Genomic DNA, 72,089 nt, shown 5'->3' on the forward strand with positions numbered 1-72,089 from the left:
TTCATCTTCGACATTCATTTTTTTATGTTGAAATGATGTCCTCGAATGTCTCACCCCTAAGTCGATACCGCCTTACAATCCGAAATAAAGCCATAAATTCCACAACTCTATCTCTAATCTTTCCAAATCGAATGAACAAAGCTACATGGTCACGATTATGAGGGTTTGTTGGGTTGGAGCATAATTTCTCATGAATTTTCCCCAATAACTTTGACTCATAATACCATTCATTCTTCGTTCTTCGCCCCTCTTTGGATAATACATTACGTAGTTTCTGCAAAGAGAAAGATCTTCCTCTAAAGTAAATTTAGGACTAGCAACTGTCATTTCTATGAGATTTTATGACAAAAAGTTAACTATGAGATAGATATATACCATGGACGTGTATAACGGCTATATTTTCAAAAACATAGTCGTTACTCAATATGTCAGATAAAGAGCATTGTAATTTAAAATTTAGTAGTTCGGTTACCAGAAAATTTTTGCGAGCAAAGCGAACTATGAGGTAACCGAACTGTGTTTTGAAGCCTCAAACCCAAACTAAACATATAAATGATACACAAACCACTCTAAAACAAACTTAAGAATGCAGTTTTGTGATTTCTGCATCAAGAGAATGAGTTTTTCAACTTGTGGAAAAAGCAATATTTGAGTCTATAGAGAATAGTTCGGCAACCTCTTCAGAGTTCGGTTACCAGGTGAAATTGTGAGGTAACCGAACTATGCTTTGAAGCCACAAACCCAAACTAAACATATAAATGATACACAAACCACTCTAAAACAAACTTAAGAGTGCATTTTTTGTGAATTCTGCATAAAGAGGATGAGTCTTTCAACTTGTGAACAAAACAAAATTTTAGTCCACAGAGAATAGTTCGGCAATCTCTGAAAATGTTGCGAGCAAACCGAACTTTAGAGTTCGGTTCATTAGTGATTTGAAGAGGTAACCGAACGACTCTCTGTAGCCTCAAATTGAAGAAGGCCTTGGACTTCAGCCTACAGGGAAAAGTTCGGCAACCTACGAAAATGTTGCGAGGTAACCGAAATTTTTGTTCGGTAACCTGTCAAATTTTACAGGTAACTGAAACCAAACTTCGAAAACCTGGTAAGTTTTAGTAGGTCACCGAATACAAAGTTCAGTGACCTGTATTTTGTCAAAGATTGTCGAACTGTATGTTCGGTTCTCTGCCAAAAAAATTTGGCTAGCCGAAATACACCTTGTATCCTTGTTGATTGAAGAGTTGTTGGACTCTATTTATAAAACAAACATAAAATTCAAACACAAACCCAATTAAAACAAATATAAAAGTGTTATACATACCAAACTACGAAACTCCAACATCTAATTGTTTAAAACACACAAACATTCGAAATCCATAACTAAGATGTTTTTTGAAACTACAACCATACGAAATCACTGACAACCACTACGACGAACTCTTTTACTTCCTTTTTTACCACGAGTGTTAGGTTGAACTTCCTCATCAGTTGGGGTTTCGTCTCCTGCACCGGTTTCCTCCACCGTGGTACGATCGACACGACTTGAACCTTCTCCTTGTTGTCGACCCATCTTCAATTGCTTAGACCGACTTGGGTCCACCATTATTTTAGTTATAAGACCCTCCCACTCGCCGTAGAGGTCGGTTTGTTCCTTAGTCGACATCGACTCTCCACTACGGATTTTAGTCATCCATTTATTCAACAATTGTGTTCCCTTCTTCACCTGATTCCAATTTAACCACAAGTAAATATATTTTCAATACTTTACAACAACCCAAAAGTATAAAGAGAAGACATTTTCTTATCACAGTATCCCATAACCTTTTTGCTTCTTCTCCACAAATAGGCATCTCCTTCCGAGCTCTCTTAGCTTCCTTCTCATTTGCTTTCGCCTTCGCCTTATCAGCACGAGCTTGTTGTTGTCTATTTATCACAATTGGATGACTAATCCCTTCATACCACTCCATATAATCTTCGTCGCATGCATTTACATCTTCACCAATAGGTACACAATCACCTAAAGGTAAGTAGTGCTTATTAAGTTCATTCCAATATTCGTAGGAGTTGGCTCGTGTTTTGGGACAAAATAGTTTTCGGTGTTCTTTTTTCCTTTAACCATCAAGTTGAAATTTTTGTTCTCCACGTCAGATACCATTTGGGCACAAGAAAGTTGTCTTAGTATTCTCCATGGATTATACATTGAGTAGCCGTTAGTTTACCAAATAGGTCCATAGTAACCCGAGGCCAAGGAGAAATCCCGCACTTCGACTTCATTTACATCTATATCATCGGGTACGACGTATGGGTGAAATACCACATCGTTCACCGTCATATTATCCAATTTCTCCCTCAACGAAGTCAACTGCTCTTCTTTAGACTTCTTCTGTGCATCCAAGAACACCCACTTTCCTACTGTAGGTGCGCCACAGGAATAAGGTGACTTTTCTTTAGCCAAACCCAAAGAAGGGAAGTGGTCGTAGATCCAAACCTATGCGAAAAAACGAAAATATTAACCACATAGATAAAAATTGAATTGGAAGCACCAAATGATATCGAATAATTTGCTAATTAATAATGTAGAAGGTCACCTGAACAAGAGTTAAGTAACCTCCAATTTGAGTTGTCTTAATCCTCGACCCTTTGTTCAGCTATGCTTGAAGAAATGCAACCACCCCAGTGGCCCAAGAGTAGTTGTTGACCTCATTGAGGTCCTCCAAAAGTTGTAGATAATGTGCATCCACCCTACTTCCAGAAGTGTCGGGAAAAATAACAGTTCCTAGCTGATATAACCAATAAGCAGAGATACGGTGCTTAAGCGTCTCCTCGTCCATCACCAACTTTCCCTTCTTTACCTTCTGTATTGTCTTTTCAAATTCTTCCTTCAGCTTTACCAACTTGAATTTCTTCACCATCTTCTTCAACGCTCCATTTCCGTCTCTTGGATTATAGGCATCGCCAGGTTTAGGGTCCTTCACAGAACGTCATAACTCACATTGGGGTTTTCTTGCATCCCATCCTAGACACTTTAGAGCCAATGCTTCAAGAGCTTCATAACGCATCGAAGGGTTTTAGCCTTCTCGAAGACATTTACCTTCCAATGGTAGGCCGGTGATTTTCATGCAATCATCGGGACTAATTCCCATCTTGCCAAATGGAAGATGCATGGTAGCTGTCTCCGGGTAATGTCTGTCAAGAAATGCAGATACGCCAACAACGTCAAATTCCTCATGTGCGTAATTAATGGCATTCCATAACACACATTCTTTCACCTTCGTAACAAACTCGTCACAGTCATATTTAAGATCCCATGTGGACGCCTTTTGACGGCGAATAAGGCAAACTGCATCATTATGATCATACAAAAAGAACATAACACTATTAATACTTAACGAAACATGTGTCCAAAAAAAAAACTTGTTTAGTTTGTTAAAAATATCTTTGTCGCATAGATCTTCGCAGCCCATGAGCGTTTGCAGTCAAACAATATTTCCCCTCCGTCATTTGGAGTACCATAAGTTGGGCTCTTAGGTGACAAACACAAATCATCATCCGGAATGCGTGAATATCTAGGACCAGACGGCTTGGGATTCTTGTTCTCTTTAACAGGAAAAATTTTGCGAGTTTTTTGTTCTTCAGCCTCTTTCTCTTTTTCAGAGTCATCTTCTTCTTCAGATTCATCCTCTTCCTCTTCTTCGGACCCTTTCTCTCTTTCTTCTTCCGACTTTTTATCTTCTTCTCCTTCTTTTCCTTGTCCTTGTTTTTCTGCCTCTTCCTCTTCCTCTTCATCTTCTTCTTCTTCCCCTCGTCATCCTCTACATCTTCATCCTCTTGATTTCCTTGCTCTTCTTCATCATCTTATTATTCTTCAACAACATGATCAATTGTATCATCCATCACCTCTTCATTGACATCTTGGATTACATTACAGACATTCTCTTGGTTGACTTCCGGTAACAACCCCCCCTCCATGTTTAGCATTTTTGGCACCACGGTTTCGGAAATCTAAATGTATTCTACCACGAGGGGTGGGAGTTTTCAAATCCTCATCTAGGTGTGGATTCGATCTTTTTCCTTTGTTCCTAATGAACGAAAACCAAAGTATTAGCTAAACAGAATAGAATATTTTGTTTTCAAATAAAATAGAACTAAAGAATGAAGTTACCACAACATTTGGAGTCAACATACAAAATTTCGGTTACCTGGTATAAATTGCGAGGTAACCGAACCAAATATTTAGTTATTACCAGACTAAAGTTCGGTTACCTGATACAAATTGCGAGGTAACCGAACTACATATTACAAAAGTTCGGTTACCAAAAAAATTTATCGACAAAACCGAACTAAGTTGTTCCTTTGAAACAATGAGTTCGGTTACGAAAGTTTTGTTTGCGAGCTCACCGAACTATGTAGTTCAGTTACCAGATATTAGCCTACTTCACCGAAGTGTTCTTATTTCTAGATGTCCAGTTACCAAATCTAGGGTTTGACCAAAACTCTTTTATCCGAAATGTTTACTGTAACTACCATTTTCAATGAGTTTTGATGATTTTTAATCGATTTCTTTAACAAAAAAACGAATTAAAAGGAATGGGTATGAAGGAAATTACCCGCGGATTTGCATTTTACTCGAACCGGACTTCTTGGTTCATTTTGGATGCTTGACTTGGTCTCTCAACTTTGCTTCAAGTTGTTTATCAATTTGAAATTGATTTGGGAGATTCACTATATGTGCGAGTCCCGGACTCATTCCTGGAATTCTTGGAATCTGCTTGGAATGCATTGTTTATAAACGATTGATTAATCGACGATGATTTTTTTCGAATCGACTCACGTCGATGTCTACAAAAAAGAGGAAAAGAAGAAGAAGAAGAGAAGATGATGTCTACGAAAAAGAGGAAAAGAAGAGAAAAAAAGAGAATAAGTCTTTTTTTTGTTTTAAAACTGAAATTAATAGTTTTATTTAGTGGGTCAGATTAGGATTAATGGGTAGTGTTTAGATTAGTGGGTTAGTAGGATTATTTATAATCTTAATTAGGGTGAAGGCAGATTAGTCTTCTCTAATCTTTAAGACACCCCTTAAAAGTGTAGGATAAATATTCCTATCACTTAGTAGTCCCCCTCCAAAATGGAGAGTAGTGCCCAAAAAACGGTTCTTATTTTGAACGATTTTTTGGGGACCATGGTTTTTTTTGGGGGACCATGATTTTATTTTGGGTAAAGAAATTAGAAATAAATCTAGGTAACCCCTTATCTAGATATTTATATTAATACCTAAATTACCCTCCTGATTAATTTTGGGTGATGATTAGTAAGTGTTAATAATAGTTAGTGTAATGATTAGTGAGATGATTAAGTTAAAGATAATCAGTGAGATTAAAAAATCAGATGTTTTTTTTTAAAGAAGTAGAATTATTGAGAGAGTAAAGTTAGAGAAGATGAAGAAGTAAAACATGAAAAACGATGGATTTTACCAATCACAACCGGAGGAAGGGTATTTGGGTACCCAGGTAGGCTTCAAACTTAGATAATGTTGGTTGAATTGCTCCAAACTTTCAAAAAAAATGAAATTTTTTATGTAGATTTGGGCCAGTTCGGTTACCATATGTCAAGAACATGTAACCGAACACACCTGAAAGTGTAGTTCGGTTACGTTTTCCAAACACGCAGGTTACCGAACTCGCTCGTTAATGGAGGTTTTGGTCGTACAGTGTAATGTTCGGTTACCTAGGATAAAATGGTAGTTAACTGAACTTTGAACTTAACAATTTATTTGGGTACATCTTGTGTGTTCGGTTAGTTCGCAAACTTCAACGCAACCAAGTTCCCAACCGAACTGCAGGTTAAAAGTAACCTAGTGTTAGAAGTTCGGTTGGTTCGCAAACTTCAACATATTTTGCGAATCAACCGAACTGGGCTTATATATGCATATACGCAATTAGGCAAATGTTCGGTTACTACGAAATTTATTTCTTGGCGAATTAGGTAGAGTTCGGTTACGAAGTTTCAAAGGTAGAGTTCAGTTACAAAGAAAACTTAACATTTTTGTGAACGAACCGAACTTGTGGACTTCTCATTATTTTCGTAAACTAAAGTTCGGTGATATCCTTATTTTGTGAAGGAACCGAACTTATGGACTTGTGTTGTTCTAATACAAGGAGTTCGGTTAAAAGTATTTTTTGCGAATCAACCGAACTCTGAGTTCGGTTAAGAAAAAATTGATTCTTGATAACCGAACTTTTCTCCGAAAAAAACCCTCCATTAAACCTCTCTGCAACTTCCATTTTCAACTCATTTTAATGATTACTTCTCATTTATTCAACCAAAAACGAATAACAAGTAATGGGTTTGTGAGAATATCTTTGTTAATGTTTTAAATTAAGCTATATATATATATATATAGTGGTGGTGGTTGGTGGTGGTGGTAATCGGAGGTGGTGGTGGTAATCGTTGGTTGGTGGTGGTGATCATCGGAGGTGGTGGTGGTGGTAATCGGCGGTGGTGGGCGGCGGTGGTGGTAATCGGTCGTTGGTGGTGGTGATAATCGGAGGTGGTGGTGGTGGGAGGTGGTGATGGGAGGTGGTGATGGGAGGAGGTGGTGGTTATATATATATAGGTGGTTATTGGGTTGGTTTTTAAATTAAATTAGGTTAAGGGTAGGTTAGTCATTTCAATGTTTTAGGACATCCCTTATAATTATAGGGTAGGTGGCCTAATAGGATCATGGTCCCCAAAAAATCTTTCCTTATTTTCCTCTAGTGGTATGGACTTAATTGGTCTCAGCCCATCATAAGCCCAATATCGACTTTAACAACCAAAAAGAACAACACAAACTTCCCCTTAAAAAACTAAGCCAATAAGATCCATTTAGGTTTTCGTCTTTAATCTCTCCCTCTCTCTCTCTTCTTTCTCTCGGTGCAGTCTCCATTTACTGAAGCTCTGATAGACAAGAGCTGAATCTTCGTGAAGATGGCTTTGGCCTTCGATGATTATGGGAGGCCATTCATAATCTTGAGAGAACAAGAACAGAAAAGTAGATTAAAAGGTTTAGATGCGCAGAAATCTAACATTGCTGCTGGTAAAGCTATTGCACGTATACTAAGAACTTCTCTCGGTCCTAAAGGCATGGATAAAATCATGCAATCTCCCGATGGAGATATCACCATCAGTTAATATCAATCTCTCTCTGGAACTTACTTGATCTACTTTCTTTTACGTCGAATAAAGATCTAGGGTTTTACTCAGATTTGTGATCTTTGAACTAGGGTTTGATAACATTTATGGTTAATATGGTTTTATTTTGAGTAAGAAGTATGTTAGATTGTTTCGGTTTGCTTTAAGGTATTGAAGTATTGTTAAGTCGCGTCTGAAGCTATATCTTGACGCCTCACCTTGGTCCTTTCCCCATATAATCTTGCTAGTATCCCAGGATAAAGGAAGTGAAAAGATCCACTGGTTCGCTGTGAAGTTTAGGGTAGGATTGTTATGAAGTAGACTTTTATTTCTCTACCTGGGTTACCAAGTACGAAATGAGTTTTGAAACTTGCGTTTTGTGGTTTAAGGTGTATAGGATATGTTGCTTAGCAGGATTTTCATTTCATACTTTAGAATATATGCTGACATGGACCAAACATCTGACTAGAAGAGTTGCTTACCAAAGTCTTGGAGCTCAGATTTTTTAGTAGTAGAACATTGGTATACCTTAGCTTCTCAAAATTTTGTACTTATGTGTATGTTGTGTTTAACAGTGATGTATAATGAGTTATTAGTAGGTTGTTTATGATCATTTTATCAGGGAGTTGTGCCCTATTGTTGTATCTAATAGTTGTCTTGTCCCTTATTATGTGCTTGTGTTTTACATATAGTACTGAAGTTTATAGATCTCTTGAGTTTTGAGTTATTGTACGTGCATTTACTAAGATACGAGTTTTTGAAACTTGGGTTTCTAAGATCTGGCTGCAGCAGTTGCTCAATGAAGTGCCTGAGTTGGTAGGTTTTGATATTAGGATAGTTGTCAGTGCACCTTAGCTTCCCTACCCTTACATCAATTGAGGAAAGTTGCTTCACAATCTTGCAGTCTCTTATTGTCTTGTTTTTAATAGTGAGGTAATTACTGATTAACTTTTTTTTGTTACTGTTATAGCAAATGATGGAGCTACAATCTTGCAAATGATGGACGTTGACAATCAAATAGCAAAACTGATGGTTGAATTATCCCAGAGTCAGGACTATGAAATTGGTGATGGAACAACTGGAGTTGTCGTTATGGCTGGTGCACTTTTGGAACAAGCTGAAAAGTTATTAGAGCGTGGTATTCATCCTGTTAGGGTTGCAGAAGGTTATGAGATGGCATCTAAAGTTGCTGTTGAGCATTTGGAACATATATCTCACAAGTTTACTTTTGGTGCTAACAACATTGAACCTTTGGTGCAGACTTGCATGACTACCTTATCATCGAAAATGTAGGCTATAATTTATTAATGAGACACTAGATTTTCTTGCTATTGGGGGTTACTGTTTTTTTCATCTTAGCTTAATTATTAACTACTCGACGATGTTCTGCAGTGTCAATCGCTGCAAACGAAGTTTAGCCGAGATTGCTGTTAAAGCAGTTTTGGCTGTTGCAGATCTGGAAAGGAAGGATGTCAATTTAGACTTGATTAAAATAGAGGGGAAGGTAGGGGGGAAGCTGGAAGACACTGAGCTAATTTATGGAATTATAGTCGACAAGGATATGAGCCATCCCCAGATGCCAAAACAAATTCAAGATGCACACATTGCTATCTTGACTTGCCCGTTTGAGCCTCCAAAACCCAAGACTAAGCATAAGGTTGACATTGACACGGTTGAGAAGTTCGAAACTTTGCGTCTACAGGAGAAGAAATACTTTGATGATATGGTCCAAAAATGCAAGGTACAGTTGTGAATCAGGTCGTATTTAGTGTTACTTGATATGTAGGTTAAGGAAATGAACTACTGCAATGTATCCTTTTATTTATTCCAACATCTGTGTTAAATGGCTTTCAGGATGTTGGTGCAACACTAGTTATCTGCCAATGGGGTTTTGATGATGAGGCAAATCATTTATTGATGAATCGGAACTTGCCTGCTGTTAGATGGGTTGGTGGAGTAGAACTAGAGCTCATTGCAATAGCTACAGGTTATCATGAACTCATCTTATTAAAGATTTGTAAGCAAATCTATCCTTCGCACTTACTTATATATGGCATGTTGTCTTTGTCTCTATAGGTGGAAGGATTGTGCCAAGGTTCCAAGAGTTAACAACTGAAAAATTGGGGAAGGTACTCATTCTAGTACTACTCTGTAGTTCGTTCAATGAAACAATACTTAGTTTTTACTCTTTAGATTTTTCTTTACATGGAGCTGTTGCGAAAATAGTGAAGATCTGCTGTAGTTTTTTCAGTTGGAGGAATTCTGATATGTTACCATTTTTATTCATTTAGGCTGGGTTAGTTAGAGAGAAATCCTTTGGTACAACCAAAGATCGAATGCTCTACATTGAGCAGTGTGCGAATTCGAGGGCGGTCACTATCTTCATCCGCGGTGGTAGGTTTTTTTGCTTCCCTTTTCTTTCCGTTTTCAAATCTTGCTGTTTAAATGGTATTTAATTATTGATTATGATGAATCTGCTCAAATCACATCTATTTTTCTTGTGTAATCTCATTTTGTTGATAGATGATGTAAAGCATCATACCTGATCTCTGGATCTTTTAATTATTTATTAAGCACATGAAACAGTAAGCTGTAACGTTTGACTCAAGAAATATAATCTGACCAATATCCGTGAGCTGAAGTTTCTCTAGTAAAATCATAGTATCTTTAATTGTATGACTACTTACTATTTCTTCCATTTTCATCTGTTCTCTACTTTGTTTTTTCTTGAGGCCCCCAAACTGTCGCCTAACCTCACGGACTGTGGGGTGGAACTTTTTAGTGTTGAATAACTTTGACATCCAGTGTTCCGCAGCTACTTAAGATCAATTCACTTTTTAGTGGTAGTTTAGTTTTTAATTTCTGAAGCAATGAATTAAAATTTATGAAGAGAGCATCCATTTGGTTAGGAGGGGCAATTGGCTTTTTTGCTGCATCAAACATTGCCAAGATCCACATTTGGGAGTACATTACAATGTAAACAAAAACATTGAAAAATCTGATATTAGGTGTCTCATGATTCTTCAGGTAACAAAATGATGATAGAGGAGACGAAGCGTAGCATTCATGACGCTCTATGTGTGGCGAGGAATCTAATTCGCAACAACTCAATTGTATACGGTGGTGGATCAGCAGAGATATCCTGCTCTGTTGCAGTAGAGGCAGCTGCGGATAAGTACCCTGGAGTTGAGCAGGTACAAGACTGTTGTTGCTTTGGTTTTTCTTACTTTCTACATTTCAAATTTTGCTTACTTTCTTACTTTTTCTTACTGTTGTTTCTAAATGTCATGAACATCTTCAAGGACCCTCTAATTCCTGAATCAATGATGAGAAATAAAAAATTCATAAGTTATTGTGCATGAGAGTACGTATGTAACCTATGGTACAGTAGGACACCAGGACTTAAAAAGGGAGACTGTAAGGTTGTTCACTCACTTGGTTTACGAATGTTCAAAGACACAACTAGTTTTGAGAATAACTGCCAACCCAACTATTCTAGGACTGTTTTAACTCCTCACGATGTGTAATCTGTGATTTTGGTGGGTGAGCCAAAGGGAGACCTTAATGTTCACTGGCTTGGTTTACGACACTGTAGCTCTGAGAATGACTGCCAACCCCACTATTCTAGGGCTGTGTTAACTCCTCATGATGCGTATTCTGTGATTTTGTGGGTGAGACCGAAAGCCACTCCCATGGAAGGGAGATTCTCCACCTCCTTGGGAGAATGAATGCATAACATTAGGTTTTCTTTTTTACTTGCAGTATGCTATAAGGGCATTTGCAGATGCTTTGGATGCTGTCCCCATGGCATTGGCAGAGAATAGTGGACTCCAACCCATTGAAACTCTTACTTCAGTCAAATCTCAGCAGATCAAGGTAAAATTCTATCATTTTCTCTTATCTTGTTTTATTAATGTAAATGAAATGATATGGACTGTTATAACATATTTGGATGGTCGATGTAGGAGAACAATCCATGCTGCGGGATAGACTGCAATGATGTCGGAACAATTGACATGCGCGAACAGAATGTTTTTGAGACACTGATTGGTAAGCAACAACAGCTCTTACTTGCCACCCAGGTTGTCAAGATGATTCTGAAGATTGATGATGTCATTAGCCCGTCAGAGTATTGATTTATCAATCTCTATTATAGATCTCCAACCATAGCTTGTGTTACCTTAGATAACTTTTTGTGGGAGATAGAATTCATGAGTTTTCAACTTCACACAACTCTGTTACTAATAGATTTTGATGAGAACCACTCTTTACAGGCTTTTCTTCATTATGCCGGTGTTAGGTTTTTGAGTTGTTTATTAGTTGTAGAAGTACTTAATATGGTTGTGTGCAGTGGAATGTTAACTTCCGATTTTGTGCTTTGTAGCCCTTTTCCATTTGTAACTATTGTCTCTTGAGAGTTTCCACGTCTGCTTTTTAACCTTTCATGGTAACCAATGCAAAGTAACTGTTAATTGAACACCGAGAAACATAAGTTAGTTGTGCCAAGTGTAAGCTGTAGAAACTTACATCTTAGGCATAACACTCCCTTGCGAAGTATTGGCTGCTCTTACGCATAAAAGGGAAACCCCATTTTTTCACTGACAAAATTAAGGTTTACACAAATAAAACTCATTTCATCTCATAGTGTTTACTACAATACCTGCAAACATGAAACACAAACACATACGCTCATTTCATCTCAACTAATCAGACATCATAGTAAATAGTTTTGTAAGGCTCAGTTTGATCCAAGTTTGACCAGCACATACATTGCAACCAACCAGAACCCATAATAAATACTTTTGTAAGGCTCAGTTTGATCCAAATTTGACCAGCACATACATGGCATGTTGACATGGGAAATCCCTTAGCTGCCAATGCAAGTTTTGTGAACAACTGTAGAAACTTTCTTGGAAGTTTTGTTTGTAACCTCGTACATATTCCGAAATTGTGCCGGAATAGAGAAAAACATCCCTATATTCTGCTTCATCTTCTCAGTTAGCTTGCAACCAGTGCACTCCTCTTAGCATACAAACCCAGGACCAACAGTGTACATTTTGGCCATCTTAGTCACATGCTTGTCTCCGATTTTGCTGCACACGGCATTGAAGGATTGAGAGAAGTTGTGTTGATGTGCTCACATGCAGCTTCATGTGAGAGCCAAGATCTTGCTCAGTAATTTTGGGTCTGGTTCCATAATGGATCTATTTAATGGAACTTCCATTAAATAGTTGTATGCGTCAACATTTGCCTCATCTAATGCACCTATATGCATCTAAAAATTTAGCAACAAAGATTAGTGAAAACCGACGAGCTTAATAACATGACAGCATTCCAGATTGAATTTGTTAGTTTCGACCCCTGAAACCATTGGTTAAATTGTTACTTTCGACGCCTGAAACCATTGGTTTTGAAGTTTTAAATAGGTGCCTGGCCATTAAAAAATAGGAAAGGTTAGTCAAATAACTGTTCAAAAAGCTGATAACTTAAATATGTGTAGGTTCGTTCAACAACATCCTCCTCCTCCTTGGAGGAGTTTACCTCTTCTAAAGAGTTGTATAAATATGTGTAATAATAGTTCTCTAGCTTGGTCTTGTAATCATGTTTATAGGTGTTGTAATAAAGCAGCTGATGCTTTAGCAAAAGCTGTTAGAAGGTTGTATCTGAATGAGGAACGGTGGTATCACTCACCTGGCATGTTAATTCCTCATTTAAATTCTGATGTAAATTTTCCTCATGTTTAATATAAAATTATTCTTATATGAAGTTTATTCTTATATAGAGGTAAATTTTACAAAGATTAAGCCAAATTGGGATCAAAATTTTTTATTCATTTATGGAGTTTATTCCCTTATAGAGTATTTCTTTTATAGAGGTTTTATTGTATATGTTATTTGCTTGTAGGAGCAATTTTTGCAACAGATTCAATAAGGGTCTTTACACAAATGTCAATCCCTTTATACGCCAGTTTGCCTCCGTCTCATTTCTCTGGCTTCAAATCTTTCAAAAAAGTACGCCAGTTTGCCTCCGTCTCATTTCTCATGGTCAGGCCCAATATTATTTTTAGTTTCCGCGGGACCCATAATTATATGAAATTTTGAAAAATATCTAACGGATTATGCATCCTAATTTTTCAGGGTATAATTGGCAACGCAACTTGGATATAACATATCTAAAATACCGCGCCTTGGAATTTTACAAATTTTATGTCGCTGGAAAGCTTTTTAAGAGAGCTACTCAACGAGTACAAACAACAATACCAAATGTAAGTTATTTTGCGAAAAAATCCGAGGCGATTGTTCTTTTAAGCAAAATTTCGAAAATTTGGTACATAACCATTATGCAGCCACCAAAAACGATGCATAACACATTATGCAGACACAACAAAAGATACATAAAACGTTATGCAACCATATTTTGGTTCATGCATCTATTAATTTATGCATAACATGTTACGCATCCATTTCCTTGGATGCATAAAAAATTATGCATCATTTTTTTTTAATTCAGTGCTTACAAAAATATGGTTGCATAATGCTTTATGCATCCACTTTCTCGACTGCATAACATGTTATGCAGATATTATTGTAGGTGCATAACAAGTTATGCAACATTTTTTTTGTTGGTTTCAATACTAACAAAAAAGTAGCTGCATAACGTGTTATGAAACCATTCTCTGGACTGCATAACAAGTTGTGCAACAAGTTATGCAGCTATTATTGTAGGTGCATGACAAGTTATGTAGCCTTTTTTTGTTGGTTTCAATATTAACAAAAATGTTGCTGCATAACGTGTTATGCAACCATTTTCGGGACTGCTTAACAAGTTATGCAACAAATTTTGTAAATGCATAACAGGTTATGCAAACATTTTCTTACCGCATAATAGGTTAACAGAAGTCAATGGTAATTGGTAAAGCCAATCACCAAGTGGTCTGGTGGTTGGCATGCTCCCTCCCACTGCGGAGGTAGGGGTTCAAACCCTGTAATTGTTGAAATCCACTCCAATTTAAGGAGTTTGGATGTAGTCAAGGGATCACTAGTCTAGGGTATCAAAAAAAAAAAACAGGAAAAAGGTAATTGGTAATTGCTTTAAAATCCTGACGAGATAGGGGTATACCGAGATTTAAATGGACATAGTGCCCTTACTAAGGGGAGGCCAAAACTTGGTGAAGTTACTTTAGTACCCCTGCACTAATTAACCTAACACTAAACCCTAAACTTAAAAACTAAAAATCGTTTAATCTCCTTCTAATCTATCTTCTCTAATCCCTCTCCTCTTCTCCTTCCTTCATCTTATTCCAAAGACCAAAGACCAAAGACCAAAAACCGTTTCCAGTAGCAAGTACCGGGTTGGGTAGGAGACAATGTTAACTCCCGAAAATTGGACATAGTTTTTACGCCAGCCTGACCAAGCCTTGCACAACCTGTAAGCAACCAAAAATTTCATCTTATTCCATCAACCAAAAATTTCAATTTTGATTTTCTACAAAGAATGGTTGATTCTAAACGATCCAGTAGCAACAGAGATTCAACAGGTAACATCAAAAGATCCAAATCAAAGGGAAAAGGTAAGGAAAAAGTTGGAACTAGTGAAATCAGTAAACCCGAAAATCCAATCCCTGATAATGTTGAAAAGAACCATCCACCGGCAAAAAGAAGACTGTAAGTGATTTCTAAACTCAAACCCATTATTTTTTTGTGTTTTTTGATTGTTATATTAGGTTAGAAATCGAAAACTATGATTTTCAGGATTTTTAGTCGGCATGGTTTTTTAAAAATAGGATGCCGGCCTTAGGATTTCAGTGTTAATCGGAAAGGTCGTAACATGAAGATCATGCCGACTTTTCATAACAGCCATAGCGACTATTAGATAATAACCAGGGTCGGCAAGGTATAATAACCAATTTTGCCGACTTACATCTAGTCGACATTGTATTAGACTTGTACCATACCGACTTTAGGTTACAGAAACTTGATTTTCCTTAGTTAATAGTCAGCATCTTTCTTGAATAGGACCATACCGACTGTGTGTTAGTCAGTGGAGATTCCTAACAGTTCCCTCAACTATGAAGAATGCACATCATCAGAGGAGGAAGAAGAGGAGGTTGATCCAAGAACTTTTTTCAGGGCATCTAACTTTTCTGGAGTGAACCCCTATTACAATGAGGCTGGTGACTACATAGGTCCAGATAAGGAAAAAACAAAAGCTGATGCTGGTGAAAAAGCTAGTAATGTCGAGGAAGATGACAACAATGAGAATGATCCATGAAATTCTTAAACTTTATTATGTTTCACTTGGTTTAGAAACTTAGATTGCGGTTTGAACTTTGAACTCTTAGATTGTGGTTTTAGACTTGTTAAACTTATGTTAATTTTCAGTTTCAGTTGCTTTAGAACTTATTCTTTTTTGTGCAGTTTCAGAGAATATTGGAGTTTTACTAAGTCGGCATGGTTTGTAAGCTCGACCTTGCCGACCCTCCCAGGATATATGTTATAGTGTTGTCATGGATAGGTAGTCGACATGGTTTGAAATGCTTGACCTTGCCGACTTAAATGTTAGTAGTATAAAAATATTACTTTTTAGGTACAAAGTACAACCCATTGAATGCTCAACGGCTAGAAATTTCAAAATAAAGACACTAGGTGTGTTGTTACTATAAAAGCATTCTCAACTTGATCTTCAACCTTGCATAAAGATTGGAAGTTTCAAGTGCAACAAAACAAAATATTTGTAGTCTTTGTACACTAACAGTTTATTAACATATCCGGCGAAAGTATAGTCGGCATGGTTGTCCTCATAAACCCTGGCGACTACAATGTGTGAAGAACATCCAGGAACAATTTTTTTTTTGGTCGGCATGGTTGTCCTCATAAACCATGCCGAACAAAAAAAAGTCGGAAGCCTGACGAAATCAAGACCTTGCCGACCCGGGGACAGTCGGCACTGTAGGACGGAAACAACCTTGCCGACCGTCCCAGGACATTTTTCCTGTGCTGTCATGCAATACAGCCGGCAACCTGCCGACCACAAAACAACCGGCTTGGTCGTGTGATAAATCAATGCCGACCAAAAGTAGACCTTTTAGTCTACCATGAGCTTGCTCTACCATACTTGTGGATTCAAGTTTGAAATGTTTATAATCGTAAGTAAAAGCATACACAAACCTCTCTTTGTGTGGCCTCAACCATTGTCTCTTGAAATATTCCACTACTTTGGGGTAATTAGTCCCCCAATCATCCTCGAACTCCTTCAAGTTGATCTCATATCTTGCCACACTCATCGACCAAACCAACTTATTCCACGCTTTCATGAATAACCCAAACTTGATCTCACCTTCTTTCCATTCTTCCTCTTCTTTTTTCTTCTCTTACACTCTCTCCTCTTTAGTTAGTTTACTAAGACGTTCATCTTCCTCCTTTTCACGTTTAGTGCCTTTCTTTGCCTTTGGCTTTTGGACATGATTCCTACAATTCTTTCTAAGATTGCATTGTATATGCCAAGTGCAAAGAAAATTTTGTGCATTGGGAAAAACTATCCTCACGGCGTTCATTATTTCTTGCTCATTGTCGGTCACTATAACCCCGGGAGTCTCGTCTTCGTGGTAGAGAAGCTTCAAAGTTTCTAATGCCCAAATATAGCTATCATCCTTCTCACGATCCATAAAACACCATGCCACCGTGAACGATTGCTTATCCGAGGTTTGTCCAACAATGTTCAACAAAGGCATGTTGTACCTATTCGTCTTATAGGTACAATTCATGAACAAAACTTGGTAAAAGCAACTCTCCAATTGAATCATATCGAGATGCGCAAGAAAAATACGATCCACCTTCCCCTCCGATGACTCATGGTGACTCACCGTGTAGTTGTATTTGTGTGCCAACTATTGTGATTCTTCCATTACCTTTCTTCAATTCCATTCAATTCTTTTGATAGTTGCCTTGGTTGCATAAATCGTAGACAATGAAAAGAGGTTATTCTTGTCATCCCTCTTGAACTTACTAAGGAGCTTGCTTGGTTTAATTCCCCAACTTGTTCTTACTTGTTCGAACTCGTGCGGTTTCAACTTGGCAACTTGGGAGTGCCCAACAAGACTTTCCGGATCTTTATGGTTATGCCAACCAACATCAACTCTATTCGTTCTCCACATATTATCGGTTTCTTTGTTCATCCAAAAAATAATCTTGAATGGGCATCCACACTTCTTTGACTTCGTCTTGTACACCCTAGTCGTCTTCTTATCATACATATAACCCTTTCTCTTGTGACTTGCATCCGGAGACCCACTACACTCGCATACCATTTCAAACCGCGTATCTCTTTGTTGGGATTTTTTCACCAGAACGCACATCTTCTATTTTGCTTTCTCAACAATCCAATTTACCGCGTCGTCTTTTTCCTTCCATTCCAAATCATTAGCATAATGTGCAGAAGTATCAGGACTCCTAACATTGTGAGCTTGAGGCTGATCCGTCATCGGTACCAATGCAATCTACAAAACAACACAAGTCAGTTGATATGTACCACAAAAGTCGACAGGGTCGATATAAAAAACAACGCCGGCTAAAGAGCAGCCGCCATGATCGAAATATAAAACAGTGCCGACCGAACTATAGTCGGCAGGGTCCGTATCCACTACAATGCCGGCTTAAACATGTTTCAAATTCATTTTCTGTGATGAAAAAAATCTTGTAGTCGACAGGGTTAAAATTTTCGACCATGCCAACTTAATACTGCTCATGAAAAGTCGGGGCATTTGGTAATATATACCACGCCGACGCTTAAAGTCGGCATGATCGACAATCGTCGACCTTGCCGACATTGGGCGACAAAAGTGAAAAAGAAGAAGCAAAATCGATCATTTGCATGGAAAAATCACAATCTTCACCACGTAAGTTGTCTACCTGATTACTTGCAGCTCCATTCTGTTCTTCTTGGTCATTAGATTCTACGGTTGGCTCAAGACATTCATCACTTCCATACCCATCTTGAGTTTGAGGAAAATAAAAGTGAGGATCATGCATATAATCCATTTAATCATGATTTGGTAGATCATCATACAAGTACTCATCTGTAGGACGAAAGTTAGAAGACTCCCCCACTTCAAAATCAGGATTTGAATCACTCATCTCACTCATATCACAAATTTCTCAAAAACCCTAACCTTTTCCCCCCAAAACCTCCTCTACTACTTCATTCTCTTTCTTACTCTCAATTATTTCCAAATCCCACTCATATAAAACTAATCTAACTAATCTAATCATTTCAATTAAATTAGTGTTAATCATTGCAGGGGTAATTTTGCCATTTAGAAAATACAAGGTTAAGGGGTGGCTTCTTTTATTTCAAAATGACCTAACTTTTGTCTCATTAGGTATACCCCAATTAATTTGGGTATTACCCTAATCTCGCCAAGTTTAAAATGTACATGTTATTTAGTTAATTAGAATCCCAAAATGTTTATTATATATATATCAAATAAAGTAGGTTTTTACTAATGTGTCATATTATAGTATTTCAATTTTCACTTTCTGCTAGCCACGTATCAATGCGTGACATACATTTGTATGCGTGTAGATAGGTGCTAAAATATAAGGATAACACAATAATTTGGTCATACGTAAAACTGAAAGAAGAACACAATAATTATGGTGTCTGTCTCCATTTCTTTGTCTTTACCCAGCTCTTCAACAATCAAATCGAAAGCTTTACACTTTGAGTCGTACAGAAAGAAGAAGAAATGGGTTGTTTAGATCTTAGTTCACAAGGTTATGGAGTTACGAATGTTTTGGCAGATCTTTATTTTCTACTGGTTTTTTAAGTATAGATTTGAGTTTTTATTATTTCTTCCCTATCCGAGAATCTTTCTTCTCTACCGACATCGAAGGAAATTATGTTTTTCTGGTTGGTTGATCATACTCTATTTTTATTAAATTTATTCAAATAGATAGTATTTCACGGTACAAATCACTGTTTTTCAAAAATCTAAATGTGGGTTTTGAAATTAATTGAAGTACAATTGTTTTAGTTATCCTAATATGATTGATCTTACAAAAAATGGGAAATTGGAAAACTGATTTTAATTTCTGATTGATTGATAATTATCGATTTAATGGAGATTTTTAAAAGATTTGAACTGTAAATTTCGTTGTTTGATCGTAGTTGATTAAGATTGATTATCTCAAATTGCATCTCAACTTCATGAAACTGGAAAAAGAGAGAAACTGAAATTTTTTCGTGGGACAAACATAATTTTAGAAAAATATGGGTGTGTGAGAAATTTATCCCCCAAAAATGGGAGCGCATGAAGATTTCCGCTCGTGGGTTTGCGGGTGAAAAAAAAATTGAAAAATGGGTGTCATAGTAGTTTTCACTTCTCCAAATGCAAATTCCGACTGGGAAAAGGCCTGCAAGCATCACACCACCAAACTTACCCTCCAACGGACTCCATCCATCCCAACGGCCGACCTAGATCCATTGTTGAAGCCTTCACATTGAGCACTGAATGATAAAGTCAAACTCTCAAATTTGTTGCCTTTCTCATCTCTAAAATAAGTGTTACCGGCAATGCTCCGCCGGTTCAAATCTGTAACCACTTGACAAAACTTGGAACTTGATGTTGGGATCCTAGTCCCACATTGGTTAGATGGGGCTTAATTGGTAGTTTATAAGTCAATGGGCTCCCTCATCTAGTCAACCGGTTTCAACCGATTTTCGAGTTGAGTTCTACCCATGGGCTTATGACGAGTTTAGGGTCGGTACCCTAACATTTGGTATCAGAGCCAACCACCACGACCCATGCCCGCTCCACGAAAGGGGTGACCTATAGGATAGATTAAAGTGTTGGGGCACCTATGTATGGGGGTTGTTGTCACCCGCATTGAATACTGATAGGGGAGTGAAGCCGCCATGAGAGAAAGGGCTACCTTCGGGTCAGTGTCGATAGAGTGGGCCAACGAGGACGTTGAGTCTAGAAGGATGGTGGGATGTTGGGATCCTAGTCCCACATTGGTTAGATGGGGCTTAATTGGTAGTTTATAAGTCAATGGGTTCCCTCATCTAGTCAACCGGTTTCAACCGGTTTTCGAGTTGAGTTCTACCCATGGGCGTATGACTTTTCTTAATTTCCGTCTAATTCTTGTAGGAGCGACAACTGCAAACAAAACATTTTTAGTAAAGATCAGTACTTTGAATACATTCAACTGCATACCCTTGCTTCTGCTGCAAGCCTGCAACCCATTATGAGATGTAAAAACTATCTAATAGTCCTAAGATTAGAATAAGTGTGTTTGTTTAATCCCGTTGAATTGGTCCAATTGATCTAAGGTCCCTGTTAAAAGACAATGGCTAAATACAACCCACGCTCAAATTAAGCACAACCTTCCTCAAAACTGTAAACCCAAATAATATAGGTAATCAAAACCCACTCTCATAATCTTCTTTTTGGCTTTTTCTTTCTGCTAAACCATACTTTCGTGAGGATGATTAGGAAACTAAAATTATGTTTACCATCTTCATTAAATAGGTTAGATGATCAAACTACCACCACCACAACAACATGAATAACAACAAATCAAAATCACACAAAAAAAGAGATAATATAAAGTCTAAACCAAGGAAACTTTTACCAATTTCCTTATATCTACAAACAAAGATGAAACCACTTCGATTTGATGAAGGAGGAGATAATAATATTAAAATAAGACCTGGTGATTTATAAACTAAGATTGATCTGACTGGGGGTGGGGGTTGGGGGTTAGGTTTTAGTTTTGTGGGTTTTAACTGTTTGGAAATTTATTTCACCTATGTGCATGCAGTGAAAAAATCCATGCAACACTCAATCGAAATCGCTAACACTTCCATCAAATAGAAAAAAACCATGTTGGTTACAACTTTGACCTCAGATACTACTTTAATCAACATATCAGCTGGATTGTCTTTCGTATCGATCTTCACTAGTAGAATGTCTTCTTATCAAAGAATTTTTCTGATAAAGTGAAACCGCACATCTATATGTTTGGTTTTAGCATGATGCACTTGATTCATATCCAAGTAAGTTACACTAAAACTATCACAATGCACAGGCCGTTGGTCATGCAGCTCCTAAATCATCTAGCAAACCATGTAACCATATAGCCTCTTTGAATGTCTTTGTCACTGCCATTTACTTTACTTCAGTAGTTAAGAGCGCCGCAGTAGACTGCAAAATTTATCTCCAACTAATTGGTGCCCCTGCTACGGTAAATACATACTTTGTAGTGGAACATCTCTTGTCCAAATCACCAGCATAGTCAGAATCGACATACCCAATATACAACGTCCGGCTTTGTATATACCATCGCATATAACAAGCTACAAACATCCACATCATATGGGAATTAGGGAAGTAGGAGTACTATATTAAAGAATTGGTAATGCATAAGCAACATAATCATCCATCCAATCAGGTTTCCTGATCGATCTTCTCAGTTTACTGATTGATATGGTCTATGTGAACGTGGCTTTTGTATCTCCTACTGACTCTTGTCCCTTTTCCTCAACATCGTCACTATCGTTTGGAACTTCAATAGCTACTTATCTTGCATACCTTATATCTTCAGAAGTATACTTAACAAATATATAATTAACTGTAAGTGGTGGAGTTGCATCAACCTCCACCTGCTGCAAAGGATCACTAGTACTAGTGCTTCTGTTCTCCACCTGCCGAGAAACCCAAGCCTTTACCATAGACATCTCATCAAATGTGACATATCTACTCATAACAAAAGCTTCTCAACCGGACTCCAAATCTTGAACCCTTTCACTCCACTCTTTATACCCATAAAGATTCTTCTCATGGTACGTTATAAAGCTTGTTTTCACTAACATGATACCACGTAGGACAACCAAAGATATGAATTGAGTCATAGTCATAAGATGGTTTACCGAACCATTTCTCCATTAGGAGTTTTACCTTCTAATGTAGATGATGACAACCTATTAATGAGGAAGCACGCATAGGTAACTACCTTATCCCAAAACGCCTTACCTAATCCAGCATTAGATAACATACATCATGCCTTCTCCAGCAAAGTACAATCCATGCGTTCAGCTACCCCCATTCTGTTGCGGTGTCTTCTTAACTTTGAGTGCCTCTTTATCCCCTCATCCTAACATGCATAATTGCAAGAACGGATCACTCTTGTACTCTCCAACATTGAGCGAACGCAGTACTTTGGTCTTTCTGCCAGTTTGAGTCGTAGTTGCCTTTTTCTACCTCACAAAGACTTCTCGGACTTGATTCTTGTGCCTCATGGTGTACACCTATACGCGCCTAGAACAGTCATCAATGAACGACACAAACCAATATTTTCCTCCCTATGATGCATTCTTGGAGGTACCCCAAACATCTGAGTAGATATAGTCAAGAACTCCACTAGTATTCTGGATTGTCGTACCAAAGATTGTTCTTTTTTCTTGGCCTTTACACAATGTTCACAAAATGCTAAATTGAAGCAATAACACATTTAACAAGTCTTGTTAAATCAAACTATGCAACGACTTCTCACTAGGATGTGCAAGTCTCATGTGACATAGTTTTGTCTTCTCGGTAGTTGCATTCTCAATGTGTTCAAAAATGGAAACATCCCCTATGATTGTACTTCTATTCAAGTAGTACAAGTTATGATGACGTGTACCCTTCGTGATTACCATAGGTACAGAGATTATCTATGGAACACCATTCTCAACGACTAACTTATAACCTCTAAAATTTCGAGTGAAATCAAATTCTTTTTTATGGAAGGTACATATCTTACCTCCTTCATATCTCTAACCATACCGTCATGCATCTTGAAATGAATATTACTAATCCCAATCACCCGGCAGGTATGATTGTTTCCCATACATACTTCTCAATCAATCTCTTCAAAGCTTAAGAAACAGTCCCAATATGAACATAAATAATACGTTTCTCAAGTATCTAATACCCATGTACCATCTGTAATAACACAAGTTGATGGTGTCACAGTCAGGGACAAATCAGAAGTACCATCCGATTCTTCAATGTTCATCTCGGCCTTCTTGTTATCTCTTTCTTTATCCTTACGTTTGGGAGACCTCTACCTTTACTGCGATCATCAGTTTTCTTTCTCCTATCTGTTGAACGACCTCTTGCAAGGACCATAGTACTGTCAGCTTCACTTGCAAGGTTTTCACGGTCCATCTTGCTAAACTACTCACTACGCAATGTTGTAGTGACCCCAGCATATGTCATCTTATCCTTGTCGTGCATCAAAGCCTTAATCACGGGTTTATACTTTTCATGAAGAGAGTTTATCAGACACAAAGCTTGTTCCCCGTCCTCGATTATCTCATCTGTTAACCAACTCAGCAAGAAGTTTATTATATGAATCTAGGTGCTCAGTTAAAGTTATACCTTTCTTCATGTTATAACGATACAAATTTCTCGTACGATGTATCTTATTGGCCACGTTATTCACAAGGTATTCCCTGTCTAGCTTTTCCCAGATATCCTTAGCTGAAGTCTCGTGTTGATAATTAACTCTTACTGCCGTTGCTACCCTCAAATCGAAACGAAGACATAATTTATTCACCTTGTTCCACTGATTGATAGACATCTCCACTGGTCGACCTTCTAGAGCTTCCTCTAGGTCAAGATGAACAAGAGCATCCATTATGTCTGTTCTTTATAAACCAAAGTTAATGGTTCCCGTAAACTATTCTACCTTAAGTTATGACCTATGTGAATGAAGTATTTCTCTTTTTGTTTCTTTATCTTTATATGTGGACTCTGATGATTCGATTATATCCTCTGGTTTTTCCGGATCAACTATTTTTCACAAATAAACAAATATAGATAAAACAGAACCTTTGAGATTCGAATTACCTCAAGCAGTCTCAGAAAAATACCATCATTTTAACTTGCAATATGAATACCCGTATCCAAGAACGTCTCCTTGATCTGATACCAATTGTTGTGCCAATACCCACGAAAGCATTAAGTCTGCACAACTACACAGTACTCCAATATTGTCAAGAACACAATCACATGCACACATACAAGAAGAACAAGTATTTAACGAGGTTGAATCCTCGAGAAGGAATAAGTAATTTTATGTATCACCGTATAAGAGAGAGAAATATACAAACCCTTTAGTAGAGAAGAATAGACTTCTGGTGTATTTCTACTAGGTTCTCTCTATGGCTATTTATACATATCAATAGGACTATACACATTTCTTAACAAGGATTACTTTTTCTACAAGTATAGGGTTTCCTAACTTAACTTTAAGAGACAAACCTCTTAAGTTGCTATACTTAGGACACAAGCAATGATTTGCTATACCTATCAACATCTATTAGAGGAAAAATACTAGGTCAGAGGAAAGATGTTAATGTGGGGTTTAATGTACATTAGTTCAATTAACAATATTTAGAAAGGGTTTTATTTAACTTAAGTGTAGGTTGTATATAGTCATTTCCTATTAAAATTATATTTTTAGTTTGGCCCCAAAATTATTACTCCCTCCGTTTTTTTTATTAGTCCTCTATTCCATTTTAGTTTGTCTTAAATAGTTGTCCGCTTCTGTTTATACTAGGACTTAGCCCGTGCCGTAACCGCACATGCACATTTTACCTTTCAGTAATGTATCAATTGTTGTTGTGTGATATAGGAAACGCTATCCTTGGGGTCTCATTTCTAATTTTTACTGTGGTAACTTTTTTGTTTTGATGTATTATTAGTATATTAAAATGAGTAATGACTATTGTTTCCAGCTGAGTAAAGTATTTTTTGGGTATAATCTTTATAATATAATATATTCGGTTGTCCCTTTACGGTAACATCTTACTTTAGACTTTAAGTCACCGCTCTTGACGATTGAGATTGTAAGCGTGTTTCATAAGTAGCATTATATGCTCATATCAAAGATTCAAACTATGCATTAAAAAAAGTTACCTATTGATTCAAAAGCAAGAAATTTTCTGAACAGATATCACAACGGGGATTCCCGTAAATGTTGAAGATTCCCATTTAAGTAACCAATAAACAAACAGAATTAGATTTGTTTTTTAGGGAAAAATCTACCCAAGACATGGAAGCATAAATTTGAAATCACTAACACCGTAAAAAAAGTGAATAAAAACCCTGCTTCGGGAATATAATATTAGACGTACCGAGCCACGGTCGAGGCTGGAAAGGGTTTGCCTACAGCGTTGCGGTATAGGAGATCATATTTGGAAGGATGTTTTTGGGTAGATTCGAAACTCATGCGTGATAACATCTTGGATTCCTAAATCTTGGTTACTAAAAACATAGGGATATAATCACGGGGAAATAAAAAAAATAAAAAATCAACATTCAAAAATCACAAAAATATTCCGATTAGAAGTGGAAAATTATCCGTGGTGATCATGGGATTTGGAAGCTGAGAAACTAGAGCAATTCTGAGCAGGAGGCAATCTATGTTCGACATTTGTTCGGTACCAACACTTACCCAGACTAGATTTCTTTTATAGCTTTCCTATATTTAGCTTATTTTGATTTCCCTGTTTAGTTAGAACTCTATAACTAATGTTTCCTGCTTCACAAGTCTAGCTTTCCTATAAATACTTCACCTGAGTTTGTAAAAGACTTAACAAATTAATACAAAACTCTTCTTCAATCTTCTCTAATCTTCTTTTTTCTCTTCTTAATCTTCTAGTTCTCTTCTTGTGGTTAACCCCAATTCAAAGTGTTTTGATCTGGGTTCTATACCTATTTAGTTACTTAATCCTTGTGTTTTGCTCTAGAACCCTAACAACATTCGATATATAGAGGATAAGAGGAGGCAGGGAGGGCAGGGGATTCCTAACAACATTCGACATATAGAGGATAAGAGGAGGCAGGGGATTTAATGTAGAAAGTTTCGTCTTTACAATCGAGTAATTTAAACATACATGGGAGGAAGTGGAAGAGTAATTTAAACGTGCATGGTAGGGATGGCAATTTTCCCCACCCATACCCATCCCCGTGGGGACCCACCCCTATTGGGTAGGGTTTTACCTAGGGCTGCACATGGGCGGGTATGGGCGGGTATAAGCTAAAACCAACCTCGCACCCACAGACTGCGGGTTTTTTTTTTCATAACCAACCCCGCACCCACAAACAGCGGGCGGGTTTTGTTACCCGCCCGCTACGGGTTGGGCGGGTATGGGTTTAAACGGGTTTAAACCCACTTTATATTCAAATATTTAGAGTAACTTCTATTCTCCTTGATTAAGTGAGAAAAAAAAAACCAAAACCCCCAAAATATTCATATCTAGGAAGTTCACAGATGAAGATTAAGTGTTTAATCTGTTGATTTTTCGATTGTTGTCGATTTGTGGTGAAGATTCGAAGTTGTTGTTGTCGATTTCTGGTGAAGATTTCTGGTAATTGTCGTTCGTAGGTGAAGAAGGAGAACTGAGGAGGAAGAAGAGGAGAGGCCGAACAGAGAGAAGAGTGTAGAAAGTGAATGAGGGTTATCAGTTATCCTATCTACTAGTATTAGGGTTTCATAATGGACGACTAGGATTAGTTTTATCTAATGGTATATAATCTGCGGGTTTTTTGGGCGGGTATGGGCGGGTATTAGCTTAAACCAACCTCGCACCCATAGACAGCGGGTTTTTTTTTTCATAACCAACCCCGCACCCACAACGGGCGGGTATGGATTAAAAACCCACGGATTTAGCGGGTACGGGTGGGTTTGGGTATCTTGGGCGGGTCTTGTGCAGCCCTAGTTTTACCCGAACAGACGGGAAATGGGGCGGGATATGGATAATCCCCGATATTAGTGATGCGAGGATGGGGTGGGGATGGGATTTAAAGTCCCACCCTATACCCGCCCTGTACCTTTCATATGTAGGGTTGAGTGATTGTTTCATATAACATTTATAGATATTTACTAGGAATATAGTGTGCATAAGGTATTTCTATAACTCACTCTTACATGTTATGCTATTAATGGTCGATCTTACAATGTTAATTATTAATTCCACATTATAATCAAGCTTATTATTTGACTGCAACAAAGAATAATTGGAAGAAAAAATCTTCGTACTTGATAGCTTCATTATTTTTAATAATATTTTTGCACTTATCACTTCAATGGTATAACGACATATGGGATTATGATAGAATTCTAAATATCTTTTTTAATGTTATGGATACTCATGGAAAACTCATCCCCCACGGGTATTTGTCATACCCGTCCCTGCCCCAATCTTATAGGTAACGGGTAGGGGATGGGTTTTTGTTTTCTTGAATGGAAAGGGGATGGGATTCAAGGTCCCCGCCCCATTGCCATCCCTAGTACATGGGAGGAAGTGGAAGAAGAGTTAAATGGGATGAGCGTTTTAATCCTACTCCAAACCCAAAGTCACACTTGGATACGGTGGGATCATTGTGGGATCGTTGTGACTGGATTTATCTTTTGAAAGAACAGATCTTGACCACCACTTAAATAGGCTAACTTAGCCAAACTGTGCTATCTATTCTAGATTTTCTCATTGCACTGTCAAATATACCCTTAATTTTCTATAATTATAAAATCATTTTTAATACTACGTATAACATAATTCAAAATCCTAAATAGTATCCACATATATAAAGAAAAAAATCTATTTAATATCTTTCCTATTAATCTTCATTCATTTTTAAAAAGTAAAAAACAAATACTTAGGCGAGCTTATAACATAACCAAATATAAGATCGATAATATAACCAAAATTAATGGGGAAACAAATAAGGATTTCTTTTACAGCATTACATCAGGCCTACTTCCATGCTTTCTTACCCCTGAACTGTTTGCCAGCAATTCGGTTTAATCTCTTTCTCTCTTGTCGAGATCGTACAATTTTTGCTCTTTTTGCAACCATAGGCATATTCTTCTTGTGCTCCTTTTGCTTGTTGCTGGTACCACCGGTCTGTTCAACAAAGCAATCAGAAAATACATTAAGGAAACATCTGGTGTCTGTAGGCTACTACGTACCCTTTCAAACAAATTCGAAGACAGTAATGTGGAAATTGTTGAATCACCCATCAATCCACAATTTGCATTAAGGAGAAAAGGGGATGTGTAAAAGGCAAGATTAGGATACCACTCTTACTAACAAAATCTGATTCTGATTCTTTTAATGATAAAAATAACACCTTTTTCTGTTTTATGGCAGCTCGGGCCTGATACTTTCCTCTATCTTCCCTTCCAGCTTTAACTAATTCTAGCCTCTCTTCTTTGGTCATCTTCCTTCTTATGTTAATCTGCAAAGCAATAAGTACAAAATATTTAGTACAACCCAATTGAAAAAGTGGAAACAGGAATGCCAAAGTAGGAGCTTGCAATTTCATTGCTTTTTTGTAACAATAATGGATCTCTTGTTCTTTATATTGCATTCACTATTTATTGGAAGGAAGAGAAAATGCTAACTTTGAGCATGGATTGGAGATATATAAGATTGATGTACCATTTCTGTAATAAAGTGCAACATAAGGTTCTACAAACAATTTAATAAACATAATGTATGGAGGTAGTACCGTCATAGATGTATATGAAGTAACAAATGCAAGGGCATTAAAGAGCTCAGAATAAATGTAGGCCTCACCTCGAGCACTGATGGATTCACTCGCTTAAGACTTAATTCCTCAGAACTGGGAACCTTAAATGCAGGTGACTTTGCTTCTGGGCCCTTCCTTAACAGCCCATGTTGACCTAAAGCAAGCTTTGCTCCTTCCTTTGCCTGGTAAGCCAAAGAGATAAAATAGTGAATTAGCCAAGTCCAGGAAAAGAATAACTATATGCAACTTTAGGACAAACAGATAGTAAAAGAAGTCAAATAGGAACGATTCAGTTTGTTATCCTCAATATTCCTGCATAAGTCACTTTCTCTTACCTTCAACTCCTTGATCCGTTTAAAATCTTCATTTGATAAGATACCATCGGCCAAATCTGATGATTCAAATTCCCTAGTCGATTCTGCTATCCTCTTAAGGGCCTGGAGACTTGTATCAGCATTCAACTCCCCAGCATAGTCACCGAGCTTCCTTTTACGTTTGTTAGAGTCCTCCTGCTCTTCATCCTCATGGCCATCCCCGTCCTCACTATCAGATTCTTCTTCCTCACTCTGATCACTTTCATTATCACCATCTAGACCTGCATCACTTTCTTCGGTTTCATCTTCATCGCTGAGCTGAGCATTTGCATTGTCGGTTATCTCAGTACCCTCTTCCTCGTCATTGTCAAACATACTTGAATCTGAATCACCACCATCATTTTCTTCATCCTCACCATCATCATTTTGTAATAGCTCAAGACCAGACACATTACTAGCAATATTCACTTCTCCAAAGGCCTTTGGCCGTGCCTTGGGGTTAGTGGGGCGACCACGGTCCTTCTTAACCAGCAATGAAGGGCATACCTACAAGGCAACTATACTTAGTATTCCTACTCAAATGACGCAACTGCTAGCCAAAGATTAGATCGAAAGTTAAATCATAACCTCTCTGAATAAAGTGATCAATGAACGAGCAGCTGTAGATATAGCTTTCTCATGTGACTTCCTATATAGGACCAGATCTTGCAGCAAATCTTCTGTCATTAACTAAATGTGGAATAAAACAATAACAGAGTAAGATTTTGGGTCATTTAAGGGTTTGAAACAAGAGATGAGAAACAGATAAAAAGGTATACCAGGGGAATACGGAGACAGATTTCCTTTACAACATTCAGTCCAACAGCAATTGCCTGTAAGAAGAAACATCGTGTAAGAGAAATGATTGCAAAACCAGCTCAACCAACATGATACAATAGAAAATAAAACGAAAACAAGAGCACTGAATACCTCTGTTCGAGACTTATCATGCACAAACTGGTTAACCACTTGTCTAAACAATGGTCCAACCGCATCAGGAGGAACCTATTAATAAAAAGATATGAATAGAAATATTAGAGCATTCCATTAGTCCCAAACAATCTCCAATGCAGCAATATGACAGAACGATACTAGAAGGAGAAGAGAAGCAAACCATATCATGGCAAGCCTGAACTGCTGAAGCAAGCAACTCAGTAATATCACGTTGATGAGGCTGCAAGTGTATCAAGACAATCAACAAATTAGTATAATACAGCGCTACCGACATATGAAGTATGCCAAAATAGCATACATCGAAGCATCATTGACATGGTATACCTGGACATATTTCTGAAGAAAGGGATAGAAGTTCAATAGAATCAAGCGATGAAGTCCAACAGTCCGCGCAATTACTTTTAATATCATCATCTTAACCTGAAGACAAAAGATATAGATTGACGTCATAATAGTATCTGGTAGGAGTATAAGGAGAATGCATACATGCAAGGTATATGTGGAAAGTGAGAATAGCTACCTCAAACCGTTCATTACAAGTCTGGAGACGGGAGAATAGCTTCTCAGCGAACCCCTGTACACAAAATAAAAGTGTCACAAATCTGAAACAAAATGAAAGTTTAAGCCGCAGTATTAGAACTAGCTAACCTGCGCATCAATTAAATGGTTAAGTGGTGAATAGTAATTCGGTGTATCCTTCTCTGAGTTAGCACGTTGCTGCCTTTTCATGCTGCGAATAGCACGTTGCAGCTTTGCTTGCTTTTTTTTCTTGCTAGCAAGTGTACCTTTGTGATGTGCCTGTAGTAAGGTAATTAAAGCAATTGTTCATTAAATTATAAACTGACAAAAACAACAAAGAAGCACAAGAGGCGAAATGGCCAATCGAATTATAAGTGTTTGCAAGTATTATACAAAGGCTAATTCTGTAAACTAAATAGCTTCTGAGAAGTCAAAAATTTAGAATTTCATACCTTATAGACATCCTCCCTCTGAAGAACAACCTGGGGATTTTTCTCATCTTCACTGCTATCGACGTCACTATCATCTGCCTCTTCAATTTTTTCAAAACCAAGAAGGAACGACAAAGCAGCATTCACGATCCTATAAGATTAAAAAAATAATTCCCAGTTAACTAGTCAGTGAACGGCACATTAGACTTTTATGTAAAATACAAAGAAAAATCAGATTGTGTTAGAAGCAACATTTCAAACACAGCTGAGCAACAACTGCTGAGATTATAAAATGTGGAACCCGCCTTGGCCAACTAGCCAGGGACCACCGTGTTTAAGAGCTGGTACAAACGGGTTATAAAGCAGACCAGATAATAAGGTAAAATTAAAAAAAAAAATATACAAGGCAAAATGGAAAAAGCTTGCTGGTGATCTTAATTAAGGCTCCAAACTCTAGAAACTTGCAATGAAAAATCTAAAAACCCTCGCATGAGATGGTTGTTTGTTCCTTCCAATACAGACAAGTGAAAAAGTACTAGTTCTAAGGCCAAGATCCTTCATACAACATTAATACAAAAGAATAAAAGGTGATTACTTGGATGATGGATGAAAACAAGCTGTACAGATTGCATTTGCTGTTCTTTCATCAAACCAAACTCTTCTTCTGTGAAGATCACAAAGTACAATCAGAGCCCTCTTAGCTTTTGCTTCATCCTCTTCCTAGGTAAGCAAATTACCACTTCCCATAATTAATTAACACTAAAACAGAAATACCAATAGCTTCATATTCACATAAATCTAAGAAGCTAAAAAAAAAAAACCTGACCTGTAGCATTGTAAACAAAATATTCTGAAGCGGTCGATTCTGAGTTTCATTCGTATGCTTCTGATTCATCCGTCGAATACTATGAATCACATGCGAGAATGCATCTTTCCTTAAAGTCCTATCTCCTAAAGTTTGAAGCTCCATAAATAACCCAAGTGTCTCTCCAATATCAACAAACTACAAACAAAGACCAAAATCTATCACAATCCCGGTACCGAAAACAACAGAATATCCCAAATATCAGACACAAGACTCCCAAACAAACAACACATCACCACCAACCAACACAGACGGCACTAACAACCCCCCATAAGTTATATGGTGAAGGTGTCTGCGGTGGTATTTGATTGGTTGTAATTGTATATGGTTGTGTGGTGGTGCCACCAATCAACAATATAATTATAGGGCAAAAACTATTCCAACCATTTTATCACATAAACCAATGCAACTTGAACAAAAGAAGAACAAATTGAGTAGTAAAAGCTCATTACCTTTCTATTAATTAACAAAATCAAGGCTTTAGTAAGATGGCATCTCAGAGACGACGGCAAAGACTTTGCAGACGAACGTAACAAATCAGCTAATTTACACGGATAATCAGATAACTGAGTTGGATAATAAGGAGTAACATGAGCTAAAAACATAGCCATATCACCAAGATCTTTACTAACAGTAGGATCACCGTTAATAGATGAGAAACTCAAAGCTGATTGTTGCTGAAATAAAAAAAGTAATGAATCAAAATGTTTATACAAAAGCGCTAATTCAGTTTCATATCCTTCTGGGTCAATCTTCATCTTGTGCTGGAGTGTTAATAGATTCATTTTCTCTGCTGTTTTTCCTGATGCTCCCAACCATTCCGGTTTTAAAACTGGGATACCGTGACAAGCCATTGTTGATTTGATATGATTTGCTTCTTCTTCTTCAAAATATCTGAGTTGAAGAAAGAAGAAACCCCAGATTATTAGGGTTTATCTGCGGTGAGTGATAAAGAGGGAGAATATGTAGGTTTCGCTTAATTGGTGCTAGGTTTTTTTTTTGCTAGGTTTAATTGGTGCTAGGGTCCGAACCGGAACTTGTATTGATTAGGGTTAATTAGCATTTTTGGGATTTCGATACGTGAACTAATGAAACGAAATGTACGGACGATTTATTGATCTTATACGGCCTTTCGTTGGTGGAGGCATAGAAACTTGTGACCGGGAGGGAGGTAGACAGGATGGGCAGTAGTAGTAACAAGACCGAGAAACCGTAGTATTTCCTCAACTAGAGTTGGCGGATCCACTAGCAAAATTCCTTTCTATCCTCGGGAAATCCCAACAACCCACATCAACATAGCGCTGTCAACAGAATCTATGGAAATGGTATTTGGCTTTGTCGGTGTCGTCACACCGATAATTTCTGGCGGAAATCTTAAAATCCTAACTGTTACCATTCAGATAAGGTTACCGGATATCGTTAAAATTAGTAATAAACACCGTTATCTGACACAGTTTTACATAACCTGTTTTTGAGATCCAAATTTAGTTTAAGATGAGGAGTTTCAGTTCAAAATCCATGCCAAACACAAAGTAAACACATACAAATGTTCTAAATTCGCTTAGTTACATGCTCTTGCAAAAGAAAATACAAAAAAATTCAAAAATAGTTGCATCCTTGGGTTGAAATGTGAGTTTTCATAACTTGTGAGCTGTAAACAAACTGCCTACACCATGCATGGATTTTTTTTTTTTTTGCTTTAGCATTGTTAGAGCATAATTGATCTAGAAGCACCAAAATTAAGCATGTGGCAATTTCTGATGTTAGGTAACTCTAGGTTTAACTACAGTTAATCAGTTATATCTAAATACATTGATCCATATTTGAAATAAATTCTGAATATGTAGCTGCCGTATATTTACTACCGAACTGTTTTTAGCTTCTTTTTGGATTTTTTTTTCCACAACCCATTTGTGACGCCCCAACCTAATCACCTGCTTAGCTAATAAGATTACAACCTAATTGATGCATCAAAGCTAGATTAATGATCTTAAGTATTTCAATTGCAAAAGCTAATCCCAAAACAAACCCATACACTCTGATATTATACAATTGGAAATCTCTCGAGTGATATGAATATAATAATGTGTTGTTTACATAATAAAGAAAGAATACATATAATAAAAGATACACAACAACACTAGATTCGATAAAGCTCTAAGCTACGAAACGGATATCTCTGTGTGCTCCATATCTTATGAATACTGAAACTGATGTGGGGACAAGTGAGCACATCGTCCCAAAGGGTGCCCAATAGAAACAAATAACTCTCAAGTAATCACTAACATGCTACTATAGATATAATAATTATAGTAAAATAGTAAAGAAAAGCAAATAACACTTTCACTCACGACTCTAAGCATAATATCGAAAAACGACATACTAGAAAGATAATAGGAAAATAACATTTGATAGAACAATCAACATAAGACAATCAAGTATGATATGCACACGAATGATTTCCCCAGAAAATATATAATATAATATTCGCAACGACTTCTCGCCTAATAGGTAATATTCGCAAACGGTTTCCCATCTTATTAAGGTAATATTCGCAAGTTGTCTCCCGTCCTATTAAAGATATAAATTTAATATATAAAATAAAAGTAATAATATTCGCAATGACATCTCGCCTAATAGAGCTTAGCGAGGAACTGTGGGGAGACCACAGGCACTCCTCGCGGGGAAACCACACATCGCATATCACATTATTCACACAACAATCAGCAAACATCGAACTATAACATTCATGAAAGAAAGGTCATTCTAATTCCACTTCCTCGGATATTACGACCTTAGTAGCAATACCCGTGAAAGACCACCACCGGATGATCCACAGAAATAGTATTAGAACAAACCAAAAATGTATCATTTTGACCATCGCCAAACTCATTGGAGAAGACGACAATAACTCCAAACTCAAATAATAGCTGCCATCCACACGGTTTCCCAGGTCGTGATTCAAGAAGTATCACATAAGTCCCTAAGGTTTTACAATCAAGCATAATATGCAATAAAAAAGATTCTCGCAAGAAATTATAAAAGGTAATATGGGAGAGCCCAACCCCACATATATATAAATAAATAATCGGAGTCTAAACTCCTAATCAGCATAGAATAATATAACATTTGGAGAATCTATCATCGCATGTCACACAACATACCCTCCGATTACACACATATATGCTCACAAAAAGTAAGTATACATCATGCTCGCAGATAAAAAGAAAGCTTAATGATTACAAAAAGGTTACAAGAGTTCCCACCTGTTTTGATGAAAAGCCTCGCTTACCTCGAGATCCTCAATCCACTGGTTCATCTTTTGAATTCGATCTTTAATAAAAATGTAATTGTTAATCATACAAGCATTCTAAGGGATTAGACAAAAGGCTCACACAAGGTTCATAACATAATCTCATACAAGTCTCTAGTTATAGGTTAAGTGAATTATCCAATGGTTCTAAGCCCATTTATGGCTCTACACCTTTTCATTATCTATTTAACATAGTACAGGTTTACTAATTCAATTAGATTGGTTTTACAGTCCATTATATAAGTCTTAAGAAGAGCTACAACTTTGTAGAAGGAACCAAAGGCTAATTCGGATCATAAGGGGTCCAAAACACCTAATGAAGCAAGCCTGATCTTAACTCCAAGTCCACTAATCCGGCCTAATAGTCTAAGGCCCAGTCTAACAGAGTCAACTAACGGTCAATAATAGTCAAATGGTCAATTAACGGTAAATGTCAACCAAAGGTCAAGTCCAGGGTCTGAAAAAACGGGGGTCTAACAACCACACCCAATATTTCGCTTAGCAATCTGTATGGACAAACTCCAATATACTTTCTAGAGAATCAACTAGACAGTCAGACTCAATCTAGATTAAAAGTATATCAAAGAGTTTATATCTCAATCTCTCGATTTGATATATACCCAAGCAAATAGAAATCTGCGAGTCTTTATCAAATACTAGAGAGATAACTTGGATGGTACCAAAGACCAATATCCAAGGGTCAATCAATTTAAATCAACAACCAAAAGGTCGGATATTCTAATTGATTGAACAATTCACAACCTGTGATATTTCAATTATATAAAAAAATATAATGCGGAAAAGAAATAACACAAACACCATAATTTTGTTAACGAGGAAACCGCCAATGCAGAAAAACCCCGAGACCTAGTCCAGATTGAACATAAACTGTATTAAGCCGCTACAGACACTAGTCTACTCCGAATTAACTTCGGTCTGGACTGTAGTTGAACTCCAATCAATATCACACTGATCCAAGGTACAGTTATGCTCCTGCGCCTCTGATCCCAGCAGGATACTACGCACTTGATTCCCTTAGCTGATCTCACCCACAACTAAGAGATGCTACGACCGAAAGTCGGAGATTTTGATAAACAAATCTGTATCATACAGAAAAGTCTACGGTAATAGATAAGTCCATCTCCCACGAATATACCTACGAGTTTTGTTCCGTCTTTTGATAAATCAAGGTGAACAGGAACCAATCAATAATACCAGACTTATATTCCCGAAGAACAACTTAGTATTATCAATCACCTCAGAATAATCTTAATCGACGCAACGAAAAAAGATATTGTGGAATCACAAACAATGAGATGAAGTTTGTTTGTGATTACTTTTTATCTTGCCTATCGGAGATATAAAATCTCAAGCCAATTATTATAATTGTACTCGTACGATAGAAGATGCAAGATCATATCACACAACTACAAGAAAAGTAGTATCGGGCTGGCTTCACAATCCCAATGAAGTCTTTAAGTCGTTAACCTAGTTTAGAAGAAGAAACCAAAGGTTAAAGGAGAATCGACTCTAGCTATGCAACTAGTATCACACGTAAGGTGTGGGGATTAGGTTTCCCAGTTGCTAGAGTTCTCCCTTATATACACTTTCAAATTAGGGTTTGCAATCAATGTCAGCTTAGTAACAAAGCATTCAATATTCACCGTTAGATGAAAACCTGATTAGATTCAAGCTAATATTTTTCAACCGTTAGATCGAAAACTTAGCTTGTCACACACAAATGAAATGTCCAATTTTGGGTTTATGAACCGTACCCAAACATTAACATTCGTTGGCTCAACAAGTCAACCAAATGGTTAGCCATATGATTACTTTCATATCAACCATATTCTTCTTCACCATAACTAGTTCAAATGACTCAAATGAACTAGTTAGAGAGTTGTTCAATTGTTTAGATCTTATGTAACTACACAGGACACAATCGAAGCAAAATCGGTTTGATTCACTCGAATCGGTTCATGAACTTTATAGCCACGGTTTACAAAAGCATTCCTTAGTTTATTTAAACATTAGTTCAGGAACAACCGACTTTAGATAGAACCTGCTCAAGTTCGCGGACTGGGTTCGCGGACTTAATCTCATGGAAGGCGTTCACAAAATCCAGCAGAAATTCTCGGGTCGAGAACTTCCGCAAGTTCGCGGACTTGGCTCACGCCACTTCCATTTCTCTTGATCAACAAAGTTCGCAAACTTTGGTTCAAGGAATAAGGACTTATACATATATGTGTTTCCACAACAATGTTTATATCCTACCAATGGTTATGTAATCTAAATTCTCAATTAAATCATTGAAACATTCTCAGAGGACGGATATAGCCGTTATTCACAGACCATTTTTCGTCAGAGCAATTTTCAAAGTGATTGAAACATAACATGACTTTCGTCACTAGGTAAAGATGAATTCGGCTAAAGCGAAAGCTTACCAACACATATTTCGAGAAATAGATAGGCGAGATAAACTCGGCTCGAAATAAAAAATGTGCATAATGAAAGTCTATATATCAAAACGACTTTTGTCTCAAGAGTAGGAGATAGAATAGATAGACTTTTGAGTGACATATAAGTTCAAGTCTCCACATACCTTTTAGTCGATGAAGATCCACCAGTTCCTTGAGTAGTCCTTCGTCTTGTATGATGATTGCCATGGAGTCTTGAGCTCAACTACACTTTCTATCCTAGTCCGATACCTTTAGCTATGTAGGATAGAAATCAAGACTTATAGTTTTGATCACTAACATTGACAAACATACTTGAGATAGCAACGCATGCGAGTTCGACCGAGCAATGCTCTAACAGGGTCAAAGTCCAGTCAACAAGTTAAGTCGGGTCTTGGTCTACTGAGTTAACTCAGTCAGACACACTAAGTCAGAAAGACTAACTCAGTCAGACATCTGACTGAGATGAAAGACTCAAGGCCACTGCCTTTGCACAGGCCAAACTTCAAATGCACCATAATGGTGCTACAACAACACTACCCACAATTCCAAAATTTCATTACATATTCAATTCTACCACATAACTTCCCAAGATTATTTCTATTCACAAATGAGCCTACTTGCAATTGCAGTTCCAAGCTTTTCACAACAGTCAATATCCAAATAAACACCATCGCCATCAACTTCTACAACTCAATATATCATCCTCATCTACAACTCAAATACACAAAAATTAATCTACATCTGCAATTCAGTTCAACACAATTACAACCTTGTCCACCAATTTCATCATATCTGAACTAGTTTTATTACTTCATATTCAACATACTTCACAATATAAACTTCAGCTTTATCACATTTTAGTTCCTCATGTCTAGTACATGCAACTTCATAACTAACTGTAATTCATACTTCTTTATCAATACCACATCAGACTCATCTTACATACCTCAAATAACAACCATTCATCAACTGTAAGACCATATCCTCTTAGTTAACTTCCACCTGCACCTCCAACCCATTCACTGATGTCCCCTGCAGCTTCAACATTACAGACAACACCAACACCACAAACAGTTCTACTTAACTCAACACCAGAATAATCTGCAACCACTCCAACAACTTCTACAGTTAACCAACACCAGCTCTAACTTCACAACCTTCCAATTTCAGTTCTTCAGACTCAATCCAAGTTTCACTCAGCCCAACAGCGTTACTAACTCAGCTCAACTTAAATCCATTTCACTACATCATCACAGACAACAACACCATCTCTAGCTATCACTATCTCTAATCTTCACATTCAAATCTCCTTACATAGTTAACTCCAAGGCTATGATACCCACTCAACATTTACCAATTCCTAATCCATTACTACCCGAAGCTTAACTCAATTTTCACCAAATCTTACTATTCACAAACCACCAATTCTATTAACTTACTTGAAATTCAACATACTATAAACTTCAGTTTCATCATATATCATCGACATCCAAAACTTATAAACTCATAAAATGAAATCAATAACTTTACTAAGTTACTGAGGGAGCAATTACCTCAAATTGATTCTACTCCAGCAATCCATCACAATCTCCTCTTAATCCATCAGTTCACCAAAGCCAACTCCCAACAATCTTCATTAAAACTGAATCAAACCCTTACTCTCAATTTCAATCTATTCTTTAACTTCAAACTCTAATTCAGGCTAAACCCATCCTTAATCTTCCTTCTATAACATCAATTTCATCTTCGATAAAAAAATTCATAATGATCCTATTTTTGGTTTTCTTGTATGTTCTTCCCAATAAAAAACAGTATTTGATTCAGATTTTAGATTGTCGTTGCTTTTTTAGTAAATAGGATTCGAACTCTAAGACTTGTTAAGATTATTTTAAAGGAATAAAATAGAGAGTTACTGGGTCTAGGATTCGGCCAAACTCATATCAATAGGTTCAATTATTCATTCTCAAACAATTATCGCTCGACAAATAAAACAACATCGACTCTTATTCTTGCCAAGGTAGATTCTCCAAACATTAGTTATAAATCGTAAGCATGGGACATCAAACATCTAAGCAAGTATGACCCATCTAATAAAATAATAACTAATTTTTTCAAATCATAATTCTATTTTAATTAAGTGCAAAAGTCAAATAGAAAATAAAACAAATTCACCCATGTATGAAGTCCGGCTTCCTCCGTCGACGCAGTGTTGGGGTCTAGCTTCTCATGATAAAAACACACTCAAAAAATATGATTTATAGCTCAAATGGTGTTTTTATTAATAAACCAATGAATCTGCGACGCTGTATAGGCGTTACAGAAATCATTGTTACAATATTTGTTGCAAACTGAAGCTACTTGTTACAATGGACTGTTACAAAATTTAAGACGATAGGATGTTGGAAAAATAAGACACCAGAAATAACGACTGCAGTTTGCAGTCTTATTTTCTTCGTGGCTTATTCTTCATGCAGGTGATGATTCACTTTGTAACCTCCTATTTTACCTTCACTCTCTGCCCCAAACTCTCGATATATCTTCTATGAAACACCTGCACACTTTATATATCCAACATAACCTAGAAATATCACTCAATCACTCCAAAAATTCTTCCATTACTCGGCAGTAAAAGAATATATCTTCGAGATATTTTCTTCCCTTTTATGCCTCTTCACGCGTCTTTTGTTGGTTGTTAAACTTTCCAAACTTCCTGTGAGAATAAAACCAAGTCTGACAGAATATCTTCTCCCATTAATGCGCAAAATCTTCCAAAGATAAATAACAGAAACCCGTGAATATCTTCCTTGCCCTGTTTTGTTCCAAACGATAAAATATCCTTCCCTTTTTTATTTCAACGCAATTACCACCCCTGTTTAGTGGAAACAGGTCAATCCTAACCAAATCTTGTGAAACAATATTATAGAATATCTTCCAAATCTTTTCCAGAGATTTCTCATCCTTGTGAAGAACTCGGTGAATATTTTCTTTCTTGTTTATCTTATCACGCGTAGGATGGAAACCTGCACACTCCCTTCACGTTTAATATTTGTTTCAGCAGTAGTAGAACTCACGTAAGTACCAAAAATATTTCCAACAGAATCCCTAATGTAGACTTCCCTGTATTAATCCAAATCCACGTGAATTTCTTTTTTTCTTTGACAGTGAAACTCTTACCGGCCTTGTTTACCCGTAATAGGCCCATAACAATCATAATAATCAAGAAAGGTCCAATCATCACTCTCTGGTTTTGATCCAGTGAATAACTCCGAGTTCGTTGTTCATCAAATAAATTTCCCGCCAAAAACAAATTCAAACGGGGAAGAAAAGTTTGTTTCTAACCAAAACGCGGGTGCCTTTAGTAGATGGGGTTCCCCGTGGTGTGAATAACAGTTAGGGTGCCCCTTAGTAATTAAATACCCCTTCGCCAACAATGAAAGTCCGAACAGCAACTGTCCTCCGGAGGTGCCTTTAACAGTTTTTCGAGTTGATTCTTCTAAAAACGTTTATTTGCCCAAAAACACCTACAAACAAGTATATTAGTGATAAAATAAGTCCCAACTAATGTATTTATGGGTGAAAATGTGTCACACTTGCGTGTTCATCAAATTCCCCCACACTTACATTTTGCTAGTCCTTGAGCAAAACGGAAAACTGACCCACTACACAGCTGGTCATATAATAAGAGACATAGAGAGACCCGCTACACAGCTGGTCATATTTTTTTTTTAAGACCCGCTACATAGCTGCTCATTATTATTATTTATTTATTTATATTTTTTTTTGGAGACCCGCTACACAGCTGGTCATAAAATGCAAGGAAATTCCTGAAAAAGAAAAGTAAAACGTTAACCACTCCCCCACACTTAAACATTACATTGTCCTCAATGTAATTGAGTCATCCAATGCAAAATTTAAGATGGGAAATCCATAAGATGAAAAAAAGTAAACGACAATATAAAAATAAAAATAAAATAAAATACACCTATTGGAATGTACAAAAAAGGATCCCCAAAAATTAACAACCTGAAAATTTGGGGATCGACCCAAAATACAACATTTGTAAATGACAGCTTCACACTTATGTTATAACGATGCGGAGACACTGAAACTATCAAAAACAAAGATTTACCCCTAAACCATGTTTTTACTGCACAAGGAAGTGCGTAAAGAACAAAATATGGGGATTCTATTGAGACTGGGGAATTATCAATTGACTCATGCACTGCATCAGGAATAGGCAATTCCTCTGGGTATTTAGATGCAAAGTACTCCAATAAAATTTTAGAAGCACACAATTCTAACCCTAAATTAGGTAATTTTTGGAAGTCTAGGGGTCTAGAAATAACCTGTAAGTCGGGTGAATCCTTTTGCGAGATAGATTCATCTAAAGAACTAAGCAAATCCTCTGCACAATTAGGCCTGTCAATGGATACCGATTTTCCGTTAGCCGATACCGATAATCTGTTAGCCGTTACCGCTACCGTCCGACATAGCGGTAAACGGATATCCGATACCGATAAGTTAACGGATAATCCCTTCTTAACGTAACGGTAGTGGAACCGTGCATTTACGTTAGGTTTAGTTCCGTTATCCGCTAACGTGCGTATTGCACGTGTAAATTTTTTCACTTGTGTTGTGTTTGTGTATCGTCGAAAATAGAGATGGAGTCATGGAGATGTCTTTTTCTTTTCAGAAAATATGATTTTTTCTTTTGCTAGAAGCCTAGAACATCTGAATATTTGTATGTCTGTTTTTGTGTGTGTGTGGCATGGATTTAGAACCTGTTTTGTTGGATTTAATAGCTGATATGTGTTTTTAGCCTATTTTCTGTTTGTACCGGATGGTAACGGATAAATATCCGTTATCCGGTAAATCCAACATAACGGCAACGTTTTTGATTTTCCTATTTCCGCCGGAACTTAACGGATAACGGATATCCGCTAATTTTTAATGGCAGCGGTAGCGGAAGAGACAATATCCGTTACGTTAACATCCATTGACAGTCCTATGCACAATCATCCACAGGGTCATCTATATATTAAGTATGGGACAGAGAGTCACTACATGATTCATCATCATCATCATCAGCAAATAATCTTTGACATTCAAGAACTCTCACTCTTTGTTCCAAACTAGGTGGTGTGTGTTTATAATACTTCTCGTATATCTCTAAAGGAGATTCTTCACTTACCGCGTGTGGATCAAAAACTCCATACCGTTGCCTATGCATGTATTCACCAAGCGTCATCGCAGATGAGGTTTCCTGATAATTTGAATTTCTACGCATATATTCCGCCAGCGTCATCGTAGATGACGTCTCCTCAGAAGAAGTCATCATCCTCAAAAAGTCCCTGAAAACAAATACAAAAAGAAACGCCTAAAAAGGAAAAAAAAAAAAGAAAATATAAAATGAAATTAAAATACTGTACAAAATTAAAAAAAAAAAACCTAAAAATTAATCTAAAAACAAATCCACGTCGGCGGCGCCAAAATGAATCAGATTTTTGATTGTCGTTGCTTTTTTAGTAAATAGGATTCAAACTCTAAGACTTGTTAAGATTAATTTTAAAGGAATAAAATAGAGAGTTACTGGGTCTAGGATTCGGCCAAACTCATATAAATAGGTTCAATTATTCATTCTCAAACAATTATCGCTCGACAAATAAAACAACATCGACTCTTATTCTTGCCAAGGTAGATTCTCCAAACATTAGTTATAAATCGTAAGCATGGGACATCAAACATATAAGCAAGCATGACCCATCTAATAAAATAATAACTAATTTTTTCAAATCATAATTCTATTTTAATTAAGTGCAAAAGTCAAATAGAAAATAAAAAAAATTCACCCATGTATGAAGCCTGGCTTCCTCCGTCGACCCAGTGTTGGGGTCTAGCTTCTCATGATAAAAACACACTCAAAAAATATGATTTATATCTCAAATGGTGTTTTTATTAATAAAACAATGAATCTGCAACGATGTATAGGCGTTACAGAAATCACTGTTACAATATTTGTTGCAAACTGAAGCTACTTGTTACAATGGACTGTTACAAAATTTAAGACGCTAGGATGTTGGAAAAATAAGACACTAGAAATAACGACTGCAATTTGCAGTCTTATTTTCTTTGTGGCTTATTCTTCCTGCAGGTGATGATTCACTCTGCAACCTCCTATTTTACCTTCACTCTCTGCCCCAAACTCCCGATATATCTTCTATGAAACACCTGCACTCTTTATATATCCGGCAGAACCTAGAAATATCGCTCAATCACTCCAAAAATTCTTCCATTACTCGACAGTAAAAGAATATATCTTCGAGATATTTTCTTCCCTTTTATGCCTCTTCACGCGTCTTTTGTTGGTTGTTAAACTTTCCAAACTTCCTATGAGAATAAAACCAAGTCTGACAGAATATTTTCTCCCATTAATGCGCAAAATCTTCCAAAGATAAATAACAGAAACCCGTGAATATCTTCCTTGCCCTGTTTTGTTCCAAACGATGAAATATCCTTCCCTTTTTTATTTCAACGCAATTACCACCCATGTTTAGTGGAAATAGGTCAATCTTATCCAAATCTTGTGAAAAAATCTTATAGAATATCTTCCAAATCTTTTCCAGAGATCTCTCAGCCTTGTGAAGAACTCGGTGAATATTTTCTTTCCTGTTTATCTTCTCACGCGTAGGATGGAAACCTGCACAATCCCTTCACATTTAATATTTGTTTCAGCAGTAGTAGAACTCACGTAAGTACCAAAAATATTTCCAACAGAATCCCTAATGTAGACTTCCCTGTATTAATCCAAATCCACGTGAATTTCTTTTTTTCTTTGACAGTGAAACTCTTACTGGCCTTGTTTACCCGTAATAGGCCCATAACAATCAAAATAATCAAGAAAGGTCCAATCATCACTATCCGGTTTTAATCCAGTGAATAACTCCGAGTTCGCTGTTCATCAAATAAATTTCCCGCCAAAAACAAATTCAAACGGGGAAGAAAAGTCTGTTTCTAACCAAAACGTGGGTGCCTTTAGTAGATGGGTGCCCCGTGGTGTGAATAACAGTTAGGGTGCCCCTTAGTAATTAAGTACCCCTTCTCCAACAATGAAATTCCGAATAGCAATTGTCCTCCGGAGGTGCCTTTAACAGTTTTTCGAGTTGATTCTTCTAAAAACGTTTATTTGCCCAAAAACACCTACAAACAAGTATATTAGTGATAAAATGAGTCCCAACTAATGTATTTATGGGTGAAAATGTGTCACACTTGCGTGTTCATCAAATTCCCCCACACTTACATTTTGCTAGTCCTTGAGAAAAACAAAAAACTAACCCGCTACACAGCTGGTCATATAATAAGAGACATAGAGAGACCCGCTAAACTGCTGGTCATTTTTTTTAGACCCGCTACACAGTTGATCATTAATATTATTTTTTATTTATTTATTTATATTTTTTTTGGAGACCCGCTACACAGCTGGTCATAAAATGCAAGGAAATTGCTGAAAAAGAAAAGTAAAACGTTAACCACTCCCCCACACTTAAACATTACATTCTCCTCACTGTAATTGAGTCATCCAATGCAAAATTTAAGATGGGAAATCCATAAGATGAAAAAAAGTAAACGAAAATATAAAAATAAAAATAAAATAAAATAAAATATACCTATTGGAATGTACAAAAAAGGATCCCCAAAAATTAACAACCTGAAAATTTGGGGATCGACCCAAAATACAATATTTGTAAATGACAGCTTCACACTTATGTTATAACGATGTGGAGACACTGAAACCATCAAAAACAAAGATTTACCCCTAAACCATGTGTTTTACTGCACAAGGAAGTGCGTAAAGAACAAAATATGGGGATTCTATTGAGACTGGGGAATTATCAATTGACTCATGCACTGTATCAGGAATATGCAATTCCTCTGGGTATTTAGATGCAAAGTACTCCAATAAAATTTTATAAGCACACAATTCTAACCCTAAATTAGGTAATTTTTGGAAGTCTAGGGGTCTAGAAATAACATGTAAGTCGGGTGAATGCTTTTGCGAGATAGATTCATCTAAAGAATTAAGCAAATCCTCTGCACAATCATCCACAGGGTCATCTATATATTCAGTATGGGACAGAGAGTCACTACATGATTCATCATCATCATCAGCAAATAATCTTTGACATTCAAGAACTCTCAATCTTTGTTCCAAACTAGGTGGTGTGTGTTTATAATACTTCTCGTATATCTCTAAAGGAGATTCTTCACTTACCGCATGTGGATAAAAACTCCATACCGTTGCCTATGCATGTATTCACCAAGCGTCATCGCGGATGAGGTTTCCTGATAATTTGAATTTCTACGCATATATTCCGCCAGCGTCATCGTAGACGATGTCTCCTCAGAAGAAGTCATCAACCTCAAAAAGTCCCTGAAAACAAATACAAAAAGAAACGCATAAAAAGGAAAAAAAGAAAATCTAAAATGAAATTAAAATACTGTACAAAATTAAAAAAAACCTAAAAATTAATCTAAAAACAAATCCGCGTCGGCGGCGCCAAAATGATTCAGATTTTTGATTGTCGTTGCTTTTTTAGTAAATAGGATTCGAACTCTAAGACTTGTTAAGATTAATTTTAAATGAATAAAATAGAGAGTTACCGGGTCTAGGATTCGTCCAAACTCATATCAATAGGTTCAATTATTCATTCTCAAACAATTATCGCTCGACAAATAAAACAACATCGACTCTTATTCTTGCCAAGGTAGATTCTCCAAACATTAGTTATAAATCGTAAGCATGGGACATCAAACATCTAAGCAAGCATGACCCATCTAATAAAATAATAACTAATTTTTTCAAATCATAATTCTATTTTAATTAAGTGCAAAAGTCAAATAGAAAATAAAACAAATTCACCCATGTATGAAGTCCGGCTTCCTCCGTCGACCCAGTGTTGGGGTCTAGCTTCTCATGATAAAAACACACTCAAAAAATATGATTTATAGCTCAAATGGTGTTTTTATTAATAAACCAATGAATTTGCGACGCTGTATAGGCGTTACAGAAATCATTGTTACAATATTTGTTGCAAACTGAAGCTACTTGTTACAATGGACTGTTACAAAATTTAAGACGCTAGGATGTTGGAAAAATAAGACACTAGAAATAACGACTGCAGTTTGCAGTTTTATTTTCTTTGTGGCTTATTCTTTCTACAGGTGATGATTCACTCTGCAACCTCCTATTTTACCTTCACTCTCTGCCCCAAACTCTCGATATATCTTCTATGAAACACCTGCACTCTTTATGTACCCGGCAGAACCTAGAAATATCGCTCAATCACTCCAAAAATTCTTCCATTACTCGACAGTAAAAGAATATATCTTCGAGATATTTTCTTCCCTTTTATGCCTCTTCACGCGTCCTTTGTTGGTTGTTAAACTTTCCAAACTTTCTGTGAGAATAAAACCAAGTCTGACAGAATATCTTCTCCCATTAATGCGTAAAATCTTCCAAAGATAAATAACAGAAACCCGTGAATTTCTTCCTTGCCCTGTTTTGTTCCAAACGATGAAATATCCTTCCCTTTTTTATTTCAACGCAATTACCACCCCTGTCTAGTGGAAACAGGTCAATCCTATCCAAATCTTGTGAAAAAATCTTATAGAATATCTTCCAAATCTTTTCCAGAGATCTCTCAGCCTTGTGAAGAACTCGGTGAATATTTTCTTTCCTGTTTATCTTCTCACGCGTAGGATGGAAACCTGCACAATCCCTTCACGTTTAATATTTGTTTCAGCAGTAGTAGAACTCACGTAAGTACCAAAAATATTTCCAACAGAATCCCTAATGTAGACTTCCCTGTATTAATCCAAATCCACGTGAATTTCTTTTTTTCTTTGACAGTGAAACTCTTACCGGCCTTGTTTATCCGTAATAGGCCCATAACAATCAAAATAATCAAGAAAGGTCCAATCATCACTCTCCGGTTTTAATCCAGTGAATAACTCCGAGTTCGCTGTTCATCAAATAAATTTCCCGCCAAAAACAAATTCAAACGGGGAAGAAAAGTCTGTTTCTAACCAAAACGTGGGTGCCTTTAGTAGATGGGTGCCCCGTGGTGTGAATAACAGTTAGGGTGCCCCTTAGTAATTAAGTACCCCTTCGCCAACAATGAAAGTCCGAATAGCAATTTTCCTCCGGAGGTGCCTTTAACAGTTTTTCGAGTTGATTCCTCTAAAAACGTTTATTTGCCCAAAAACACCTACAAACAAGTATATTAGTGATAAAATGAGTCCCAACTAATGTATTTATGGGTGAAAATGTGTCACACTTGCGTGTTCATCAAATTCCCCCACACTTACATTTTGCTAGTCCTTGAGAAAAACAAAAAACTGACCCGCTACACAGCTGGTCATATAATAAGAGACATAGAGAGACCCGCTAAACTGCTGGTCATTTTTTTTAGACCCGCTACACAGTTGATCATTAATATTATTTTTTATTTATTTATTTATATTTTTTTTGGAGACCCGCTACACAGCTGGTCATAAAATGCAAGGAAATTGCTGAAAAAGAAAAGTAAAACGTTAACCACTCCCCCACACTTAAACATTACATTCTCCTCAATGTAATTGAGTCATCCAATGCAAAATTTAAGATGGGAAATCCATAAGATGAAAAAAAGTAAACGAAAATATAAAAATAAAATAAAATAAAATAAAATATACCTATTGGAATGTACAAAAAAGGATCCCCAAAAATTAACAACCTGAAAATTTGGGGATCGACCCAAAATACAACATTTGTAAATGACAGCTTCACACTTATGTTATAACGATGCGGAGACACTGAAACCATCAAAAACAAAGATTTAACCCTAAACCATGTTTTTACTGCACAAGGAAGTGCGTAAAGAACAAAATATGGGGATTCTATTGAGACTGGGGAATTATCAATTGACTCATGCACTGTATCAGGAATAGGCAATTCCTCTGGGTATTTAGATGCAAAGTACTCCAATAAAATTTTATAAGCACACAATTCTAACCCTAAATTAGGTAATTTTTGGAAGTCTAGGGGTCTAGAAATAACCTATAAGTCGGGTGAATGCTTTTGCGAGATAGATTCATCTAAAGAATTAAGCAAATCCTCTGCACAATCATCCACAGGGTCATCTATATATTTAGTATGGGACAGAGAGTCACTACATGATTCATCATCATCATCAGCAAATAATCTTTGACATTCAAGAACTCTCAATCTTTGTTCCAAACTAGGTGGTGTGTGTTTATAATACTTCTCGTATATCTCTAAAAGAGATTCTTCACTTACCGCGTGTGGATCAAAAACTCCATACCGTTTCCTATGCATGTATTCACCAAGCATCATCGCAGATGAGATTTCCTGATAATTTGAATTTCTACGCATATATTCCGCCAGCGTCATCGTAGACGATGTCTCCTCAGAAGAAGTCATCGACCTCAAAAAGTCCCTGAGAACAAATACAAAAAGAAACGCATAAAAAGGAAAAAAAAGAAAATCTAAAATGAAATTAAAATACTGTACAAAATTAAAAAAAAAAACCTAAAAATTAATCTAAAAACAAATCCGCGTCGGCGGCGCCAAAATGATTCAGATTTTTGATTGTCGTTGCTTTTTTAGTAAATAGGATTCGAACTCTAAGACTTGTTAAGATTAATTTTAAAGGAATAAAATAGAGAGTTACCGGGTCTAGGATTCGTCCAAACTCATATCAATAGGTTCAATTATTCATTCTCAAACAATTATCGCTCGACAAATAAAACAACATCGACTCTTATTCTTGCCAAGGTAGATTCTCCAAACATTAGTTATAAATCGTAAGCATGGGAAATCAAACATCTAAGCAAGCATGACCCATCTAATAAAATAATAACTAATTTTTTCAAATCATAATTCTATTTTAACTAAGTGCAAAATTCAAATAGAAAATAAAACAAATTCACCCATGTATGAAGCCCGACTTCCTCCGTCGACCCAGTGTTGGGGTTTAGCTTCTCATGATAAAAACACACTCAAAAAATATGATTTATAGCTCAAATGGTGTTTTTATTAATAAAACAATGAATCTGCAACGATGTATAGACGTTACAGAAATCACTGTTACAATATTTGTTGCAAACTGAAGCTACTTGTTACAATGGACTGTTACAAATTTTAAGACGCTAGGATGTTGGAAAAATAAGACACTAGAAATAACGACTGCAGTTTGCAGTCTTATTTTCTTTGTGGCTTATTCTTCCTGCAGGTGATGATTCACTCTGGAACCTCCTATTTTACCTTCACTCTCTGCCCCAAACTCTCGATATATCTTCTATGAAACACCTGCACTCTTTATATATCCGACAGAACCTAGAAATATCGCTCAATCACTCCAAAAATTCTTCCATTACTCGGCAGTAAAAGAATATATCTTCGAGATATTTTCTTCCCTTTTATGCCTCTTCACGCATCTTTTGTTGGTTGTTAAACTTTCCAAACTTCCTGTGAGAATAAAACCAAGTCTGACAGAATATCTTCTCCCATTAATGCGCAAAATCTTCCAAAGATAAATAACAGAAACCCTTGAATATCTTCCTTGCCATGTTTTGTTCCAAACGATGAAATATCCTTCCCTTTTTTATTTCAACGCAATTACCACCCCTGTTTAGTGGAAACAGGTCAATCCTAACCTAATCTTGTGAAAAAATCTTATAAAATATCTTCCAAATCTTTTCCAGAGATCTCTCAGCCTTGTGAAGAACTCGGTGAATATTTTCTTTCCTGTTTATCTTCTCACGCGTAGGATGGAAACCTGCACACTCCCTTCACGTTTAATATTTGTTTCAGCAGTAGTAGAACTCACGTAAGTACCAAAAATATTTCTAACAGTATCCCTAATGTAGACTTCCCTGTATTAATCCAAATCCACGTGAATTTCTTTTTTTCTTTGACAGTGAAACTCTTACCGGCCTTGTTTACCCGTAATAGGCCCATAACAATCACAATAATCAAGAAAGGTCCAATCATCACTCTCTGGTTTTGATCCAGTGAATAACTCCGAGTTTGTTGTTCATCAAATAAATTTCCCGCCAAAAACAAATTCAAACGGGGAAGAAAAGTCTGCTTCTAACCAAAACGCGGGTGCCTTTAGTAGATGGGGTGCCCCGTGGTGTGAATAACAGTTAGGGTGCCCCTTAGTAATTAAGTACCCCTTCGCCAACAATGAAAGTCCGAATAGCAACTGTCCTCCTGAGGTGCCTTTAACAGTTTTTCGAGTTGATTCTTCTAAAGACGTTTATTTGCCCAAAAACACCTACAAACAAGTATATTAGTGATAAAATGAGTCCCAACTAATGTATCTATGGGTGAAAATGTGTCACACTTGCGTGTTCATCAAATTCCCCCACACTTACATTTTTCTAGTCCTTGAGCAAAACAGAAAACTGACCCGCTACACAGGTGGTCATATAATAAGAGACATAGAGAGACCCGCTACACAACTGGTCATATTTTTTTTTTTTAATACCCGATACACAGCTGATCATTATTATTTATTTATTTATATATATTTTTTTTGGAGACCCGATACACAGCTCATCTATTCCCTTATAGCCCAATCCTCGTGTATCACGATGATTTCTACTTGCTTCTAACATTCTTGTTTGAGATGTCATTGGATTTTTTCTGTTCCAAATTTTCTTCTTCCAATGTCTTGAATTTAACAAGAGCACTGGCTAGATTAGCCTCAAGGGTTAATTAGTCATATAATAACCGAGAAATCATGTGCTCAATTTTCATGTGCTTCCTCACCTTTCAAAAGATTGCGCACCAAGGTGAGCATGCACATTCTAACACAACTAGGTTGTGTTGAGTTGAGCCTTATCTTGTTCGTCACGAGTGACTAAGACAGAGTCATCATTCTTGACCTCTTGCTTGGTTTGTTTTTTCTTGTTTCATCTCTTGTTTTTCTTATTTGACTTGTGATGAAGAGTGTCATTATCACAACGTTCACTAGTACAAGAGACGTTAGACAACATGAAATCTTTCTTCAGTCTTTCAGAAAGACTCTTGTGAACATTGTTATCAATATTTAACATCTGAGAGTCATTCTGGTGACTAACTTTTGGTCCCTTTTTGGCTGTGGAGGACTTCGGGACCCATTTAGAGTTGGGTTTCGCAGGAGCAGCTTTCTCCTTCATACCATTAGGACAATTGTCCTTTTGATTACTTTGCAAAACAACTTTTTTCCAATTTGGAACATCAGATCTTTTCTTAGCATTTACAAAGTCATCTCTCTTTCTATATTCATGTCTTTTATGGGATGGCCTTGTCGAGTGATAGGCAAAATTTGAACTATCATTATAATAATTCTTTTTCCTAAACTTTGGACAATGTCAATCTGGGGTTCCTTTGGGGAGCAAACTTATCCAATTCGTTTGATACAAAATAAAGTGTATCTTGCATCCTACGAATCTTGCATCCCCATTGCAAATGCCCTTTGTTGCCACAACAATAACAATACCTAGTAACATACGAAATCTGAGTTTAAATGTTACCCTTTTGTGGATCCGCTTGCATTGGAGCTCGACGAGTTTTCTTCTTTTTCTTATCTTTGTTCAACATTGTAGGTTTCTTGACATTAGAAGAAGTGTTATCTTTGATTACTGCTGGTTGAACACAATTCTTAGGCTTAACAGGCTTTTCTTCTTTACAAGAACTAGGAGCAACTTTGACATCGGTGGAAGCCTCTGGTTGAGAAGAATTTGTAGCTTTAACAAATTTTACCTTTTTGCTAATACTTGAAGCATCTATTCCCTTATAGCCCAATCCTCGTGTATCACGATGATTTATACTTGCTTCTAATATTCTTGTTTGAGCTTTCATTGGATTTTTTCCGTTCCTAATTTTCTTCTTCCAATGTCTTGAATTTAACAAGAGCACTGGCTAGATCAGCCTCAAGGGTTTTTCTCGTGAGATATATTCACCTTCCTTTTCTTCACAACTCTTTTGTTGAGAGTTAATCCTTGCATCAGATTGAACAAGTTTCTCTTCCAACAAATGTACTTTTTCAAGAGCCGCATCACGATCTTTCTCAGATAATTCTGCTTGAGAAAGACTAGCACATACTTTGTCTTTAAGACTCTGTATTTGTTGTGAGAATTTTTCTTTCAGCAAGTTATGCTCATCATCGAGATTTTCAAACTTTAAAGTTAAATCTCGTTCTCTTTCAAGTGCGGAAAGAAGTTCATTAGAACAAATAAGAAATTTTTTGCTCAATTCCTTTAGTTCAGATGTTTTTACACTTGATCTTTCATCAGAAATCTCAAGTATAGAACTCAAAAATTTCTCGTTAGAGACATCACAAAATCAGCAACCTGAAATTGAAGAACTATTTCCTTTTGAGCACATATCTTGTGACACGTTAACTAAGTATTTCTTTATTTTTCGCTCTTGCTTAACTCTAATTTGACTCATATCTTACAGGTTGGATCGCATCAAACACAAATTGTTAGATCTTTTCGTGTTTGCCTGTTCTGATACCAATTGAAAAGACGAGGGTACCCAAATATACCACAAGCTTAAACTTTTCCACATATAAGTCCTCTTACCGAAAGTGATTGTCTATGGACTGAGTCGAGACAGTACAACGAATCGGTATTCACACTTTGGGTGATCGTCTATGAATACAAGATCGAGACAATACAACAATCAAAGTGTGATTACTTGATAATAGGTTCAGACTTAACCAAACTCTATAGGATCACCATCAAGTAATACAAAGTTAACGTTTGTGTAATTTACTTTAAATTATAACAATAACAATTATAATTGCGGAAAATAAAAGTAAATGACACAACAAGATTTTGTTAACGAGGAAACCGCAAATGCAGAAAAACCCCGGGACTTAGTCCAGAATTGAATACTCTCAGAATTAAGCCGCTATACAAAATTAAACCAACTTCGTATAGTTGAGACCAAGCAACTAAACTTATAGTTCACCTAGTTTCTTCAGTATCCATGCGCTTCTGAATTCAATAAGTGCATGCACTGGAATAATTCCTTTGGTTCGTATTCCAAACAGTAAAGGAACAACAAATCAGTTCGGTAACAACTCTTTTCAATCTCAGTGATATGAGTTAGACAAAGGCTCTTCTGTTTAATCCAATAAACTCCTTTGTAGGGTTTAGATCAATCCATCCAACAACTACCAAAGTAGTAGAGTTTAAATTATGCAATCAATAATAGGATCTATCAAGATGCTAAATACTGATGCCGATCTACGCAACTAATCAATCAAATATATCAAAAATAAACCGATTATAGTTGGATCCCAGCCGATCAAGTTTTATGCACACCAAATATTATGAACCCAAATCAGAAATCTTCTTCGTCTTAAAATCTTCTTAAATCTCAATAAACACCTGCACACCACAACTTGAATCTCTTGTGATCAATCATGCACAGAACGGAATCTGTTAACAATGGATTATCACAAGACGTGTTTAGATCTACAAACAGTTCTAAAGATCCCGTCGACACTTCGATCTAGTTTGAGTGAATTTTATATCAGATGAGAAGATTCTCAAGAATAAACAAACTAGGTGCAATCAAAGTTCAACAACCGTTAGTCAATGAAATCAATTCGAAAACTAATAATACTGCAATTATCTAGTTTCCCACCAACGGTACTCGTAGAGATTCTTGATCCCAAAGAATTCTTTAAACGAGCTGTCGTAAGAGATTTAGCCTAATTAGGGTATTTTCCTCTCCAAATAGACGGCTCCACCAGTAACAACACAACAAGGTAGTTTTGCTGGCTCTTAGGATTGCTTGCTCGAAATGCAAACTTGGGTATTTATAGACTAAGGAAGTTTGGACACCAAGGAATTTCCAAAACCGAAAGTATTCTCAAGATATGCAATATATTTCCAAATTCGGTTTTCATAATTCCTAGAAATGCTCTGCCCAATATTAACCGAAATCCTACTAGAAAATCTCCAATTAGTAAATGCACATTACCAATTTTTATTTTCCAGAGATATGCATTTTAATTGTTGGTAATTAAAAGCATATAAAATTAACAACCTTAATTAAAAGATTCTCAACTTATTTCGGTCCGGGATTTCCTTGAGTTATTGAGGAATATCTTTGAACAATAAAAGATAAGAGTTACTGAACATGTTCAAAGTATGTCGATATCTTATTTCTTTGTAAATCCTCTTTCATATTTACAATCTTGGAACCGATTAGACCACACTTCCAAACAAGTTTAGAACTGGTTCATCTGATTTCCAAGAACTATGTGATTGATCAAATCAACACACTAATCATGGGTTTACGGTTCTACCAAACACAAGGATCGGTTCTACCTTAATATGGTTACTGGGACCGGTTACATCAGTTACCAAATTGGTTACATCAATTACCAGGACCGGTTACCATATTCTCATGGTATTACTTGTGATCGGTCACACCAGTTACCAGGATCGGTTACACCAATTATCAGGACCGGTTACACCAATTACAAGGATCAATTACACATCTTTTGTGATCGGTCACACCAATTACTAGGATCGGTTACACCAATTACAAATATCGATCATACCATCTTAGGTGATTACTTAGGATCGGTTACACTTATAAAAGTCATACCAATACATAAGTCAGGCATTGTGACTAGTTTTACCAAGATACATAACAAGTTGTGATCGGTTCTACTAACTCACACATATTGGTAATCCAAAGATATGCAATGAATAACAATACCATAAGCCTAGCGATTTCTCTTTCGACTCACAAAACAAGTTCATGAATGTACTTCCTTTAAACGAATGTAAACATTGTTTCCTAGGGCGAATTTTTCACACATACCCATACACATAATCACAATAGCATTCATACGATTATGTCGATGTCTTATATACAAATTTCAAAAGATAAGCGTTATACTTCGTATTGTAATTCCTTAACACTATGTCTACTAGAGTATAATCATTCACAGCTTCGCGGTTGTTTTTTCAATTTAGCACGACTTGAAAGATACGTTGGGAATGAAACAATTCAAGTCAAAATATTACTAACCTCAAGAGGAAGGATGATGTCGTCGATGTAGTTTGTTACTTCTTCACATTCTTCAAGTCTTCGAGTAATACTTGTATGTCTCATTATCCTAACCTATCTAGCTTAACCTATACGAAGTTGTCTCTAGTACATAATCAAGCGACTCTTTAATTGAGTTTTGATTCAGTAAAATATGACAACCAAACTTGACATACCAACACTTGGTGGGTTCAACCGAGCTATGCTCTAACACTATTGTAACACTTGGCAGAAGGATTCAAAAACCTGACAAACTCTCTAAAATGTGGATGCTCATATATATTGATTGGATAATCATGCTTGGAAATCATCTTAGTATCAAGTATTCTAGTAGCATCATGATCATATTTCCAATTAGCTAACTTAGTTTGTGTGTTACCTGTTTTGACTGCAATTATGTTTCTTTGTCCGGGCTTATTCTCTAGCCTCTGTTTGCAGGTATTTAGATGAGATCTCGAGCCATTGGTTCTGTTTGAACTTGGTGCATCAATTATCTTCAAACGATGTCTAGATTCACCTAAAATAGATAATACCTCATTCCCATATGGTCCAACCTTTTTAGTAACAATTCTTTCAAATTCAAGTCATACATCAGACCTTGTTGTACGTAGGTTCTTCTTTGCTTCAGATACAACTTGATCTTCCTTTTCTTCTCCTTGTTCTCTGGGACAACTCATAGGTGTTGAGTTAATTTTTGAACCTTGAACACTTGAAACTTGTTCTTATAACTGTGATGCCACTGAAGTTGATGGATTGCTTGAGGAACCAACATGATTGGATGCTATTTGACTGTGTGACATTATTGGCCTAATTTGAACAAAAGAATAACAATAAAATCAAACTCTGAAGAATACATCCATTTAATGTGGCAATATTCCAAAAGAGTACATCCATCGAAGGGGACAAACTAATTAAACAAGAGTGTGGAATACTCAAGATCACATACAAATGGAATAAGAGCAGAAGAAGGAGAAAGTAATGTTAGCTGCTGATGTAGCACGCATGGAAACTAAAGTGTTCATAAACTCGATTTTTCATGAAATACCAATAATCATGTCTTTAAGATCAGTTAAAAATTATTTTCCAAACACTCTAACCACAACCCTATAATCATTGAGATCTGTCATCATGTTAAGAACAGAGGAATCACAGGGCTAGCACAAATAAGTTAAAATCCTACAGACCATATGAAGAACAACAACACACTTGCAAAAAGAAACACAAAATGAGTTACCACTAAAGATAACAAATACACACTCAGGGAGTAAGAGTGGTGTCAAAGCATAACATTTTTGTTAATGGTTGGAGTAATAATACATAATTACAACTTCCAATTTTTTGGTACATAAACATTCCCCAAGGTCTGCTGAAGTCAAAAAATATGTCACAAGATGAAGAACAGTTAAGCCAAGAGACGATAATCATTCTCAAAAACCTATACTACACATCCTACTCAGCCAAGAGACGATAATCATTCCTAAACAAGCATACCTAACTCAAAACCTGATTAGTCCTCTAATAAACTATCAACAATATATGCAGAAAGATACTCAAGATGATATATTAATCCCCGTTGTAATCTATCACATAAAACACCTCATTTTGATTATATAAAAACCATTATTGTTACGAAATGAAACTACACTCCTAACTCATAAGATAGTATTCTTCTGGTACAGAGATAAACATGGTTATAATTTATGCAGTGCACCCATAGCACAATTAACATAAATTATGCAGTAATTACTCATTAACGCAGTATACAAGTACAATGCTTCGGTTATCAAAACCACCAAAGTTTTGGCTCAATTTCTATAGTATTATCGAATAATCAACATTAGAAACTAAGGCTGCACAGCGGTTGGTTTTGACTAAAACCAATCATTGAACCGCGCTCTATCGGTTTTGAAAGTTCAAAACCGTTCAAACTGGCTGTTTGAATCGGTTCGGTTTAAGTCTTGACGAGTTGGTAACCGGTTCAGTTAGTCGGTTCTCCCAAATCGTATAAAATATAGAAAAAAATTTAAATTTCTTTTTTCTTCAGTTTTTTTTGTACTTCCATCAAAATAAACTAATAAAAATTGAGCTTCATTAACTGTGTCCGTGTTTATTCGTTCCCAATCCAAATATATCATAATTGATCATCATAGTATAAACTATAAAGTTAGGTACATTAAAACGTACGAAGTGTAGTACAGATTTATATTTATCCTTTTCAGCACGTCTCCGGATCTTTATGAAACAGACATATTGAGTGCGAGTGATAATTAATCTTAGACATACTTGAGGCTCCTTCTTATATGATTTATAAGTTATTTTTATCTTACAATATTTGAATCGATCAGAGGTGGGGGAGAGGGAGAGGCGCCGGGGAAGGAAGACAACGAGAAAAATCTAAAAAGAACACTTATGTTGTATACTAGGGTTATTGCTCCTTTCCTATCCAACGACTAAGGTATTCGGTTTGATCGGTCGGATCTGAAATAGACACCGGTAAGAACCGTGTAGTAATTATTTAATAAATTTTGAAAACTGTTATCAACCGTTTGGTCAACGGTTCGGTGCACGGTTTGGTTTTTTGGAGTCGGTTTCCGGTTGGGCTATCGGGTTGGATCCGTTCTGTGCATCCCTAATAGAAACTCCCATTTTAAAATAAAAAACACATCAAACACATGTTACTTCCGTATAAACACAGATTTGGGCAAAAGCAATCATTTTAAATTTTAATTATAATAAAAACCACATCAAACATCATGCTTTAGTCGATTTGGGCAAAAAACAAACCCTAACTTTAAAATTCCCGATTTCAGATTCCCTGAAACCCTAAATTCATAAGCCCTAATTTCAGAAACACTAATTTAATGACTCAATCATGTCAAATTTAATTATAATCAACCAAAATCAATTATAATCAACCAAAAACATCATGCATGAGTCGAATTTAACAAAAATAAACAAAGGGTATCATTTACTTACTTGTTTTTTTGAATGAAAGCTAGGGACACCTTCTCATACCAAGATCAAAAAAACACCATCTCACTTCTAACTCATGATTCACTATCTATGTAGCTCTCGATATAACTCTCGCTTATCTTTGGATCTCTTTATCTCTTTCTCCATCGCCTTTTTTTTTGGTTTCTGTAAAACACGAAGAAGAAGATGAAATTAAGTTTTGGAAAGAGTAACACATGATGGGATATACGAATGCGACATGTGTAGATATGATATTATCAGTATCGGCAGTTAACCAACCGGTATGTGCCTCAGCCAATACCATTTCATTAAGAAGACAATAATTACCGATAAAATTCCGTTACCGATTTCCAATAACCGTTATATCGGAAAATTACCCATAGGAGCTCGGATTTTCGGTAGAGGAATTCGGTATCCCATTTACAACCCTAACCATAATGTTTTCAAACACTCGAAAATTTCCTAAGGGCCTCTAGTTAGAGCATTGCTCGGTCGAACTCGCATGCGTTGCTATCTCAAGCATGTTTGCCAATATTAGTGATCAAAACTATATGTCTTGATTTCTAGTTTACTTATGACTAAGTCTCGGTCTAGGATAGTTAAGTGTAGTTGAGCTCCGGACTCCATGGCGATCATCTTACGAAGACGAAGAACTACTCGAGGAACCAGTGGAACTTCATCCGACGAAAAAGGTATGTGGAGACTTGAACTTATCTACCACTCAAAAGTCTACTCTATCTCCTACTCTTGAGACAATAGTCGTATAAGTATGATAATTTTCATACATACACATTTGTTATTTCGAGCCGAGTTTACTCGCCAATTTTTTTCTCGAAATATGTGTTGGTAAGCTTTTGCTTTAACCACTTTCATCTTTACCCGTGACGAAATTTATGATGACGTTTCAATCTTGAAAATAGCTTTGATGACGATAATCGTGAATAACGATTGTTATAACATTATGGAAGAACGTTTCAATGATTGAAATGTAGAGTTGAGATTACCAACTATGGATATAAGCATATATAGTGTGTTCGCACATTAGTGTATAAATCCATGTGCCGGAAACCAAGTGTGTGCATACGGTATTGGTGAACGAGACAGGTTGGGTACGCGTACCAGCGGAAGTTTTCCAACCGAAAATTTCTACTGAGTTTGTAGTTTGCAAACTAGTAAACCAGTCACCTTAGGTACGCATACCCGTACGCGTACCCACGAAAGTTTTTGAACCGAATTTTTTTGCTGAGTTTGTAAACTTAAATCCGGTAGCTAAGGTACGCATACCCGTACATGTACCCAAGATGGTTATTTCTCAAATCGGTAGTTCATGAACATAAAACAATAAATTATAAGGAATGCAATCTTTGCAAACCGTGGGTATATTATTCATGAATTGATTCAAATGGATCAAACCGATTTTGTTTCAACTGTGTCTATGTATAAAGGCCTAAGCAATTGAACAACTCTTCAACTAGTTCTTATGAGTCATTTGAACTCGTTATGAGAAAGATGAATACGGTTAATATGAAAGTGCTCATATGGCTAACCATTGGTTAACTATTTGTGAACCAACTAAGTGTACACGTTTAGGTACGGTTACTCAAACCTAAATTAATACATTTCATTTATGTGTGACAAGCTAAGTTTCGATCTAACGGTTGAAAGATATTAGCTTGGTTGAATCAGTTTTTTCATCTAACGGAGAATATTGAATGCTTTGTTACCAAGGTAACTTGGATTGCAAACTCTGATTTGAAAACTATATAAAGGAGACATCTAGCAACTGGAAAAACTAATCCCCACACCTCCTGTGTGAAACTAGTTGGTTTTGCTAGAGTCGATTCTCCTTTAACCTTAGGTTTCTTCTCGAGACCCTGTAGGTTAACGACTGAAAGACTTCATTGGGATTGTGAATCCAGACGAAACTACTTCTCTTGTAGTTGAGCGATCTGATCTTGCCATTTTCTATCGTACCGATTTCAATTGAATAATTGACTTGAGATTATATCTCCGATAGGGAAAGATAAAAAAAATCACAAACATCTTCGTCTCATCGTTTGTGATTCCGCAATATCTTGTTTCGCTACCATACGATTAAGATTATTGTGAGGTGATTGATAATACTAGGTTGTTCTTCGGGAATATAAGTCCGGGTTATCAATTAGTTCCTGTTCACCTTGATTTATCAAAAGACGGAACAAAACTCATAGGTTTATCTGTGGGAGACAGATTTATCTATTATCGTAGACTTTTCTGTGTGATACAGATTTGTTTATTAAAGTCTTCGACTTTGGGTCGTAGCAACTCTTAGTTGTGGGTGAGATCATCTAAGGGAATCAAGTGCGTAGTATCCTGCTGGGATCAGAGACGTAAGGAGCGCAACTGTACCTTGAATCAGTGTGAGATTGATTAGGGTTCAACTACAGTCCAGACCGAAGTTAGATTGTAGTAGGCTAGTGTCTGTAGCGGTAATACAGTGTGGTGTTCAATCTGGACTAGGTCCCGGGGTTTTTCTGCATTTGCGGTTTCCTCGTTAACAAAATTCTGGTGTCTGTGTTATTTCTATTCCACATTATATTTTGTTATATAATTGAAATATCACAGGTTGTGCGTTAATATCAATCAATTAGAATATCCAACCTTTGGTTGTTGATTTGCATTGATTGACACTTGAACATTGGTCTTTGGTACCGTTCAAGTTATTTCACGTAATAATCAGGCTCACGGATTTCTATCTGTTCGATACATTGTGAAATAGAGATATTAACTCCTTGATAAACTTTTTATTAAGATTGAGACTGACTGTCTAGTTGATTCTCTTAAAAGTATATTAGAGTTAGTCCATACAAATTGCTAACCGAAATATTGGGTGAGGTTGTTGTACCCCCGCATTTTCACCTCTAACCTTTGTCTTGTGTTTCTCTTGGATACTATAGATTTAACTAGGTATTTGGTCGGGGCTCAGCCTCTTTGATTATTTTGTGTTGTATGGTTTCTTTTTACGTTTACATTTCATTTTATAACTGTTTTGGGGTAAAAACTGATTCTGCTGGAAATGGTAAATTTGGACGTGCCGCCGAGAAACGAATCTAAACCCTAAACAAATGCACTGCACGGGAGTACTCTAGATTCGAGATATCAATTTGTACAATTCTGGCCTAAACCAAGAAATGGTCGTTCCAGTCTTGCTTCGGTCACAAAATGAAGGAGAAGGGTTGATCTTAGGGAGGGAAACGAAGAAGGTATTGAGATCAGAATGGTTAACTCTAAAGGTGTGATTGTTTTATGACTTGTATCAGAATGTGGAACTCGCCTACGGGATGAAAGCTATGAGTTCTTTGGTGTTTTTCTGGATACTATACATGATAACCATTGTCGGTTGAAATAGGTTGAAAACCTATTTTATATAGTCATAGTTGCACGCACCCTGATCTCATAGGAAGTTGAAGTAGTTGAGTGATGTAGAAGTGGGATCGCATGAAAAGTGTTGAAAACCACGTCTTACTATGAGGGAAGACGGGTCAGTTTACACCCACTACTTCTCTGCTGCCACTAACTGTCCGCCTTTCCTGACACTTTCTCATAATGGGCGTGTTGCACGCCGCACGCTGTAAACTGCCATACCAATACCCTGATGAACATCCCCCAGTTTGTGACATGTTTGATGTCTCGAGTATTTTCGTGGAAAATATGCAGCAGGTTACTGAGTGGGTCTTGTTTGCAAGACCTAGTTATTTTGACCAATCGCGCGCAAGCCAGGCGGTGGGCGGTCATATGTTACAAGTCAAATCATGAGACTTGACACAAGAAATATCATGTAATGCTTTTAAGTCAAATAATTAAATTATTTGTGAAATCGACATTTATAAAACATCGTTTGTAACCAATGCGTATAAAGCATCACTTTTAAACAAGCAGCTCAAAATAATCGATGCTCGTGAAGCATCGTTGTGTAAGGCTTGTTTAAGTTAATCGCGGAGCCTAATGTTCTTAAAAAGAGCATGACCGACCATTTTCGGGAAGATTCCAGAAGCCATTCACGCGCGTCAAAGGCAGACCGGTCGGTCCTTATAGGAGAGTGACGGCTGGCGATCACGACGACATCTTATTGGTCGCCTAAAATTAGATCCAGGTCGGTCCATTCGGCTAGCGAAGTTAGACGACCGAGATGATTTGCGGAAGTTAATGACTGCTGTTGAATTTATTAAAATTCCTAAATGCAGCGCGCGACTAGTCACTTTCGGGCGACCGTTTGGGGGCCATATAGGCAAGCCGCGGCTTGGCCGATCGCAGCTTATGGAAGGGGGGTGGCCGATGATCATGGCCACATCTTGTTGGACACCTAAAATAGGAGTTAGGCCGGCCGATTCGACTGGCGAAATTGGGTGGCCGAGATAATTTGCGGCAGTTAATGTCTGTCGTTGATTCAATTTAAGTTTTAAAAGCCGTGTGGCTAACCCATTTTGGGCCAACGATTTTTGATGTCTGCGGCATGTTGTGGACCATTCGACCCGCCAGCGCTATAGTCGGGCCACTAGTGAGCGTATCCGCGCCTTGTACGTCGATCGGGATTGAATCTAAGCCGGCCAATTCGGATGGCGAAGCTGGACGACGGAGATCATTTTGCGGCAGCAATGTTATGTTAGTTAATAGAAATTAGGGTTTTGTAAGTCGCGCGACCAACTAACTTTGGGAAATCGTTTAGTGGATCTGTTGGCGAGTTAGAAGGGCTCCGATTGGGGGGAGTATTAGTGGGCCCACCGGTGTGCCTGATGATGATTGTCTGGTTGCGTCAGGGAGCTGCCAAGCTTGATAAATCAGCCGACCAAAACGTGCATTTGTGATCGTTTGGAGACTGACATGGGCATCCTATGTCCAATTCCTTAAGGAATTAAGTGTGTCGACCAACCAACTTCCACTTTTAAATTGAAAGTGCATATGGCGCTTTTAAAGCAATCTGATTGGTCGATGGGAAAGGGGACCGACAAGCAGCAACATGGAGCGTGGCCAGCCGGCCACAGGTGGCGCCTGCTGAAGCCAATCGGTGCGACCACGCCTCCTTTTGCCGCTACTCTTACTTGCTGCAGTTCCTCTTTATTTCTTGTTTTTTGATTTTTGGTAGGATCTTGCTCCTACCTGATGGATCAATTTCCTAGTTTGCTTAGGTTTAGTTTCGACCAATAGGGTTCGAACTATTTCGCAGGGCACAAAATACCTAATTTTTGCAAATTGATAACATTAGGTTAAAGAACTGAATTTTGCGGGTTGCCGCAAAATCAATCAATTTTTGTTGAATTTTGCATATTGATACAAAAAATTACTAATTCAATATCAAAGGGAAGCATAACTTTGCGTGCCTCTGATTGAGTACTTCCACACGCATCTTAATCCCGACACTTCGGGAGATTCATTCTACTCGGCTGGGATCGAACATTAGTCGTCATGTCATGTCAGTATTAAGAGTTCAACTGGGGAACATGGCATAAAATAAATACTCAGAAATTTACAGAATATTTGGGATTGTTGCTACAAGCACCATTCTGGATAAATTTCATATACATATACTGAATTGCTCAATACACATGTAAGTAAAGAGGCCTGGGCACTCATCACTTTTAAATGGCTCTGTTTCTTTGCAGAATGAAAACACATTAAACACGGGGTTTCACAATTTTAGCCCTGAACTAAAAACCAGCATCAACGTTAAGTCCCCTGCTTAGTACGTGATAGTGGCATTGTCGCGGGGTAAGCACTAGATGGTGACAAATAAAGATAAAACTTATGAGGCATGGTAGACAGATGTTACCAGGATAGAGGTCGGCTCGGTCTGTGAGCAAGACATGTTTAATGAAGTATCGATGCATGCAGTGATCGTCCTCTTAACATACACCAATTTTCTCTAGGTAGATAAGCATCTAATCAGTTGATATCCCGCGTCTGAGGCCTTTATACACGGCAGGTAGAGAGTCCATTCTTATGCCGGATCTTGCCGATTTGCGGAGAATAAAAGGGAGCACTTGAGCCTTTCTTTTCATACCGATCATCACAGAGTTGCACTCTTCTTCGTTCCTGGTATTGCTTCGTATTCTCTTGTAGTTTTTTTTTACCACGTCGATTGTTGATATAACCGTAACACTTTTCTGCAGTATTTGATGGGAACTCCCGGTGATGATTATTCTTTTGATTCTCCAGAAAAGAGTTTTGAAGTCGACAAACCCAGGGTTACCGCATTCGAGGAGGTATTAGCTAAAAATATTCTCCGTTTCATGAAGCTGGTCATGCTTTACGGGGTACGCCTCTCGCACATTTGCGTACCGTTCGAGAGCGTGTTCAAGGTTTCCTGGCTTCGTTTAGCATGGAAGAAAAGTGGAGGCGCGATGAAGCGTCCCAGCCAACAAGTGCCAGGGCTGAAAGATTCGCGGCTCGGCTAAAGCGACGAAGGATTGAGCATAAGCAGCCTCCAAGTGAAAATAAACATGATTACCCTATTCATAATGGCGTCATAATTCTCGACTCTGACGTGGACGAATCAGAACATCCTCAAAAGGCTATTGGAGCAGTTTCTGAAAAAGATGTCGGGGCAGCTTCCGAAGAGTGTAGAGGAGCGACATCTTGAGAAGATGTTGAAACGTACTCCGACGTGGATGTTGGTGCAGCTTCCAAGGAAAATTTTAAAGCGACCTCTGGAGAGAATGTTGAAGTGGATGCTAAGAAAGATGCCGAAGCAGTTTCTGAAAGGGAGGTTGAGGCGGCTTCTCGAGAGAATGTGGGAGTGGCTTGTGAAAAGATGTTTAAGCAGCTTCCAATGAGGACTCCAGTGAAGGCGCCGTTGATCCCTGTGTTAATGCTGATAACTAAATTTCCCACTTTGTTATTTCCCTTCATAAATGAGCATCTTTTCGTAGCTTGTAGACGTTTTTTTTTGGTATTCAATGATTTTTGTTTATGTGACTGTAGCCTGGACTTTATCAAATAATAGTTCTTTATTCGTGCTGCTTTCATAACTTTATGTTTCCAGTTGGATGAGTGAACAAAACCTCCCGATAAGAAATCCAAATTCTTAGAAAGATTGCGGTATCTTGAAACTCTAGATGTAGCACTCTCCGATAGGGTTACAATAGAATCTCCCCATTCTATCGAGGCGATGTGGCCGATGGGAAGGCGACACACATAAGTGGTGATGTGCTTTCCTTTCATGTGACTGGATACCGCTTCCATGATGATATTTATTATATGTAACCCTAATAACAACAACTTGAAGTGGATGCAATGATGAAAATTGAGGATTCGGCCACGAACCTGTAACTTCCATTTTATATTTCCCTCGTATATCACATGTGTTGTGCTTCCGTGAACAAGAAACCCAAGAGTCGTATTTGTTAGGTATGGAGGCTCTATCTCTAATTAATAGCGCGTGTGACGTGATTGAACACGTCTGAATAAGTAGTTGCAATCCGGGAGTACCACGTGCGCTAGCTCGCTGTTCCTGATTCCGTGAGGTGGTGATTGAGAGGTCGTTTCGTCGTTTAAGCAGGCTGCACTTTAGGGTGCGAAGGACGCTTGCCCTAAAAATCATGTACTGGTTGCTTGATGATTTCCTTTGGTCACCTTGCTCTTTCTTTTCCTTTATGTATTCCCCTCTTCGGTATTTTTGAAAGATACGAGATGTCTCTTTCATGGTTTTATTTTTATGGTTTTGAATCAATGGGTAATGATTTTATGAGGGTTTTGGTTTACTCGAGACTTTGCCTTGAGATGATTCAGGAGTAAAGAGATTTCTAAAAGGGAAATGATATTTCGATTAACTGATAAAATTGAAACCCTAATTATGAATGCAAGCAGTGCAATCATTTTGGAGGAATTACACATATTGTATTAAAAGGGAAATTGCTAGAGGAAACACTAAAAGGAATGTTGGAGGAAAGGGCGGCGTGACATCTTAGGTATTGAAGGGTTTGAGCCACTGGGTGTGTATTACTACACCTTCCATCTTGTCTGCATTGATGAGCTTGCAATAACCTCCCAAAATAACTTCTGCCACTAGGTACGGCTCGTCTTTCCCTTCTGCGGAATCAAACGGAGCAGGTTGAGCAGCAACTCTCACTACCAGATCTCCAACTTGAAATGGGTTTGGGCGTTGCACCGTTACTTGATTCTCAGATTCCCATCTTTGACTGTGACAACTTCTAAACTCTTGATAAAATACTTGAAAGGACCAACATCCTATTCACATCACCTAGTAATGGCTGGGTTGACAATCGGATCGAGTCCCCAAGCCTTGGCAGAAGGAGGAGTGACTGGTCGCAAAAAGGGTTGTTCAATAAGACTTACTCGTGTCCGGAATCTGCAAACAAATGCTGATGCGTTCTCTTCAGGCAGCTGCGTAACATTCGCTAGTTGTTGATACAACAACAAATAGTCTTCATGATTGGATGGCTTGTTGGAGACCCTTTCAGGTATAGACACTGGCAAAGGACATACTCCTAGCTTCGCCTTACTGTCGTGTATCTGTAGTTGCAGGAAATCCTACACTACACCCCTCATATGATTTCATTAATACTCAACTCATTTTTAGATTTACAATCTTAATTTTATTGATGAATCCTTGAACAATCTTATAAGAAAAGATAAAGGAATCAAGAATAACCACTGCTCTATATTTTCTCTCTCCTATTTACTTGTTTCTTACTCAAAAAAGATCTCTCCCCTCCTTTACAACTGAATGACTATTTATGGGGAAATACATAGTTGATGACAGCTAATCTGTCCTTTATTTTCGGATATGGCTTGCAACATTCTCGCAACCTTACAAATGTTAATCTCGCAAACTCTCTAATTTTCGCGAAATCATTACATTCTTCTCATGATTTTAGCTGACGTCGTTTATTATGTCACTTCTAAAATTATTCTGCGACGCTATTGTGTTGTGTTGTTGATAATTTCGCTAAGGCATTATTGCTGCGAGATTCTGATCCTACATCTTGCCTCTTCTCATATCTTCTCTGCAAAGTAGAGAATGATGTGAGAAATGCTGCATTTGTTCATCTCTTCATATTCTGCATTTATCACACGTATTCTTTCTTCCATCTATTTCTTGACACGTCTCCTGTAACCGCTGCTTTTCAACCGCTCATGTCTTTTCGTCTTAATGGTGTTTATTTCTTCGAGTAAAAAATCTTCTTTATATATTCTTCTTACTCTTATTTCCACTTTCTTTTTACTTTCTCTTTTCTTTTTATTTTCTCATCTCTGCAACTCTATTGTTCTTCCGTAAGTTCCGCTACTGCAATCCTTCCTTCTTCAATCTTCTTACTTTTCATTCATTCCCATATTCTATATTCAAATATGCCTCCAAGTGGCCATAAACATGAGAAAAACTTAAAAGACGTCCAAAAAGATCTTGCAGAGAAAGGTTTCACACTTTCTACCATTCCTGGTGAAAGTGCCAAGTCAATTCTTTCTACCAAACTTTTTTCTGATCAATATTGTGACGATCAATCAATCATAATTTTTCTAGGTAAAATTCTTGCAGGTCTCCCCATTCCTCTTTACGACCCAGATATTCCTTTTCCTTTATTCTATGAAATTCTCGCTCATTCGGGATTTTCGCGAGCTATCTTCCAGTTGAGTGGAGATTGCATCCGTCTGATGCTAGAGTTCGCTAATCGTGGTGCTGGTAAAGTATCTTTGTACTCCAAAGAACTTAGGATCCTAAATTCGCAGACTTGGAAATAATTGCTGAGAAATACACAGTAGCGAGTTTCTTTGAAAATTATGAGTTGATCTCCATGAAGAAAGAGAATACTCGCTGGGGTATTCGTTTGAAAAGGAAAGATAACATTGATGAAGATAAAATACTCATGCAAGACATTGATTGACATTCTGGTAAGAATACAACTCCTCGCCAATCCAAAGATGATAAATGGTGTGTTTTTCCTTTGATGCTGAAAGGACCTTACATTGCTGGGTCAAATGTTCTTCCTGAGAATCTCGCTACTTATCAACCTTGGGTATTCTCTTGGACCGAGAAGGAGAAAGAGGTATGTTTCTTCCAGTTTCGCTCATGTCCATCTCTTTATTTATTTTTATTCTTTTATTCGCTAACTCTTGCGAAATTCCACAGATCCAGAAACTGAAAGATAACTATCACAGGACTGGGAAGGCTAGTACCTTATTAGCTCTTCGCTCATACACAGATGAGGTAAGAAATATCCTTTTATGATTTTAAACAGTATACTGTTGCCTCCATTTCTTACTTCTATTTGTGTGTGAAGATTATTGCTGAAATAGAAGAGCCTGCCAATGTTGCGAAGATTGGTGATAAAGGCAAAGGTGTTCTTCGCAGGGAAAAATCAACTGCTCCTCCTTCAAAGAAGAGAAAAATCCGTTCTTCTTCTCCTTCAACTATTACTTCTCAGGAAAATTCTGAAAGTGACAAGGATGATGAGGATAATGATGACCTTGCCGCAAGTGAAGATTCTCCACCTGAATCTTCTATGGCTAAGCTCTCTGGTCTCTTTTATGATTCTTTGCAAGGAATGGGAGATAGCAAATTCGCTAATACCTGCAAAGCTCTCGCTACAATTTGCGATGTCCCTTTACTGGATGGTGATAGTTCTCTTCGCGGAGTTTCTAGATCAGTGACTACCGACTTCTTGCATTCTCTTAATAGTCTGGTATACTTTCATCCTTTTATCTATTCATTGCTGTAACTCAAAATCTTTTTCTGTTTAATACCTTTAATATTTTATCGCAGGCTGGAAAAGCTTCTTTCGATGTTGCCTCAGATCTAGAGAGGAGACGCGAAAAACTTGAAAAGAAGAATCTTCAATTTCGTACAAAGAATGAAGAACTGGAAGCTGAAGTCAAATGTCTTCGTGAGAAAAACAGACAACTAGAAATTGATTCTTCTTCATATAAGAACAAAATCTCTAGCCTTAAGCAAGATAATAATCAGCTTTATGGTATGTTACTTTTCTCCGTTCCCTTTATTTATTCATCATGTTGTTTTATCTTATTTAAACGATCCTTTTTGCAGACATTTATGGTCTTTCTGGTGAAGCTACCATTCTTCGTTCATTTCCTAATGACTTGGATAATGATTCCCTTCTTGAGCGTCTTAATAATTCTTTAAATAGTTTTTCAAATGATAGAATTTCATCTCTTTCTCTGAATGAGCTTAGATCTAAATTTCGCCTCTTAGAAATTGACCATAGATCTAGTTTAGGCTTAGCCAACCGATTTAAGCGTCTCATTCTTGATTCTAAAGAGAAACTCAATGATTTAAGAACCAAAACTAGCGGTCTCATAGATGATAAGGATCACATCTCTGATCAAGGTGCCAAGGCTTTGGTAAAATTCCAATAGACTCTTCTTGAAGTTCAACTTGAAAGAGATGAAGCTAGCCGCAAGAACATCGAGCTCCGCGAAAGAGAAAACCAAATTCGTTCTCGTCTTCTTATAAGTAATGAGGATGAATTTGCTTGGGCTGCGAAAATCTTAGATGATGCTAGAAAAGATTTAGGTGTAAATGTTAGTCTCCAAGTTGAGCATACATCCTTGATTAGAGATATGATTTCTGACAGAGAAGATTATTAACTGCTCTCCTTTACTAATCTTTTGTTTCTTATGAATTTTCATCAAGTTAATAATTGATTGTCTTTTGCTCGCAGATTCTGAAAGTAGATATCGTGAAAAGATTGAGGAACTTGAAGCTGAAAAGGAGGAACTCGCAAAGAATCTTTCTTCTCGCAACGACAAGTATTCTAGATTAAAGAATCAAATCAAGATCACTGTTGCGAATTTTAAGAATGATGCTATGCATTTTCGCAATCAAACTATCCAAATGGTTTGTGACGACCATAGTATCCCTCATTCTGATTATCCTTGTCTCTTGGAAGAGATCCCATAGAATACTCCCAATCTGATTATTTCTGATAGCGAAGCTGATGATGAAGAATCTGATGGTGATGAAGGTTCTGACGGTGATGAAGATTCTGACGCAGACGAAGAAGGGAATAGGTCTGATGAAGATGATGAAGGATCAACTAAGAAGTAGTTTTTGTTTCTTTCTTTGATTTTCTGTAATACTTGTACATTTATTCCTTTTTTCTGTATATTTTTGTTTCTTTCATTTTGACCTGCATCCATTAAAACAATTCTTCCTTGCAATACAGTTAATCAATATAATCATTAATTTTTGAATTTTTGTGTAAAGCTATCATATGGAGACAAATAACATTTTCTAATTTCATTCATTCCCATACTTGCCTCTGTTATTTGTATCCAAATGAGAGATTTTATAAACTTTTCTTATTTTATGCCTCAATTTCGCAATCTTATGCGAAGTGAGTTTTGATTCTTTTCAAAATCTCATTCCTGTGTGGTCTTATTTTGCCTTAACTTTTTCTTTTGTATTGTGGCCTCTTCAGGAATGTTGCGACAATATGACAGGCCTAAATATTCTTGCGAAAATAAAGCCCCATGACATTGCCGTCTTGCGACGAAATCGCAGGACGTTTTCGCACTTTCATGCGAAAACCCATTGATCTCGTCTTATCTTTTTCTTTTGTATTATTGCCTCTTTAGGATTGTTGCACAAATATGACAAGCCTTAATACCCTTGAGAATAAAAAGCCTCATGACATTTGCGTCTTAAGACACTTATCAGCTCCCTAATGGAGGGTGCCGCCCTTATCTCCCCCTGGTTGCCCCTTCAAGGAGGCGTACTTCTACCATACAAGGTTAGCTCCTCCCATCCAGTCTTAACAACAACCAATTGTTTTCGCAGCCTCTTATACCTTTTACCTATAGGGCTTATGGTTACGAGACTGCACCCTAAGTGGGGTTTTCTTCAGGCCGAGTACAGTATAAGCCAAGACTTGTCAAGAATGGCAAAGTACGCTTCAAACATCCCTGGCACTCTTGACTCAACCGTGTACCTCGGCGCCTTGATCAGATCTGCACTCCTTGGGAGAGTCCTTATTACCTTAGTCGCCCAACCTAAGTCATATGCTTAAGTTGAGAATCCAAGGTGCCTCTCCCGGATGGGCTTTATTGACCCCAAATCTCCATGACTCAGGTTCCGGTGTCGGTGTCGGTATAGCCTTTCCCTGAGCCATGCAACAGGTACCCCCTTATATGACGTACTTTAGGTCTTACATGTGCCTCTTACGAAATTGTATTCGCGAACTAGAGTGTACGCCTAAAGGTTCGCCCCTTTCTCTTTTGTCATTTTTCTCTGATTGTCTTCTGTAAAATTCATTATCTCTGCGAGAGTCTCGCACATCATCATATTGTATTTGCATTTCGCAATTTCAATTTTGTCATTCAATAAAATGTATTTTTG

The 72,089-nt window shown here is 37.2% G+C and overlaps 2 protein-coding genes across 2 annotated transcripts; one reads left to right on the forward strand and one right to left on the reverse strand.

The window, feature by feature from the left end:
• Nucleotides 1–6,861: 6,861 nt before the first annotated feature.
• Nucleotides 6,862–11,594, forward strand: LOC113282291 (T-complex protein 1 subunit epsilon). The gene is made up of 9 exons (XM_026531276.1): nucleotides 6,862–7,165; nucleotides 8,141–8,459; nucleotides 8,563–8,911; nucleotides 9,025–9,157; nucleotides 9,247–9,299; nucleotides 9,462–9,564; nucleotides 10,198–10,364; nucleotides 10,933–11,046; nucleotides 11,136–11,594. Exons 1-9 carry the CDS (start codon nucleotides 6,967–6,969, stop codon nucleotides 11,304–11,306), a joined length of 1,608 nt encoding a protein of 535 aa, XP_026387061.1. The 5' UTR covers nucleotides 6,862–6,966; the 3' UTR covers nucleotides 11,307–11,594.
• A 16,207-nt stretch (nucleotides 11,595–27,801) lies between these two features.
• LOC113282293 (protein SDA1 homolog) lies at nucleotides 27,802–32,934 on the reverse strand. The gene is made up of 15 exons (XM_026531277.1): nucleotides 32,325–32,934; nucleotides 31,834–32,010; nucleotides 31,603–31,727; nucleotides 31,029–31,158; nucleotides 30,706–30,855; nucleotides 30,578–30,631; nucleotides 30,382–30,477; nucleotides 30,218–30,277; nucleotides 30,034–30,108; nucleotides 29,883–29,936; nucleotides 29,692–29,793; nucleotides 29,086–29,610; nucleotides 28,798–28,932; nucleotides 28,349–28,456; nucleotides 27,802–28,122 (listed from the first exon to the last, which is right to left on the reverse strand). The coding sequence occupies exons 1-15, from the start codon at nucleotides 32,724–32,726 to the stop codon at nucleotides 27,973–27,975; spliced, it is 2,343 nt and encodes a 780-aa protein (XP_026387062.1). The 5' UTR covers nucleotides 32,727–32,934; the 3' UTR covers nucleotides 27,802–27,972.
• Nucleotides 32,935–72,089: the final 39,155 nt, after the last annotated feature.

This window comes from Papaver somniferum, chromosome 5 (assembly GCF_003573695.1).
Source record: "Papaver somniferum cultivar HN1 chromosome 5, ASM357369v1, whole genome shotgun sequence".
NCBI lineage: Eukaryota > Viridiplantae > Streptophyta > Magnoliopsida > Ranunculales > Papaveraceae > Papaver > Papaver somniferum.

Bases quoted from the DNA above. Each gene is read 5' to 3' on its own strand.
- LOC113282291 (XM_026531276.1), top strand. From the start codon at position 6,967: ATGGCTTTGGCCTTCGATGATTATGGGAGGCCATTCATAATCTTGAGA. The intron at 7,166-8,140 runs GTTAATATCAAT...TTACTGTTATAG, and splicing joins CGATGGAGATATCACCATCA to CAAATGATGGAGCTACAATC. The intron at 9,158-9,246 runs GTTATCATGAAC...TTGTCTCTATAG, and splicing joins GCTCATTGCAATAGCTACAG to GTGGAAGGATTGTGCCAAGG.
- LOC113282293 (XM_026531277.1), bottom strand. From the start codon at position 32,726: ATGGCTTGTCACGGTATCCCAGTTTTAAAACCGGAATGGTTGGGAGCA. The intron at 31,728-31,833 runs GTCAGGTTTTTT...TTGCTTACCTAG, and splicing joins TTTTGTTTACAATGCTACAG to GAAGAGGATGAAGCAAAAGC. The intron at 29,937-30,033 runs GTATTCAGTGCT...TTCTTCTTACAG, and splicing joins ATGATAAGTCTCGAACAGAG to GCAATTGCTGTTGGACTGAA.